At 43.8% G+C, this 72,089-nt stretch overlaps 1 protein-coding gene and 1 long non-coding RNA gene across 2 annotated transcripts; both read left to right on the forward strand.

Moving 5' to 3' along the window:
• Positions 1–33,521: 33,521 nt before the first annotated feature.
• Positions 33,522–36,007, forward strand: LOC103013841 (C2 calcium-dependent domain-containing protein 4A). The gene is made up of 2 exons (XM_057543561.1): positions 33,522–33,618; positions 33,810–36,007. Exon 2 carries the CDS (start codon positions 33,850–33,852, stop codon positions 34,969–34,971), a length of 1,122 nt encoding a protein of 373 aa, XP_057399544.1. The 5' UTR covers positions 33,522–33,618; positions 33,810–33,849; the 3' UTR covers positions 34,972–36,007.
• Positions 36,008–39,848: 3,841 nt separating this feature from the next.
• LOC130707708 (uncharacterized) lies at positions 39,849–43,117 on the forward strand. Its single transcript, XR_009007726.1, has 3 exons — positions 39,849–39,986; positions 40,614–41,150; positions 42,961–43,117. It is a non-coding gene; the product is annotated as an uncharacterized LOC130707708 (long non-coding RNA).
• The last annotated feature ends 28,972 nt before the right edge of the window (positions 43,118–72,089 follow it).

Consider the following 72,089-nt stretch of genomic DNA (forward strand, 5'->3'; position numbering starts at 1 on the left):
AATGTGATGTATCACACTGATTGTTTTGTAGATATTGAAAAATCCTTATATCCCTGGGATAAATCTCATGGTGTATGATCCTTTTAATGTACTGTTGGATTTGATTTGCTAGTATTTTGTTGAGGATTCTTGTGTCTATGTTCATCAGTGATATTGGGTTGTAATTTTCTTTTCTGTGTGTGTGGTATCTTTGGTTTTGGTACCAGGGTGGTGGTGGCCTCATAGAATGAGTTCACAAGCATCCCTTCCTTTGAAATTTTTTGGAATAGTTTCAGGAGAATAGGTGTTAATTCTTCTGTAAATGTTTGGTAAAATTCACTTGTGAAGCCGTCTAGTCCTGGACTTCTGTTTGTTGGGAGTTTTTAAATCACAGATTCAGTTTCAGTACTTGTAATTGGTCTGCTCTTATTTTCCATTTCTTCCCAATTCAGTCTTGGGAGATTGTACCTTTCTAAGAATTTGTCCATTTCTTTTGGGTTGTCCATTTTATTGGCATAGAGTTGCTTGTTATAGTCTCTTTTGGTCCTTTGTATTTCTGTGGTGTTGTAACTTTTCCTTTTTCATTTCTGATTTTATTGATTTGGGCCCTCTCCCTTTTTTCCTTGATGAGTCTAGCTAAAAGTTTATCAATTTTGTTTATCTTTTCAAAGAACCAGCTTTTAGTTTCATTGATCTTCACAAAAGTTTTGATTTTGATGAGGTCTAATTTATCTATTTTTTTCTTTTATTACTTGTGCTTTTGGTGTCATATCTAAGAAACCATTGCCAAATCTACTGTTACAAAGATTTCCTCCTATGTTTTCTTTTAAGAGTTTTATGGTCTTAGCTCTTATATTTAGTTCATTTTGAGTTAATTTTTGTACATAGTGTGAGTTAAGGGTCCAACATCATTCTTTTGTATTTGGCTATCCAGTTGTTCCTGCACCATTTGTTGACAAGACTATTGTTTTTTCATTGAACAGTTTTAGCATCCTTGTCAAAACTCAATTGACTTTCGATTTATGGTTATATTTCTGGAATCTCAATTCTATTTCATTGACCTATATGTCAATCTTATTCCAGTACCATGGTGTTTTGATTACTGTAGTTTTGTAGTAATTTTTGAAACCAGGAAGTATTAGTCCTCCAATTCTGTTCTTCTATTTCTAGATTTTTTGGCTATTTGGGGCCCTTGGCCCAAATTCCATATGAATTTTAGAGATGAACTTTAGAATGATTTTCTCCACTTTTACAAAAAAGATCATTGGGTTTTTTTTGATAAGGATTGCATTGATTCTGTGGATTGCTTTGGGTATTATTGCCATCTTAACAATATTAAGTCTTCCAATTCATGAACATGGGATGTCTTATCTTTTCATTTATTGATAACTTCTTTAATTTCTTTTTGGAATGTTTTCTTTGTACAAGTCTTATACCATCTTGGTTAAATTTATTCCCAAGTATTCTATTCTTAAAGGAATTTTTATAATTAATTTCCTGTTTAGACTGTTTACTGCCAGTGTATAGAAATACAACTGATTTTTGACCTCATGCAAAGTTGCTGAATTAACTTATTAGCTTTAACAGATTTTTTTTTGTAGATTTTTAAGACTATTCTATATACAGGATCAGGTCATCTGTGAATAGAGAGAGTTTTCCTTCTTTTTCAATTGGTTGCCTATGATTTTTTTTCTTGCATAGTTGCTCTGGCTAGAACTTCCAGTACAATATTGAATAGCAGTGGTAAATTGAGCATCCTTGTCTTGTTCTTGATCTTTAGGGAAAAGATTTCAGTCTTTTATCATTGAGTATGATGTGAGCTGTGGGTTTATTCACATTATTATGTTGAGGAAATTCCCTTCTACTATTCCTAGTTTTCTGAATGTTTTTATCACTAAAAAGTATCAGATTTTGTCAAATGATTTTTTTTCTTTTTTTTTTTTTTGCATCAGTTGAGATAATCATTTGTGTTTTTCTCCCCCTTCATTCTATTAATGTGTTATTTTACATTGATTTAGTTTTGTATGTTGACAAACTTTTGCATTGCTGGGATAAATCCCTATATCCTTTTATTACTCTTTGCTGTTCTCTCATATCTGTTTCTCCTATCTTATTTGTCTTCTGCTGTGTGTGTGTATATTATTTCTGTTTCCATCTTTCTTCACATTTGTCACTCTTTCAGTCACTGTTCTGTCTCTCTTTCACTGCTTTATGTTTTGCTATTCTTGTCTCAAATAATTGCCTTATATTTCAGTGTCACAAACAGATTTGAATCAAATTAGCAAGTGAGGGCAGAGGGAGGGCAGAAGGACTCAAAAAGGAGGTCACTAGTTGACCAATTACAGGGGTAGAGCCCACTAATCTAAGTCAAGGTAAGGTGACAGTGTCCATCTTTTGCATGCCCAATCCTCATGGATCAAGAATGCTGATCCTGCTGGAATCTGTATATTTTATTCTTTGGAGATGTCCATGAATCTGTCTCTTATCTCACAATCTCAATACCTGAATATTTGTGTATCTTCCTCTCTGAAAACGAAATACATTTCAAAATTTTTTTTGCAGGGAAGCCTAGAGAAAGAAACCATCGGAGTACATGAGTAGAACTACTTGAATCATCTCTCTGTGAAAAAAGAATGACTTGTTTTTCTCTGCTGGGTTCCAGTGGGTCAGAAATGATTATCTAGATAGTACCTACTCCTGTCACAATCTGTGCTTCAACCTGGCTGCCTGCAAGCTCTCCCATTTTCAACAGTGAAATGAATACCTACAGGGAATCTACATCTTGACCCAACACACTAATACACACAGGCCAAGATCTCCATCCTTCAACCAAAAACATCAAGAAATTGTTTCAAACCCTGCACTTGACCGCTGATGAGGACCAGCCTTCCTAAAATCCCACCATCTTGACTGAAGACTTGTAAACTCCATGCCCTATCCTTTCTGGACGGGCCCTCTGGGTCCAAGTGACTAAGACACAGCCACCAGTATTAAAACAAAACAATAATAACCTTCCTTTCTCATGCCCTACTCCAACAGGAATTGTTGCTACAAAGGCAGAGACAATATAACAACACAACATTAACAGGCTGTCCGTCACTCTTAGCAGTATTTCCAGCACTTCCTGACAGGGCTCCAAGTTTTCCTGGTAGGGCTTCCAAGGATTTTGGCTAGAGGCTTTGAGACTTCCTTTTAGAGGCTTTAGGATTTTATGTTAAGATATCAAGGAGGGGCTTCCCTGGTGGCACAGTGGTTAAGAATCCGCCTGCCAGTGCAGGGGACACGGGTTCGAGCCCTGGTCCGGGAAGATCCCACATGCCGCGGAGCAGCTAAGCCCGTGTGCCACAACTACCGAGCCTGCGCTCTAGAGCCCTTGAGCCACAACTACTGAGCCCGCATGCCACAACTACTGAAGCCCACGTGCCTAGAGCCCGTGCTCTGCAACAAGAGAAGCCACCGCAATGAGAAGCCCGCACACTGCAATGAAGAGTAGCCCCTGCTCGCCGCAACTAGAGAAAGCCCGAGCGCGGCAACGAAGACCCAACACAGCCAAAAATAAATAACTACAGTAAATAAATTTTAAAAAAGATATCAAGGAATTCCTTGGAGGAGCTCTTAGACTTGTTGTCAAAATTTCCAAAGCTTCCATTCAGGGATTACAGGACTCCCTGGCAGAGGCCATAGATTTAACTCTGTGAGCTATTTAGAAGTTGCAGGCAGCAGCTCATAGCAGTGTCTTCAAGGACTCAGGGAGTAGCTGATTAGTACTAGTCAAGGAGGCTTCTAGAGAGTTCCATTAGTATATGCTTTTCTTAGCCACCTCATTTCATTCATTCAGCAAGCATTTAGAGTATATCTACCACATCCTTGGCCCTGAACTAAGTCGAACTTATGACACCTAGCATCAATCTCCAAGAGCTCACAGGCAGAGCTGCTCCTAAGGCTTTCCTGCTGGGGGGAGCTGCTACCATCTGCTCCTGCCTTCATCTCCCATGGGGTCCCTGGTCTGTATAGCCTTGGTTCCCTTCCAAGCTCAACAGCTCAGGGATAATCTTTCAGCTTCATGGTTGGGGTGCAGCTACTTATGGAATCTCTGGTAGCAGTTTTGTTCCAAGTTCTTTCAGAAAGTTTCACAAACACCTCCTATGGAGTGGCACTAGGAGAGTGGATAAATCTATTAGTACCCCACCAACTGCAATTCTTGGGTTTCTCTGGCACTCCTTTGGCTGTGCACTGAGGCAATAGTCAGGCTCTTCAGAGTGAGAGTCCAAAAAGGCCATTTAACCCAAACCCCAGCCGTACCCCACTCTTTGTTGGCCTAGTAGCCACACTTTCCACCACATTTTCAAATTTGTTCCTGGGAATAGATTCCGCGAGCCACAACGAAAGAGGAATATATTCTCAAATGAAACACATTGGGAGTGGGATTAAGCCTTTCCCATCTTCAAGAGCCTTCCTCAACCAGAACCTTCTTCCAAACAGGTGAGATTCCAGCCAGCTTCACAGCTCTGTTCAAGGGATTGACCCCCATTAAAATCCCCAGAAGACTTCTAGCTTCCACCAGACTTTTTTACACATCTACCTTGAGCAATCAGATCCCCTTCAGAAAAGATAAGTGAGAGCAGGTTTTGACATTTGAAAGCAGAGAAAGGTGGTACTCGGCACCTGAGAGGAAGAGGGAGCTTGAAGGGGTATGAAACAACTGCAAATAGAATTCGCTATTGAATAGCTGGCCCTTGGGCCAACTCTGAAAATAAGATTCAAGCAAATACTAGAGGTGATGTGTACAACCAGGGGACACACACTCTCTGAGAGAGGCAAGACCAGAGCCCAAGTAGCATGGCAGGCTTCCAAGGGAGTGATGGGTCATCTCTCCCTTCTAAATATCCAGCACAGGTACCTCCTAAACCCATGATACCACTTTTTGCTCCTTGTTTAGCTCCTCACTCTTCCCTCCAAAAGAAAAGCATTGATGGGGACTTTGAAAGTATATGACATCACAAAGGGTACCAGCAGTAACGCCGGATAGAAGAATAATAACAACCAACATCGATAGGTGTATAACATCTAACTATACAAAGCATTCTACTTATATTGAACTCATTTTACCTGCCCTACATCACGGTGAAGTTGATACCATTTATTATTTCCTCACTTTACAGTTGAGGAAACTGTGAAACAGAGATTTTAAGTAACTTGCCCAATGTCACACAGTTGGTATAATAGCAAGACTTGAACTCTGGCAGTCTGGCTATAGAGTCTGAGCTCTAATGCCTGCATCTTTCTTTCTTTCTTTTTCTTTTTTAAAAATATTTATTTATTTGGCTGTGCCGGGTCTTAGTTTCGGTGTGCAGGATCTTTTTTTTTTTTTTTCCAGCTGCAGCACGCCGACTCTTGGTTGTGGCATGTGAGATCTAATTCCCTGACCAGGGATCAAACCTGGCCCCTTGCTCTGGGAGTGGAGAGTCTTAGCCACTGGACCACTAGGGAAGTCCCTGCCTGCATCTTTCCTTGGTGACTGGGAATTTCTCTGACAAGATTTATTTCCAACCTATTTCTTCTTTCTTTCAATTTCCTTCCATTGTATTAGTTTAACTGCTAAAGACCACTCTTGGTCCCCTCAGTCCTCCTGGAACAAAATTTTCCCTCACTTTTCCATCCCTGGCCCATTCAGTCGATCCCTTCTAACTTGGTCTTTACTCTGCTTCCCCCTCCCCAAACTTGAAGACTGGCAAACATCTTTCTGCCCTTCCCTTGGAGCTAAGAACTGAGGGAGAGGTCTGGTTTGGTAAGAGAGTCTCCCCACAAGGTCAGAGAGCCCCTGTTTGGGCAGCAGGGTCTGAATTCTAGTGTCTAAATTTGCTGCGTGTTCTTGGGGACCTGCTCTCCTCCCTCCACCCTCCCCTCCCGCTCTTTGACCACTCTGTCTCCTCTGCTCTGATGCTCCGGGCCTGTGGCTCCTCCCACCCCATCCATTGTCCATTTCTACCTTTTTGCTGCTTTATCTCTTTTGCTCTGCCATGTTCCCCTTCTTCTGATCCATGTTTACCTCTGGAATATTTTTCCTCAGTTTACTTTTTCTGTATGTATTTTGCTGAAGGTGTGTCTGTGTCTGCTTTTATTGCTGATTTTTTCCTTTTGGGGGAGCCCAGAAGGGAGCAGGGGCTCACTAAGGTTAAAAACAAAAAAGATACTCCTATTCTCTTTGAACATGGTTTAAAGGCCTTTACCACTCCTGCCCTCCAACATGGTGCTGCAGCCATAAGGAACTTTACTGTTTCCCTGCATATGCTCTACCCTTTGCAGGTACCATTCCCTCTGCTGGAAAGACTTTCCACCTTGAACCCACTATTCAGCGAACTCCCACTCACTTTTCAAGCATTCCCTGACTACACAGCTGTCTCTCTAATATGGGCTTCCACACTGTCCTTCTAATGTTAAAGCAACAGTCAAGTGTATTGCATCTGCCTTTTTTCTTATATGTCTCCCCAATAGACTTAGCTCTCTGAAGGCAAAGATTTACTTCCAGACTTACTTCCTTTTAACAGAATTCAGAAAAAAGCCTCCCTCTGGCATCCTTCCCTAGCAACTATTCTCACACCACATCATTTTCTTTCTTTCTTTTTTTTTTTTTTCACACCACATCATTTTCTGAAATGTTGGCTCACTTCTGCTGATTTGGGGATTCCACAAGCCCAAATATTACCTGCATCCTCCTCTAAGTCTCAAGAGAATTTGATCCCTTGGGGGTGTTTCTTTTGGGACTTCTCAAGTCAACCTCTGTTATATTTTTTAATAATCATGGAAGGAAGTGAGATTAGGTAGAGGTTTTGTGGAGTCCGTCCAATAACCACGTTGGTGGCTCCACTTCTAGGTAGAAAACTTCGGTGAAACCAATCACATATCAGTAAGCCTTACCCACTGTTCTTTTAACAACAGTGTGCTTTACTCTAAGAGAGGCACCATAGCTCAGTCTTTTCCTCCCTCTCCCAGTGCCCTGAAAAAACATTTGTGGAAATGTTCATTGACATATATGCATGTATATATGTGTGTATATACATATGTACAGATTATCTAGATATAGATAGACAGATCTTCCACATAGAGAGGCTTCTTTCATATAATGTATATATATAGGAGTATAGGATAGGGATGCAGATATGAGTCCTAGACAGCAGATAATACTCTGGCTTTTCTGGCTGCATCTGAGAAATTGTGAATTTGGGCCATGAGCTGGGTTCTGAGAGGACCCAATCAGTTCCAAACACCTTTAAATCTGAGCTGTGAAGTTTATATATTCTCTTAAAGGAAAATGTCTTCTCCAGCAGCTGTAGCCAAAGAAAAATTACATCACTGCCTGGCAGAAGTGATATACCCCAGTACCCTGTCTGTAGTATCTGTTTATTGAATGAATATTCAAACATTGTCCAGTCAATTCACATTTTTTTATTTCTTTGCATGTCCCCCAACTCTGGAGAGGGAAATTTGAGCCATGGCATATTTTAAATTTTCTGTTGCTAGTTTCACCACCAACCAGAGCGCCCAGCAGGGTGTGCTCTGCCCTGAGAGTCGCCCTCTCCACAGCAGTGCCCTGGCTGAGGTGTCCCGCGGACCTTCCTGTGCCCCAAGCCCTTCCACTCAGGATCTCTCTTGCGGAACTTATGCCACATCTCATGAGATAAGATTCCTCAGTAGTCTTCCTTCACATGACTTTCCTAGCTATTTTAGACACTCTCCCACATGAATTCTAAGATCATCTTATCTAATTTTGGAACAATAAACAAAAGGATTCTTGACATATTTTTAAATCTCTCATCATAACTATATTTAAAAAATCAAGTTCTTGTTGAAAGGCTAATCATTTTTGCTTGATACACTTAGTTGCTGTATCCCTAAATATAAGTAAGTTTGTGACACAATTTATTCAACCGAGCCTCTTAGTAATACTATGATTTCTGCTTTCTTGTTTATATATTTGTATTTGACTGTTTTAAAAAATTTTCAAGCCTTTTGGAAGCATTTTGTTTTAAGTGTATTTCTTTTTTTTTTTTTAACATCTTTATTGGAGTATAATTGCTTTACAATGGTGTGTTACTTTCTGCTTTATAACAAAGTGAATCAGTTATACATATACATATGTTCCCATATCTCTTCCCTTAAGTGTATTTCTTGTTCAACAGCATATAACAGGATTTTTTTTTTTTCAACCCAACTGCATCGGCTTTTAATAGGGAAATTCAGCCCATTCACATTTCACAATAATTGTTATATTGTTATACTCCTTTGTATTCCTTTCACCGTCCTTTATGTCTACCATTTACCAAGTGTATCACCTCTCCCATCCTTTTTTTTTTTTTTTGCTTTCCTTATTTTTTAATTTATTCTTCCCTTTCCCTGGCTAATTTAGAAATTCCACTGTATTTTTCCATTTTGCTTGTCACTACCTCCCAGTTCCTGACACCCATGATCAAATGCATGTTTCTTTTCTAGTAAATAAAAAGATCTAAGTATTCCTCCATCCCCCCCACAAATTCCACACGTGTTGTCACAGAGAGAGGACCCTGCCCAGCTACATTTGGCTGCGGGTGGAGGTGGGCAGGCACGCAAAGTGGGCTCAGACCTGAGAGTGGGACTCCAGGAGCCCCATCAAACTCTCTGTCTCCATGGACAGACTAGATCTGTTCCCAGTTACCAACACCCAAAAGCCCCACTTTTAAAGCTGGAGATGCCTCTTTCAAGACTTGATGTGCCTGTCATCAGACCCCTTAGAATCGGCCAGATGGGGAATGATTTGGGAGGAGAAGCGAAAGAGGCTGCTCCAGGGCACCGGGGATGGGGATAGAAGTGGGGAAATGCGCTGAAGGGAAGCTGCGGGGCCCCTCTGCCTGGTAAGGGAATCCCTCTCGGCGGATATGGAAGCTCCCCACACCAAAGCCTGCTAGGCACTGGGCAGGGTGAGTGCTGGGGGCCTCAGTGCTCACAGGGAGAAGGGTAATAAGGCACGAAGGGGAAGAGCACCCCCAAGGATCACCGCTGGGGAAGGGGTGATGATGGGGGATGCAGTGGGCATGGAAGGTAAACAAAGGGGCCCTGCTGGGGAGGTGGGACTGCAGGCAGACTGAGCTCCATGACTGGGGCCTTCCTGCTATGGAGGACATGGGATTTTGACTGGGGAGGAAAGGACAGAGTCCTGGGTCTTGTGACTGAAGTGTTTCCACTCAGGGAAACAGAGAAGGTCTGGGGCAGTCACTTGGCCTCAGATTGGGAGTGGGCAGGCCCCTCCACCGTTGGCCCTCGGCTGGGCACTGCACATTTAGGAGGTTGGTTCAGAGCCTGAATGAGACTCTCTATGCCCCCTGGGGAAGATGGACCCTCCAGCTCTGGTCAGATTACTCCGAAGACCTAGAATCCTAGACGCCGGCATACCCACACCCTAAGGGACTGTGAGGGTCAGGGGTACCCTTCCTCAGGGTCTGCAAAGAGTTCTGTGAAAAGGAAAACATCTTAGCTCCACTATCTCATACTGAGTCCACGCAGAGTGTTGGGGATACAGATGAGAATAAGGCACATGTTAAAGGAGGCCAGAGGCTCCTGGGTCAGCCAGTGGTGGGAAAGCAGGAAAAGGGCTACTAACTCTCGTCATCTAAGCACTGACTACATGACAGGCATTGTGAAGTATGATAATCCTTACAACAAGTATTGCTATCACTCATTTAGAGATGAAAAATCAGAGGCTCTGTGTTTGGATGGCTTGACCAAAGTTGCACACCTGACTGGTGTGGAGAGCTTAGATGACAGCTGGTCTTATTTCAAAGCCCGAGTCCTAACCTCTATACTCTCCCAAATTATTTTGAATACTCTGGTAGCCATAATTTGGAAGCTGGCCTTACACTTACCAGTGAATGGGGAAGCAACCCAAGGATTGAACAGATAAAATATGGGAGATTCCTTGGTGACAGGGCAATCTCTCCCAATTCACGAGTGTGCAGTGTGGGCCGTCGTTTGGTCCTTCTCTTAGGGGGAGGTACAGTGAATCACTCAGTTTCCTCTGCCCCAAACCATGGTTACAATCCCCACCAACCTTTCCCACACCAGTTCACCACCCCCCGCCCTCTTCTTTCTGTTAGAACCACACTGTGTGGGAAAGGCCTGCGAGTTTTAGGGGAAGTTCCCCAAAAGAGCAGATAGATGTCCCTTGATCAGATTGTAAAAGGGCTTGGTTCCCTGTTCCCACAGTCTCTTCAGGTCTCTTTAAAAAAAAAAAAAAAAAACCTTTTAAAATATATTTGCATTGCAGAGAATACTGAAAACAGAAAGGAAAATGGAAAGCATTCATCTCATCACTAATAAATAACCACTGTCCCCATTTTGGCATCTCTCTCTCTTCCCACTGCTGGGAAAGAGTCTAAGAAACAAAGCTTAATTGTTGCCTTTGGGGAGGTGTGTGTGTGAGAAGTTTACATTGTGCCTGCTGTTTAAGCCATTGAAGTGTTCAAAAGACTCAACGATACTAACTTTGTAATTTAGGTAATATAGGGGATGTTTATTAAATCTATAAACAACGAATAAATGCTCAAATAAAAATGTTTTTCAAAATGGTGTTCATTAAGTGCCTTTTAATAAGCCAGGCACAAAAGATGATGCAGATAGTGGCCAGTCCTGTTTTCCACCAGCAGAAGCCCTTCGGACCTGCAGGAGTAGCCAGGTGAAGGACATGAGGTGAGTGACTGAGACCTGGGAGAGGGTGATGAAAGCCAGTGTAGAACATACCAGAAAGACCCAGGAGGGGCCAGAAACATGGGAGTGACAGGAGCACAAATGCCTCAGAGGCTTTAGATGGCAGGATGGCCACCTTTGCTCAGCCAGAGCCTCCTTAACCCCAGATGAGGGCGAGAGGGACCTGGGCAAAAGGGCAGGAAGGGGCTTAACTGAGGGTCTCAGAATGGAGTGGAGGAGGGAAAGGGAGAAAAGGCTTCACTTCTGGGGAGGACTGCGAGGTGAGAAACGGGCACTTGCCCCGTCCCCATGATCCAGAAAAGTCTGACACTGTCGAACCAATCCAGATGACGAAAACGACGCCGGAGGGCTGGAGAGGGCGAGAGAAGGCAGTACTGGTCTGCCTCCCCGGGTGCAGCTTGGAGCTGCTAATCTGACACCCAGGGGGCCCACGCGGGATCCCGTGGCTGTGAAGAGAGATGGGGAGAAAGTCGCCGCTGGAAGCCACCACAGGCGGGACAGAGCCGTGGGGCTGCCACCAGCGGAGCCTCCACGCGACAACCGCAACGTCTGCAGGGCGCTGACCAGCGTGAGACGCAGAGAAGGGCTCCGTGCGCCCACCTCCAAGGTCACGTGCGTGCAGGGAGGCGGGGCTGCTCAGGAGAGCGGCCACCTAGCACTGGGACATCAGCCCAGCCATTGGTCAGGCCCCTGCAGGGAAGCTCTGAAAGCCCTGTACACCAGCAGCGCCCCTGCCTAGTCGCCTGGGAGACCCCGGCGCGGGGCCCCCGGGTGCCGTTGGAAGGCGTTGGCCGCTCCCCTCCCCAGCCTTCTTTCTGTGAAGCTGGCTGCAGGAGTCAAGGTGGGCGCACGCACGCCCACCCGCTGCTGCACGGCCGCCAGCCGGGAGGCTGTGTAGGCTGGAGACTCGAAAACCTCAAGTGCTGCCCAGGCCTTGAACTGTAGCAGAGCCATATATTCTTGTGGTGACAGTGGCCTTAGGAAAACAATTCTGTCTCTAGGATGATTAGGTCGGAGCTGCGCAAGCCTTCTTAAATAATGCAACTGGCCTATGAGGTGGCCTTGGGGGAACCGCTGGAATATTTCAAACCTTGTCTTGGGCAGGAGGTTATACCGTGGATGTTAAATTGGGTTAAAATTTGTAGTTATGAGCTGATGACTTTTCTTTAGCTCAAGGCTGGGGATTTTTAGCCAACTTTTCTGACTGCAAGAGGGGAGCAGACGTGCTTCCTGCTATGAGTGATCGCCTTGGGACCATCGACACCAATTTAGTGAAACCTACAACCGGTTAGGGTTCCACCGACTCAGCCTCTGCATCCACATTCCTGTTCCCACCAGATAAACCTAGGGGTTCCAGCTATCCAGGCCATCCTTATTTTTCTTCCCTTCCTCTCTTTCCCCTATCAAAGCCCTCTCATCCTCTCATCTCTTAGGATACAACAGTGTAACCCCTCTTCCACTTCTTACTAGACGGGAGGAAAACTAATTCCCCAAATGACTTTTAAGTCACTTTGATGTTATTGGAGAAGTCACTGAACAGTTAAGCGTGCTGTTAGGTTCAAGGGATTAAACAAAAGACTCTTGCCCTCCGCGAGTTCCCTCCCCAGTGGGAAAGTCCACTGCTCTCTTAATTAGTGCAGGCGTTCTGGCTGTAGGTTAAGTGGGTTGTGTGAGCTGCATTAAAGCTCTGAAGTTCGTCTGTTAACGAGGCAAACATTTGTGGTGGTCCTAAGGTGGAACCCTGAAATGACATTAGACTGGATCTGGGTGTGGGCTCTCCAGAGTTGCTGGGCATTGTGGGATTGCCGGCGGTGGGACTGGGGTGGTGGTTTTTCCTGAGAGCAGAACTGGGGAAGTAAAATAGACACCACCTGGGGAAGTACGGAAGGCTGCCTTTAAGGTCCTGTGGTCGGGGCACTCTGAGAACTTCTTTTAAATCAGGCTAAGCCTATGTGGGAATGTTCACTCCCATGGTAGTAGGGTCTTAACTGAGAGCCCTTTTCTAGTAAATAAAAAGATCTAAGTATTCTCCGTTCTTAGGAAAGACTTAATCACAGTCCTCAGGGACCCAAAGGAAAAGAGGGTGGCACGTCACTGCTGATAGTCATTCCTGACCTAAGGGACACATGTGGAATGAGAGGAAGATGACTTCTTCCTTTCTTCCGTATCTCTGTACGTGCGCCTGGAAGATAGAAACAATATTGCAGAGATAACGGAACAGCAGTCCAAATGCAATTTGAAGGGCTCTTAAGAATTTGGGATCCAATCTTGAGATTGAATACCTTTTAGGATTCAAGGTCTGGCAAGTGGTGTCAGAGTAGCGGGAGTCTGGTTGAGAAGGAGACATCATATTCATTGTTAGGCAGGTAGTCACTATAAATGGCATCTCCATGGTCTGCTTAGATCCTCTCCCTAACAGGAAGGACACTGGATGTATAATGTCAGTTATACATCCACGTTCTAAACTGGAAAGGTCTTTCTTGATGGTTTGCTTCTTTGATCTCTCAGCTCTCCCCTCCATGTTAGTATCACCCAAGTGCCTAAAATTAGCCTGTGCTGTTGTGTTCACACTGAAAACCTGCCCTCTGTGCTGCTAGGCTAGACTAAGTGGGAAAGAGTGTTGGATTTTGGTGGGAACCTTGGGTTGAAATTGTAAGGATCCTAAGTTTTGTCCCTTCCTCTAATCGTGAGATCATCTAAGGGGGCCAGAAACTTTTGGAACCCAGATGACAGCTGGGAAGAGGGAGTTTGCAGAGGCATCAGCTCTGGCGGGAGATTGGGCTATGGTCAGAAAATGGGGTAGGGACGTGAGGTGCATGTCAGTGGCACTGAGCAAAGACTCTTCCCCAGCCTTAGGGTGCTAGTCAGGGTCTTTCATGTCACTCAAAACAGGACTTGGAGCTGCCTCTTTGGAGCAGTGTGCAGAAAGACAAAGCACCAGGTGTCCCCATGTTGAACGAGGAGACATGCCCTTGAAAGCATCAGTTCCTAGGTTGATGGTAACTAGAAGAGCTTTCAGGGCAACTTTGAAGAAGCCAGAGAATAGGTTAGAAAACACATGAATGGAAATGTCTTGTCTTTTGTGATAAGGCAAGGGAGTAAGGGAATTATTTGTGTTTACTGGACCCATGGGCCTTGCTTTTGTGGGCCTCTTCTTTTTGGCTGTTACTTCCTTTTTCATCATTTTGAGGTATTCTCCTTATTAGCCTTTCTTTCCTTTTCACTTACCTTAGCTCTGTTGATCCTTACCATAAAGGAAAAATAAATAAATTATTTTACCAAATATTTTTAAGAGTGTTTTGTGCACCAAGGTCCTGTAGTGATGGACAGTGCTTTAAGTTGGACAGATACCTTTACTAAAACAACAACAGCACCACCACATTTCTCTCATTTGCCATGGGCCTTTGAAAACTTTCAAAAAATTGCCACAGTCCTTGGACAGCATTTAATTTCCACTTATCCAGCCCGGCAACAATGGCATGAAGTCACAGAGTTTCCCCATCTTCATTTCTTTGAGCAGATGGCCAAAGGAGGAGTTCTGGGTCATCAAGAGTATGACCAGTGACATTATGGAGATTCTGAAATCTCTGACCTATGGATTGGTTAGGGATTCCCACCCTTCTTTCCCATAGGTGTTTCTCTATGGCCATTTAGCAAATTTCCCAGCATCTTAATCTTTCTATGACGTTTGCAAATTTTTTTCTAGCTCTCATATCCCCATTTTGGTATATGTTCTGCCTTTTCTAAGATGTTATTGGCTGTCCTCCCAGCTAACTTTCAGCTGTTCTTGGGGAAAAAATAACTTCTAACTATGATGAAAAACAAAAACAAAAACACAAACAAACCTGTGTGTCTTACCACTTCTGGCATCTGGTTTTGTTTTGTTTTCCTTTAAATGGGGTTTACTGTCTGGACTCCAAAGCCTGCGATTCTAATGACATTCTTTCTGGTATCCCTGCCTGGGAGTAATGCCTGGAGAGTGCAACCATAAATAGCATGATAGGCTCCAATCTGTAGTCTCTTATAGTCCCCTCATACTCATTGTTCAATTTTAAAAAGAACAACTTGTTGAAAGGGGTTGCCCGTGAGTTTTCCCTGGGTAGAACCTTGACTCCAAAACAGAAAATATTAGATGTGAAGATGTTTTTCAACAAGGAACAAAAAGCCTGTGTTCTAGTCCTGGCTGCCGACTATTAGCCATGTGAACTTCGGCACATTGCCAGATTTCTTTGGGTTGTGGTTTACTCATGGGTAAAATTGAGATATTAATACCTACCTCACAGGGTTGTTGTGAGAATTAAACGTGCTCTATAATCTGTCATACTACATAAATATTTGAAAATTTTTGTTAGGATTTAAGAGCTATTTAAAAATATTCCCTGGCCACATAGTAGATATGCTGACATTTCTGCTATCAGATTAAAGAGTGTCACTGTCATGTATTGCATAGTTAAATCATTGGAGCCAAATTTTATGTTTCTATGTAAACATTTTTGGATGGAGAGGATCCATAGCTTTCATCAGTTTCCTAAAGGGGGTTCGTTGCCCTAAAAAGTTAAAATTCAGTGCTTCAGAATTGGAAAGGTGGATTCAGTAACAGAAATGTATTGCTTCCAGAAGGTCCCTCTTAACATGTCTGCAGTAGTATTTGCAATGTTTTTTAGATAGTGAAATTCTTAATGCGGCCTGATGACTATACAGAATATTTGAAATCAGGACTGAAAATCTTGGACATATGGTCATGGTAGCAATTAGATTATCCAATTGCCTACAGTGTGAGGGTGGGTGTAAAACAAATTATTAACTATATGGCCCTACAAAAGTCATCTTCCCTCATGGAATCTGTTACCTTATTTGTGAAGTAACAGATTTGACCTTGAAGGTTTCCAGAGTTCCTAGGTTGAATTCTCTAGGAAAGTGAGACCAAAGTTGGACTTCAGTGGAACCCTACTGTGGAAACACTGAACCAGGTTTTGTGGAAGAGGAAAAAGAGGGAGTGTCAGAGTGAGAAGGAGGGACAGAGCATCCAAGGAGCCCATCCTCGATAAAGGTGGGAAATGCGGGCCTGCTGAGCCAGAGCAATCAAGGCAGAAAGAGAGCTGGTGGGCTTTACTTAAGATAAAAGGCTCTGAGGGACCAGAGGCTCAACCTCCACCTTTCTCCATGGGACTGACTTGCCAGAACACAAGCTGTTCCTCAGTGAGCAAACACATCATCTTCCCTGCACTCTCAGAACTTCCATTTCTCACGGGAGCAAATGCCTGGAGCCTTCCCACTTTCCACATCAGGAGCTTTGGCTACTTCCAGAAAATGCTGCTCTTTTACAAATGCCTCAAGGCACAAGTAAGTCATAGGGATGGCAAGGCTGTTTGGAGGGGTTAGGAGAACCTCATATCTGTACTTCAGGGTGGATTGGAATCCCCACCCCCACATGAGGAATTTTAAGCATAAAATCTTTATATTTTAAAATTTCTATCAATACATTATTATTAACTAAAGTCCAGGGCTTCCCTGGTGGTGCAGTGGTTGGGAGTCCGCCTGCCAATGCAGGGGACACGGGTTCGAGCCCTGGTCCGGGAAGATCCCACATGCCGTGGAGCAACTAAGCCCGTGTGCCACAACTACTGAGCCTGTGCTCTAGAGCCCATGAGCCACAACTACTGAGCCTGCGTGCCACAACTACTGAAGCCTGTGCGCCTAGAGCCCGAGCTCTGCAACAAGAGAGGCCACTGCAATGAGAAGTCCACGCACCGCGGCGAGGAGTGTCCCCCGCTCGCCGCAACTAGAGAAAGCCCACGCGCAGCAACGAAGACCCAACAACGAAGACCTAATGCAGCCAGAAATAAATAAATAAATAAACTTATTAAAAAAACAAAAAACTAAAGTCCATGGTTTACATTAGGTTTCACTATTTGTGTTTGTTTAAAAAGCTGGGTCGAGGCTATTTGTGTGTGGGGGATGACTGGCTCATCCTGTGTATATTTAACAGCCAAAGAAACTACCAAACTGTTCTTCGAATTGATGGTACCGCTTTACATTCCCACTAACAGTATATGAACACTCTATCCTCACCAACACTTGACATAATCTTTTTAATTTTAGCATTCTGGTAGATTTAGAGATACCTCATTGTGGTTTAAATTTGCAATGCTCTAACGACTAGTGATGTTGAACATCTTTTCTTGTGTTTATTTTCCATTTGCATATTTTCTTTGCAGTGTCTGTTCAAATCTGTTGTCCCCCTTTCCACTTTTTATTTCTGAGTTTCAAGAATTTAAAAAATCTATATATAGGCCCTTTATCAGATATGTTATATCTGATATTTTCTCTCCGTTTGTGTCTTGTCTTTTCATTTAACAGTGTCTTTTAAAGAGCAGAAATTTAAAGTTTTGATAAAGTCTAGTTTATCAGTTTTTTTATGTATTGTCTTTTTGGAGTAGTATCTAAAAAAATTGTAGCCTAACTAAAGGTCACAAAGGTTTTATTTTGTTTTCATCTAGAAGTTTCATAGTTTTAGATTTTACATTTAGGCCTATGATACATTTTGAGTTAATTTTTGTACGTGGTAAAAGAAAATAGTATACAGTACTTTAAAAATATGGCTCAATGTTAATTTTTTTTTGGCATATGGAGATCCAGTTGTTCCAAAACCATTTATTGAGAAGACTATTGTTTCTCCACTGCTTTGCAACTTTGTCAAAGATCATTTGTTAATATATGAGTGCTTCTATTTCTGGACTTTCTATTGTGTTCCATTGATTAACTTTTTGATCTTTATGCCAATATCATGTTGTTTTCGTTACTACGGTAGCTTTATCATGTCTTGAAATCAGATAGTATTTATTAGTTTTCTGACTTCTTTTTCAAAGTTGTTTTGAATCTCCTAGGTCCTTTGCATTTCCATATGAATTTTAGAATAAGCTTGTCAATTTCTCAAAAAACGCTTACTGGGATTTTTATTAGGGTTACATTGAATCTATAGCTCAATTTTAGGAGAATTGCCACTGTAATACTGAATCTTCTGAACCGTGAAACCATGGAATAGCTCTCCATGTTAGTTAGGTCTTTAATTTCTTTCAGCAATGTTTTGCAGTTTCAGTTATAGGTCTTGTACATCTTTTGTCAGATTTATCCTAAGTAGTTCACATTATTTAATGCCCTTGTAAATGGTATTGTTTTTTAAATTTCAACTTTCTATTGTTTGTTGCTGGTTTTGACAAATATAATTGATTTTTGCATATTGATCTTGTATCTTGCAAATTCGCTAAGCTCACTTATTAGTTCTAGTAGTTTTTTTGAAGACTCCCATCAGATTTTCTATACAGAAAATCCTATTCTCTGTGAACAAAGACAGTTTTATTTCTTTTCCATTCTGGATGTCTTTTCTTTTTCTTGCCTTATTGTACTGGTTAGATACTCCAGTACAGTTCTGAATAGAAATGGTGAGAGGGAACATGTTTTTCTTCTTCCTGAACTTAGGAGGAATGCATTCAGTTTTTAATAATTAATTAAATATGATGATAGCAGTAGATTTTCTTAGATGTCCTTTATCGTATTAAGGAAGTCCTCTTCCTTTATTAGTTTGCTGACCATTTTAAGTCAGGAATGGACATTGGATTTTATCAAATGTCAAATGGCTTTTCAGAATCCTCTGAGATTATGTACTGTTGTTTTGAAAAAATAAACTAGCTCTGTGGACTAGAAAAATTTAGGAACAGAAGGTTAATTTTTTTATAGTGATACCTTTATTTTATGATTCCCTAGAATAGCAGTCAGCAAACTTTTTCTGTAGCAAATATTTTTCTGTAGTAAATATTTCAGATAATATTTTAGGCTTTGCAGGCTACATACAGTGTCTGTCACTTGTTCTTCGTTTTTGCTTTTTAACATTCCTTTAAAAAATAAACTATTCTTAGCTTACTTTCTAAAATTTTGGTCTGACCACCTGAGCTAAAAACAGTTTTTACATTATTACAGAGTTGGCTATATGGTTGTAAAAAGAAGCATCTGCAGCAGCGACAAAAATGTATACTGCCAGGCCATGAAGAACCTAATGGCAAGACGGGAATAAAGACACAGACCTACTAGAGAATGGACTTGAGGATATGGGGAGGGGGTGGGGTGAGATGTGACAGGGTAAGAGAGTGTCATGGACATATATACACTACCAAATGTAAAATAGATAGTTAGTGGGAAGCAGCCGCATAGCACAGGGAGATCAGCTCGGTGCTTTGTGACCACCTAGAGGGGTGGGATGGGGAGGGTGGGAGGGAGGGAGATGCAAGAGGGAAGAGAAATGGGAACATATTGTATATGTATAACTGATTCACTTTGTTATAAAGCAGAAGCTAACACACCATTGTAAGGCAATTATACTTCAATAAAGATGTTTAAAAAAATATAATGAAAACATCAACCTATAGCTTAAGAAATAAAATATATCCAAAAGAAAAAAAAAATGTATACTGCCATCAAAGCCCAAGTTATCCACTACTAGCCCTTTACCCCAAAAAACTTTGCTAATCTCCTATTCTACAATATTGTTACAAAATACTTTTCAAGGAGCATTACATTTCACATACTGTATATGGCCCAGATTAAATTAAACCAAGAGTGGCAGCTTCTCCTCATCTGTAATCCTACTCCTTAAACTGGGAATTTTTTTTTAAAAACAGCGTGATTATTAAAACATGTGGCATGAAGAAGCAGCTGGTAATGTCAATTTCATTATTAGTCTGGAAATTAATTGATGGTAACTATGCTTGATTTCTCAGACATTGGAAGACTTGGCTCCTTGGTTTAGGCGCAGCACTGGCTGAGACTTGGTTCTTTGGAAACAGACCAGGTGTAGTCTTGATTGGCTGGGTGTTGAATACCCACTTTAAGTACATTTAAAACTGACCCTTACATAGCAGTAATTATACTCCAGGCATTGTTTTAAGGGTTTTATCGTCTGGGCATGTTTCCTTGTCTGCAAAATGGGGATGATAATGATACTAATAATACCTTCCTCATATCGTTGCTGAGGGGACTACTTCTGTTTAAGTAATTTATCTAAGATGCTCATACAGGTGGAAACAGAATCTGGCTCTTAACTCTGTACTGTGCTATTTCCCTAGTGCATTGAGTTCTCCTTTCTCTGCTTCCTCCCTTTACCATCTGGTCTTCCTCTCCAGATCTTCTAGGTTGTCACAAAGACTGAAAAGTTCCATTGATACACTATTTAGTGAACTACGAGATTTATAGTAGTTTTTAAGCAGTGTCCAATTTTAATTTGCAGTACAAAACAATGTTTTATTAATCGTCATTTAAATCTTGATTTAATATCTCTTCAAGAATTCAAAACCTTATGAGTGAGGAGGGCCAGAATATTTCAGAGGAAGAACAAAAGAGACAAGAAGTATGAGATTAAAGAAACTAAGAACTAGAAAAGCTTCCACCCTTTTCTTTTCCTCTTACCTGAAAAGAGAATTTGAAATTTGGAGGTAGTCAAAGAGCTTTCCCTAGGTTAGCTTCATTTGGATTGATTTTAATTAGTTTGTGCTTTTTTAAAGGAACCTCTCTGGGGTAACCATCGACTGCATGTTAATTATGACACAGACTACTTTTAAAGGTCAAAATAACCAAAATCAAAATGACATGTCATTCATTGTAAACTATATTCATTCATTCCTTATAATGTGTACATCCCCAGGGACACTGATTTTCTTCCTTGGGAATGGGCTGGGATGCGTCTGTCAGTCTGGGATACTCCGTTCCACACTTCGGAGTCACTTCTGGGGCTAGTTTTCCATCCACTGTCCTGGGCCAGGCCTGGTTCAGTTCTCCCACAGGCTCATGGTTCTCAGTTTCCCCCTTTCAACATAAATGCATTGTTCTCTCATCAAGCCCCTAGTTGTATGGCTTCATATATACACCAATTAAGTAGTGTGGGTCTCTTTTTGCCTGGCAAGGGGCCCAGCATTTGACATATAAGAGCATCAGGGAAAGCTACACTATTATCAGGCTACAGCCTTTTCACTTTTTCTTGAGCTTTCAGGGAACTCATGTACTTTCCCATGTGTCTAAAGCCTTTTTCTTTTACCCAGATTTGTCCTTTCCCAAGTGCCCAGGCTCTGAAGTGGCAACTGTTAACACTAACTATATTTAAAGTTGTTGGTTACTCAAATTCATTGTCTACTTAAAGTAGCTTCAGTTCCATCTCTCAAGAGAAGAATCTACTTCTTGAGGGGGAGGGATTCTACTGTAGAAGTAATACATCTTCATTCTGAAAAATCTAGAAAATACAGACCAGCAGATAGAGAAAGATTAGAATCGTCTGTAATCCAACCATCCAGAGTCAACTTGCTGGGAACATTTTAGTGCATATCCCCACAGTGTTTGCCATATATACATTTTTTGCGTTCAGAAATGAGATCATTTTGTACATTAGAGACTTTTTTCTTTTAATTTTTCTGAGCTTATACTCTTCTACAACATTGATTTTTAATTGTCTCTCACATAAGTGTGCTTTAATTTATTAGCAAATCTTCTGTTGTCCACAGGTCCCATTCCAGGAGGATTTTCATGCAGAAGGTGAATGGACACCAACTAGAGACTAGAGACACTGAGAACAAGGGCCCGCTGATACGATGTTTGGCTGTCTCCTGAGTGGGAGGGCAAGTGTGCTTTTGTGGTCAAGTATGGGATATTTGGGTTCTGTCATGTGAGGTTTCTTTGAAATTGTGCGTTTCCACTCGTGAAACAAACGGTGCCATAGTATGCCCAGCACCAAAGTATGTAAGTGTCTTGTTGAAACCTTCTTGAGGTATGTGGTGTCTCACAAAGTAAATACCTCAAAGTGATGCTAGAGCATTACGATAAAGTGGACTTTTGATGACATATGATCTGACGAAGCATTTATTTGTGTGAAACATCTTTCAGAAATGACACAAACTGAATACTACTTAGTACTTTATGTGTTAGATAAGGTTTTTTTTCATACTATTTAGGTTACAAAAATGTCATATCATTTGAAGCCCTCACTTGTAAAGGGCAGCAAGAAGGGTTATGTATTAACCATTGGAGGGTCCCGCACTATTTAGACTGTACCAAGACCCAAAGTCTTAACTCTGAGAAAATTGTCAGGGGAATGTGGGCAGCTTTGTTCTTTAGTCCATTGGTTTGCTTTGAAGATGCCTGAACTCCACTGACCCTGGGCTGGGCTGGCTACAGTGAACTTACTTCACTGCAGCTCTCAAAAGTTATGCTCGTGGTATACAGCCTCCCATGGGGCCATTATGTTTTCTCCCTTCCTAGATGCCTCAGCTTCAGGGATGCCAAATGTGAGTAGAGTGATAATATTAGCCACGATCAAAACTGGAAAGCCCAGCTACCCCAGTGGATCCAGAATCCATCTTTTCTTCAAGTTGGACAGTTCATCCTTAGAGCCTTGTTGGATCTCTGTCATCCAATCAAAGTGGTGAAGAAGTTGGGGGGGGTGTTCCGTCAAGCTGGCTTGAAACATGCACATGGAGTCATTTCAACTGTGAGCCAGAAAATATGACTCAAGACGAATGTCAGACTGCACTTCTGTAGAGAGAGAGACTTTCAACTTTTCTTTTATTAAAGCACCCCAGTCATCTGTCTTAAAAAAGATCTCCTTTACAGCACACGGAACTTTAAAGAGTAAAGGGCACAGGGGCAAGGCAGATTATGCTAACAGTATTTGAATAAATTGTATTTAAGGGAAATGCTAATTGCAGAGAACATCTGGCATTTTAAGAGAAAAAATTTCTCTAAGATGAACCAACTTTTATCCTTTATAACGTTTATTGTGGAGAAGGAAAAATATTTTCATAGCCCTTTAAATTTCCTTAAGCAGCAACTGTTGTTCCTTAGTAAATTTGGGAAAGCTTCAGGGATGAGGCAGGGCCCTGGGCAAATTGGTGAGCTTTCATGTTTCCCTAGGGAAAGAAATAGATTTGAATAGTCTTCTCCAAAAACAGAGATGTAGAGGCGATCTCTGGTTGCTCTGCTTTGGACAGTTGATTCGGTTCCTATGACGATTTCTGTCTGTGTCCCAGCACTGAAGTAACCCCATCTTCTCAAGTTGACTTGAATGGATATTGCTGACAGTAGTAATAGCAACAGGAATAATGTCCCACTTTTGTTTGCTGTGTGACTGAACCTGGCTGTTGTCATGTATCTCTAAAGTCCCAAGTCAAATATCACTCTTTCCTGTAGTGTTTTCTGTCTTCCCGAACAAAACTGACCCTCTTTGGGTTTCCCAAAATGCTTGTCTTATACCTCCATGTCTTGACTCGATACACCTGTTTTCTCTCTGAAACTAAGCTTTTTGAGAGCAGAAACTAAGACTCATCTCTGATTTTGCAGTACCTGGTGGCAGGTCGTGAACTAAATTGTTGATGTGACATCTGTCTTTGGGGGTTTTCACCCAAGTTTCTCGAGGACTACCCTTTACCTCGTGCTTTGTCCCTCAAATGCTTGTGACCGTCTGCTCCTAGATTCTTTACTCTTGGGCAAGGCTTCTCAGGCTTCCTCTGGAGACATCAGAAATAGCAAACACTTGCTAGCTTATACCTTTCAAGATCTGGAGATTTGGTGCAATCTGAAACTTCTTGGAGTTTCTAATTTCCCCTGAAAAATCCATCTACATTTTATGTTTTGTATGTTCCATTACATGTGAAAAGTTTTCTCATAAAACTTATAGAAAATGTACATAATTCCATAGTTCCAGAGAGAATAGTTTGAGAAGCATGGTGCTAAATAGTAACTGATTACAGTGTACTGTGAGCGCTTTCCTAGTAAGGCATCAGACGGCACTCTGTGAGGAGGAATTTCTGAAACCTGGAATCAAGGGGGATTTGGGGAGCAGTACCCAGGCAGCAATCACCTTATTAGTTGTATCTTATTCTAATAAAAAGTTGCTACTGACAGGGACTTTGGAATTAGTTCTGAGCCCAAGATTCACTCTTTTGTTAATTGCTGATGGAAAAAATACCTCATAGACAGCTGAGAAAGTGAAATGATAATTGAGATGTATTTAGTGTTCTCTGAAATTTCTATAAACATTACCTAATATTATAAGAGTTTACCCAGGTTTAGATTGATTTGTATGAATTTTAAACTAGTTTGTGCTTTTCCATATAAACATCTCAGCTTGGGGTAACCATTGACTGCATCTTAATTTTGGACACTGACCAGTATTAAAAACCAAGAGATAAATTAACCAAAGACAAAACTATACATTGCATTAAGAGTAAACCATTCCTTGGACTTGAGAACACGGGGAGTGGGAAGGGTAAGCTGGGACGAAGTGAGAGAGTGGCATGGACATATAAACACTACCAAATGTAAAATAGATAGCTAGTGGGAAGCAGCCGCATAGCACAGGGAGATCAGCTCGGTGCTTTGTGACCACCCAGAGGGGTGGGATAGGGAGGGTGGGAGGGAGACACAAGAGGGAGGACATATGGGGATATATGTATATGTATAGCTGATTCACTTTGTTATAAAGCAGAAACTAACACACCATTGTAAAGCAATTATACTCTAATAAAGATGTTAAAAACAAAAAAAAGAGTAAACCATTCTTCCTTAAAGGTGATTTCCCAAGTCATTGATCTTTATCCTTGGGAATGGGTCAGAATCCTTCCATCAGATGCTCAGTTCAGCTCAAGTCAACATCTGGTGTGTAGGTGCAGTGGGTGTTTCCCGTGCAGCACCCCATGACAGGCATGAGGGCTTTTCCCAGGGGAAGATGTTAATGGCTGTCTGCAACAACATGGTGTTTCCTTAACTTTCCCTGAGATGTAATTTCTTCAATTACGTAGATTGACATACACACAATTAAGTGGTTGTATTTAATGGCCTTGTAGCACCCAGAGCTCATTTGATGTGCTCATTTGTCAACCAATTCCCCTTTTCTGTGGTGGTCCTATGAAAGCACCAAGTAAAACTGCAAGGTTAGTGGGTATCCTGTGAGACAATTACTTTTTCAAATTGTTTGTACTTTGGGGAAGTATTTCAGAGAATTTATGCTTCCTGCCAAAGTCTAGACCAGCACTGTACAAAAGAAACAGGAGAAATTATATTTAATGTTTTATTTTATTTTACCCAATAGATCCAAAGTATTAACATCTCAAGATGTAATATTAAAAATTATTAATGGGATATTTTACAGTTTTTAATACTAAAGCTTTGAAATCTTGTATTTTACACTCATAGCACATCTTAGTACGAACCAGCCACATTTCAAGTGCTCAGTAGCCACATGTGGCTGGTAGCCTCTGTTTTGAACAGCATAGTTCTAAACCTTCTTCTCTTACTCAGACTTGTCCTCTCCTAAATTTCCCAGGCTCTGAAGTGGCCACTATTAATATACAAATTCCATTTAAAGTCCTGTTCCTGATTTCTGCCCCTGGTGATTTAACAAATCACTATTTGATTAACGTGGTCACAAGGCCTACTCCTCACAGGCGTATCTACTCTTTAGAGGAGAAACAATTTTTTCCCTATTACAAAAATAACATGTTTATTGGGTTGATCCAGAAAAAAATACATTTAAGCAGAAGGAGAAAAATTAGAAAAATCTATAATCCTACTGTCCAAATATAACAACACACTCTGTTTTAGTGGCCATTCTGATAGATTTTTTTTCCATAGGTATATCTTTCCCCAGAAATGGGATCAGATGGTGCACACTGTTTTATTTTCTTATAATTATTGTCTTCTACAACTTCAGTTTTAATGATCTAACATATGGATGTGCCTCAGTTTATTTAACCAGTCTGCCCACAGGTTACCAGACCTGAGAACTTGCCCTAGACAAGGAGTGGCTATCACCTGGATATACCCTAAGAGCAGCCCCACAGTGTAATGCTCACTTGTCTTCAGCGGGGAAGGGCACAAGTGCATTTGTGATTAGCTGAGCGATGGGTGGATTGTGTTAAGTGGAGGAGTCTTTGCTATTAGATATTTCTGCTAATGGAGTGGAAGACGCCAGCCTGTGCTTAGGGGCCATGGTGTGTATTGAATGTATCAACCCCTCCGGTAGTGCCACCCCTTGTCACTCCAGAGCGAGAGCATTGTCACGTTGGAGGCTGTGGTGTGCTGCCCATACCACCCCCCCGTCTTCAGTTCCTAGGCACTCATTCTCCTAGCTGCTAACAAGTCACAGATAAATTCTTCTCCAGGAACTGTCTTAGCTAAGGGACCCGCCATGATCAAGGTCATGCCCCCTTCCCTGGGAGAGCTCTCAGCCAATGGCTGATCAATGGGCGGGGGTGGGGTGGTGGCTATAATCCCCTGCCTCCTTATCCCACCCTGAGACAACTCTTCACGGCTCTCCCAGTTCCAGAGCTCTTTGTGGAATCTTCAGAGGCCTGTGTTGGGACTGCATTGCAGCTCTTCTCCCTCTGCCCAATCCTGCTTTCTTCTCTTCATCCCCTACAGGTGTATCTCTCGAGAGCATCTTCCAATAACCTCCTTACGTGCACATCTGTAGTTCACTCTGCTTCTCAGGAAACCCAATCTGTGACAGACACTAAAGTAAAATTTACTGATCTGACAAAGAGTTTATGTGTATGATATATCTTACGGACACAAGTTAAATAATATTTAGTTCTAATTGTAATAGTTACAGATTTCTCCACAATACTGGTGTTGCTACAAATGTAACATTTCCCTTGTAAAGTAAATCAGATCTGGCTTAGACTTCCTGCTTGAGAAGTCAAGCAGAAGTGTTCTGTATTTGTCCTTCTCTATGGCTCTTTCCTCATCATTTGGGCTGTGCCAAGATCCCACGTCTCTGGTCTGAGAAAAAGGTTCTGGGGAGGTGGGGAGGCCCTGCCCAGGCCTTCGCAGTCTTCTCCCGGGCAGGCCATTCCCCTCGTGGCACCCCTCGCCCTGCGCCGGCCTGGGACCCTCCATGCTCCACTCTGTACTGGTGTGGCCCCACAGCCCCCCATGTGGAGGAAAACTACCTCTACAACCTATTTCCTTCCTGGAAATTCCAGGCTTTATCCAGCCATTTGCTTATTCATGATGAGAGGATCTTATTCTTTAAACAGCAACTCTTGGCTGGCAGCCAGACTGGAGCAGCCTCAGGAAAGTGGCAGAGCTTTGAGTTGGCTAACTTTCATATTTCCCCTAGAGAGGAAACAATTATAAATTTCTCTACCCAACAAGCAGAGGTGTAGACGTGACCTCTGGTTCCTGTGCTGGGAATAATGGGTGGTTCAGTTTTTATGAGGATTCCTAAATTTTTTCCTGCTCTAGGTCCTGAAATTACTGCTCGCCTCCACCATATTAAGTAGGGAATCCATTGCTGACAGATGGATCAGACAAGATATGATTCAGTCATTGTTACGGGCTGAATTGTTTCCCCCAAAAAGATTTGTTGAAGATCTAACCCCCGGTACCTCAGAATGTGACCATAGTTAGAAAAATAGCATTTTACAGATGTAATTAGTTAAGATGAGGTCATACTGGAGTAGGATAGGCCCTTAGTCCAATAAGACTTGTCTTTTTAAGAAGAGGAGAGACACAGAGGCACAGACACAGGAGGGAGAATGCCATGCAATGAGGCAGGCAGAGACTGAAGTGTTGGCAGCTGCAAGCCAAGGAGCTCCAGGGGTTTCCAGCAAGCAACCAGAAGCCAGGAAGAGGCAAGGAAGGGTTCTCCCTCACAGGTTTCAGAGGGAGCATAGCTCTGCTGACAACTTCATTGTAGACTTCTCGCCTCCAGAGTTATAAGACAATAAATTCCTGTTTTCTATTTCTCAAAAGACATCATAGAAATATGAAAAATAAGTCACAGGGAGATATTTACAAACTTAAAAATGACCAAGAAGTAGTGTTCAATGTGTGTATATACATACAAAAGAAGGAAGCAACACAATGAAAATATTTTTTTTAAAAAATCTAAAAGAATTTTATAGAAGAAAGCTGAATGGCTAATTGGCAAAATTGCTAAACCTCAATTATCAACAATAGAAATGCAAATTAAAATTATAATAATTTACCATTTTTAACTCACTGTGTTAGTTTGCTAGGGCTGCCATAACAAGGAACTACAGATCAGGGGGCTTAAATAACAGAAATTTATTTCTGCATAGATCTAGGACTCCAAATCCAGGTTTTGGCAGGGCTGACTTCTTCTAAGGGACTCTCTCCTTGGCTTGTAGATGGCCATCTTCTTCATATTGTCTTCCCTCCGTGCATGTCTGTTCTAATCTAATCTCTTCTTATAAGGATACCAGTCACATCAGATTACGGCCCACCCTAATGATCTCATTTAACCGTAACTACCTCTTTAAAAGATCTCGTCTCTAAATATAGTCACATTCTGAGCCACTACAGGTTAGGACTTCACAAATGAATTTTGGGAGGAAACAATTCAGCCCACAGCACTCAGCATATTAGCAATATTTAAAAATCAGATCATACTACTTGTAGTTGAGGATTGGAGAAATAGGAAATCTTATATACTGCTATGAGGAAAGTGATTTTACATTAAAACTGAAGGTGCAAATACCCTATTACTAGCTAGTCTATTCCTAGAGATGTACTCTAGAAAACCTTTGCACGGGTGACTAAGAAGACCTGTATACCAGTGCTCATACCAGCAGTGGAAAAACTGGAAATAATCCAAGCATCCATCAGCAAGAGAAGGAAGTATGTTTACACAATAGAATACTATACATCAGCGAAAATAAATGAACTAGAGCTATACACGTACACATAAATGAATCTTACAAACAATGTAGAGTGAAGAAAAGCAAATTGTGAAAGAATATTTACAGTATTATCATTTTTATAAACATCAAAAATAGAAAATGAACAATAATTTTTAGGGAGATATATGTATATATGTAGTAAAACTAATATTTAAAGAGGGGGGGGGAGATAGAGAGAAGAGGCGTGAGAACAATAATATGTTCACTATATTATGCTTTGAGTTTTTTTCAGATATAAAATGTAACATATTTTTTAAAATAAAACCTAAAAAAGAAAAATTGAAGAAAATGTGAATGGAGTGTAGATACTGTGGACAGAGAACAAAAATAAGTCTTCAACAGGAATGCTGCTTTTGGTCAACATTAAAGTAGTTAGTGATGGGAAGGAGAATGGAATACTTAAAACTTTGGTTGTTATTCACAGAGAAAAGACAAATCAGTGACCAACTAGGATCAAGCATTTGGCTGGGGATCAAGACTAGAGCAGTTTATCTTCTAGACAGCCCATAAGGAAGTATAAGCTACTACACATTAATTACTGTGTTCATCAATTTAATGTCATATCAAGCACTTGATTTAATATGAAGGTATCATAATTAATCACTTCCATAACATAAATGTACCTGCATGGTTGAAATTTTAAAAGACTATTTGACTTAAGGAGATTCAAATAACATTAATGACACTGTACATAACTTGGATTAAGCAATAATTAAGACAAGCACTACAGGAAAGAATATACTAACTTCCTTAGAGTGGAAATTAAAAGTTAATACTAGGGCTTCTCCGGTGGCGCAGTGGTTGAGAATCTGCCTGCCAGTGCAGGGGACGCGGGTTCGAGCCCTGGTCTGGGAGGATCCCACGTGCCGCGGAGCAGCTGGGCCTGTGAGCCGCAGCCGCGACGGTGAGAGGCCCGCGCACCGCGATGAAGAGTGGCCCCCGCTCGCCGCAGCTGGAGAGAGCCCTCGCGCAGAGGCGAAGACCCAACACAGCCAAAAATAGATAGATAAATAAATAAATAAATTTATAAAAAAAAAAAAGTTAATACTACAACAAGGTCCTACTGTATAGCACAGGGAACCATCTGCAATATCCTGTAATAACCCATAATGGAAAAGAATCTGAAAAAGAATAAAGAACATATATATATATATATATATAGAATATAGGGACTTCCCTGGTCGTCCAGTGGTTAAGATTCCGCACTCCCAATGCAGGGGGCCTGGGTTCGATCCCTGGTCAGGGAACTAGATCCCACATGCCACTACTAAAAAAAAGATCCTGCATGCCGCACTGAAGATCCTGCGTGCCACAACTAAACCCCGCCCAGCCAAATAAATAAATAAATAAATAAATAAATAAATATTTTTAAAAAGGATATATATATATACATATATCCGAATCACTTTGTTGTACTCCTGAAAGTAACACAACATTGTAAAACAACTATTTTTCAATTGAAAAAAAACCACTATCTCCAGCCTTCCCACTAGAGCTTCTTTAACTGCTTCCACACCTTGTTCTTCTCATCTTGGGGGCATAGGTATTGGTATGTGTCAATTGGTGACCTCACTCAGGGTTCTTTACTTAGCTAAGTGCACTTCTTTTCCATCTTCACTGTGTCAGGCTCTAGCGGAAAATAAATTCCCTGAGTCTTTATTATGTAAATCCCCTCAAATCCTGTTTTGGAACAAGGTATGGTATAAATAAAGAGAATCAATACACTTCCTGAGAGGACAAGGATTCTGTCTACAAACAGTACAGCACTACTATGCATAACCAGTGATTTCCTGCTTATGACAATTGCCTGCTTTAATCATTTAGGTGCTGGTATAATCAATAAGGTGTGTAGTTTCAATTCAAGGCCTTGGGACAAGGGTCTCTTTTTCTTTTATCTAACCACCTAGAGAGGAGATGCATTCAGGAGAAATAGCTTTGAGGCAGGCACTGTGGGGAAGTGGTTATAAGCACACAGAATAACGAGCCAGATGGATATGGGTTTGAGTCCCACCTCTGCTCCTACTGGATAGGAGACTTTGGACAAGTTGTTTATTCTCTGAGCTTCACTTTCTACATCCCTACCTTCTTTAGGGAGTTGTTTAGAGATTAAATAAGACCCCAGTATATAGTGAGCGATCAGTAAACATTATTAATGGTATAGTTTCTTTAAAATAACAGTTTCAGAGCTTGAATACAAACGAGATGATAGTGAACCTTTTGTGGTCATAAGGCACAAAATAATGAAACAACTGGTGTGATCAGAGTTTCCACTGAGCGGGTTGTTTTTCACTTTTTCCTATTGTGATTTAAGAATCAGGAAGGACACCAGGCCTCTGACAGCGGATACAGCCTGCAGCCATGGGTTTAGATGAATGAATGACTGGAGTGTATCCCTGCATAAGTAAGTTAAGTTCCCTGTATCTTATTTCTCTTCTGTAGAATATTGATCCATGGAAAACTAATAGTTTTGGAAAACCCTCTGCATAGAGATTGCGTTTATAGCCATGCTTATGGTCTTCTGTGAACATGGATGTGGTGGTAGCACAGTTTCTCAAACCCCATGTCCTGCTTCCAGTGGATTTACTCACTGCTGAAATGTTTGTGTGTTCATGTCACAAAGGCCCTTTTCACTGAGGTCTCGTTGGAAGTGGGCTGGCACATGAGCAGGATATAATGCTAGTTGCTCTGCTTCAGAGAAGACCATTGGCCCAGGGATTTGCAGACCGGCCTGCAGAATCAACAGAAAAGGATCCAGTCCGAGACCCCCTGGGGACTCCTCCGCTTGCAGGTGTGGCTGCAGCGGGTCTGGCTGCTGCTGCCCGGCTGCGTAGGGGTTCATGCTTGCCCTATCAGAAAGCACACACTAGAGGGCAGCAGTGATCAACTTAAAAAGAAAGTATTACTTACTAATCCATGGAAAACACTCACTCTCCTTACCTTTTTTTTTTTTAAACAATGAATTTTTTTTTTAAATTTATTTATGGCTGTGTTGGGTCTTCGTTTCTGTGCGAGGGCTTTCTCTAGTTGCGGCAAGCGGGGGCCACTCTTCATCGCAGTGCGCGGGCCTCTCACTGTCGTGGCCTCTCTTGTTGCGGAGCACAGGCTCCAGACGCACAGGCTCAGTAGTTGTGGCTCACGGGCCTAGTTGCTCCGCGGCATGTGGGATCTTCCCAGACCAGGGCTCAAACCCGTGTCCTCTGCATTAGCAGGCAGATTCTCAACCACTGCACCACCAGGGAAGCCCTCCTTACCTTTAAATATTTGGAAATGATGGTACTTATTCCAAAGCAGAGATAATGGAAAATACTTAGCACACTGAGTTGCTTTAAGAATTAACATTCTGGGTGTCAAGTGCAATACAAACCATGCACACATGCCCTGACACACAGTGAACTCAGTGAATGATATTGAACGGAGTGGATGGACGGAGGGACGAAGGCAGGAAAGAGAGAAGGAAGGAAGAAATTAGCAAAAAGCTAGGACTTACAATACATGGGCTGTGACTCATAATCTGAACGACCTTAGACAAGTCTCTTAACCTGAGCCTCAGTTTCTTATATCGTAAACAGAAGCAATGTCCACTGCGCTGGTTTGTTGTGAGAAAGAAATTGAATAAAGCAGTTAGATATGTGGTTAAAAGCACATGACAGTCATAAGACCTGGATTGTAGATCAGGCTGAATTCAACACAGTATAATTCATCAAATATTTACTGAGCAATTATTATTTGCCCGGCACTGTATCACCAGGTGCTGAAACTGGAGGAGTTGAATAAGACAGCCAGGCTTGTCCCTTGGAGAGGTCTGCTTTGGGATGGAGGCAGACCCAGGTTCTGGATCACAGCACTTCTATTTATTTTACATGTATTCATAGTAGGTCCGCCAGACTCCTCTCTGGTTGCATTACTGCAGTCCTTGCCCTCAAGAAACTCACAGTCTAGTAGGGGAGACAAACCTGTAAACCAAAAATTCCAGAGCAGCCTGCTAAATGCAGCAAGGGTGGTCCATAGAATGTGTATGAAGGGAATGAGGAGCGGCTGAGAACTGTAGTGGGGGAGTTGAGTAAATGTTCTGAAGGGGATGATGTCTGGCTGAACTAAAAAAAACGGAGTTCCTATAGAGAAAAAAAGCAGAGGAGGGCATTTCAGATAACAGGAAGCATCACATACAAAGCCAAATAGACAGGAAATTGCTAGTTCCAGCTTCTGCCATTAACTAGCTCTATTGAACTGTTATGGAATTTCCTCAAGTCCCACTGGACTTCAGTTTTCTCATCTTGGAAAATGAAGGTTGGGGGCAGGGGTGGGGAGAGAGGCAACCTGGGTTTTCTATGACGTGCTTTCTAGCTGGATACCTCCATGCTGGAGCAGAGAGAAAGGGGTAGCTTTGGAAATACCAAGTGTCACTTTTAGGGCGTGAGCCGGAAACCCCACCTTTTGTGACCATCAAGATGATAGGCAGAGCCTGTAGTCATTCAGAAATTTTTGCATACATTAATTTACCCACTCCACCAATATATATGGCACTGACTGAGCCAGGCCCTATACTATTAAGAAGGCCACTGTCTAGCCGAGGGGGACAGGCGCATAAATAAGTACACGAGTACCATGGGAACTATATGTGTCTACACACTGCAGGTTCGTGGGAGCAGTAAAACAGAAGACGCTAGTGCGTGTAGGTCACCTCCGGGTGGTGGGGGTGGGGGCAGGATTTAGCTCCCAGCAAAAGGGAAATTCTTGTTTCCGTATCCAGCTGCACCTTCTCCAAGAAACCTCCAACATTTTCAACGCCGATTCTCCCCTGGCAGGCCGACGAGGCAGCCCCCCTCCACCGGCAACCTTTCACGGGCGGTTCCCTGCACGCACAGCGGATGCAGGTCCCAGGGCTGAGCAGAGTGTGCCGGCGCTCGCCACAGCTTCGCTCCCACGAGAGGCCCCGCGACAGGGCCCGCCGCTGGCGAGAAGGGGCGGCCGGGAGGGCGGGCCGTCCAGCGACTCCAAGGGTTGGGCTCCGGGCCAGCTGGGCGGGGCTCAGGCTCCGATATAAGAGAGGAGCGCTCGTCTCGCGGCCACAGTGCTGAAGCTGGAGCGCCGGCGTGGACTGCAAGGGGACGTGCACTGAACTTGTAACTCAGGAACCAGAGGGACTGAAGAAGAGGCAAAGGTATGATTTCTACTTCTTCGTTTATTTAGTACCAATGAATGGAAGGCGGGTGGCTTTGTGGGCGCGCGAGAGCTCGGCCCGGACTGGGGGGGTCGTAGGCGCATTGGCACACCCAGAGGGTTCCGGGGAGGGGCCCAGCCACTCCCGAGAGGCCCCGGGCGTCCAAACTCAGAAGCTTCTCTCCCTCGCAGGAGCGCTTCTTCCCCCCACTCCCAGCCCCAGCCTCAGAGGATGCGGCTCCTCGGGAAACTCCGCGCTTCGGCCGCGGGCCGCGCGGCTCTGGAGCCTGCCTTCTCCAACGTGCTCACTCCGGACCGCATCCCCGAGTTCTGTATCCCGCCGCGGCTGCCCGCGCCCTGCTCTGCCGTGTCCTCGCCCCCGGCTGTCGCCCTGCCCCGGCGGTGCGCTGCAGAGCCGGACCTTTGGTCTCGAGGAGCCTACGACGGCGCGGGGCGCACGGACTGGGACCCACGCTCGCAGGCCGCGCTCTCGCTGCCGCACCTGCCCCGGGCGCGAACCGCCTACGGCTTCTGCGCGCTGCTCGAGAGCCCGCACACCCGCCGCAAGGAGTCGCTCTTCCTCGGGGGCCCGGGGACCGCCCCGCTCCTGCCCGCGCCCCGCCCCCGGGCCCGCACCTACGGCGGCGGCGGCGGCGGCGGAGACGCCCCCCTTGCGCCCCCGGGAAGAGCCCCTGCTGCGCCTCCCGCGGCCCGCGGCGGCCCTCGCCCGCCCCCGGATGCGCTCGCCCCGCGGCCCCGCGGCCGCCGCCTCCTGCGTGCTCCCGAGGGGCTGCTGCGCCGCGCACTGCGGGCCGGGAGGAGCCGAGGCCTGGCCCGCGCCCGCTCCGTCTCCAGCGGGGACGGGGATGATGACGACGACGACGGGCGCCGCGCCGGCTCCTGGTCCCCGGCCCGGGCCCCCGCCACGTCCCCTCCGCCGCCCCCCGACCCGCGGCCCGAGCGCCTGGAGGCCGAGGGCACCGTGACTCTGGACCGCACCGGCGGCGCCCTGCGCCTGGCCGTCGAGTACAGTCGGGACAGCGGGCGCCTCCGCGTCCGGCTGCTCCGCGCCGAGGGCCCGGCCGGAGGGGCCGCCGAGCCCCGCGCCCCCGTCGGCTGCCGCGTCAGCTTCGTCCTGCAGCCGCCGGGCCAGACGCGCCGGCCGCGGGGCGCCGTGGTCCGGCGGAGCCGCCGGGCGGTCTTGGAGCAGGACTTGTGCTTGGACGGGCTCTCGGAGGACGAGGTGCGCCGCCTGGCCGTGCGCGTCAAGGCCGAGAACCGGGGCCGCGGGCTGGAGCGGGACCGCCTGCTGGGCCAGGGCGAGCTGCTGCTGGGCCCCCTCCTGCTCCTCTGAGGGCGCGCCCTGCCCCTGGGGCCTCTCGAACACTGCCAGCCGCTTTGTACCAAATAAATGTTATTTATTCGTTTTTCTAATCACGTTCTCGCTTTGTTGCCGTTTTAGTTCTTAGGTATCTGCTTTTGTCATCGTTTATTGGTAGGGAAGGATAAAATAATGACGCCCTCCTCTATTCAAAACACTCAATCCTTTTTTCCAGACCATTTTTTACATAAAAAGGTTGGCTTGTGTCTGAAACAGAGAAGAAAGAAGTACACCCCATCTGCGTTGTTTTCCCATTCCTGATTTATATCAATGCCAAACGGCTTATGGGTTTTAAAAAATGTTATTCCTTCAGAATCATGCCCAACGCTAAGATGCGTATAGACAGCTTTACATATTTGATGTGGTGTGGATTCATATCCTCATTCGTGCAGACGCACATCAGGGTGGGAACCTTCTGTAACACGGATACCTTGATGGGAAAAGAATTCCTTTCCCATGAAGAAAGAACAAGATTCTTTTGAAAGTGAAGTCCTCAAAAATTGCAGAGGAAAAAGAAAACAAAGGAAGTGAAAGATCTTCCAGTGGATTGTATGTGGGGAGTAGATATTCCTGGCCTCTCCCTTTACCTTCTCCAGAAGGAGCCCTGGGAAATCTTGCTATTTCAGAAGGGAAATCATGGGCTTCCCTGGTGGCGCAGTGGTTAGGAATCCGCCTGCTAATGCAGGGGACACGGGTTCATGCCCCGGTCCGGGAAGATCCCACATGCCGCGGAGCGGCTAGGCCCGTGAGCCACAACTACTGAGCCTGCGCGTCTGGAGCCTGTGCTCCGCAACGGGAGAGGCCGCGACAGTGAGAGGCCCGCGCACTGCAACTGGAAGAAGCCCTTGCACAGAAACGAAGACACAACACAGCCAAAAATAAATTAATTAAAAAAAAAAAAAAGAAGGGAAATCATTCCTATCTCTGTAAACAAGGTGATTTTTTTTTGTGGCTTTATTTCTACCCAGCTGTGTATATGTACATAGTAATAAATGAGTTTGCAATAGGATTTCCCAGATGAGTTGAAACGTAAACTGTCAGTTTTTTGAACACGGGGTTATGAGAGAGTGTTTCTTAATCCAACTTATTTTCATTTGTTGATTCAACAAATAGACCTGAGTCCACTGGAAACTGATTATACCCAAGGGGGTATGCCCTTTATTAGAGGCATCTATGATGTGGTGGAGAGCACAAGGAGGGTGGGGGGAGATATAGATTCCAATCTTTTATCTGCCACTTGTCACTTGTCTGAACCATGGCAAATCAGTTCATCTCCCTGAACCTCATTTCCTACATCAGTGAAAAGGGGGGTATTGATACCTTCCTCACCTGGTTTTGTGAAGATATGCCTTAATACCCAAATAACCCTTAAATACATGTGAAATATGCTAGCATCCCTGAAAAGGCTTGAACTGGGCTAGTGAGCTAGTGCTCAATAATGTTCCAGAAAATGAACTCCTTCACTTATTCTCCTTCCTTTCCAATTGTTTCTCCCTGGTCTTGGAGGCTAACAGAATGGATGGCTACCTGAGACTGAGGACTTCGGGCGGCCCAGGGTGGGATTACAGACCCTTCAGGATCTCTGTGGCGAATTTCCCCAGAAGCAGTAGTTTGCACTCATGCTACATCAAAAAGCCCTTCAGCATTGTTATTACCAGAATGAAGTTCCGGGTACAAATTTGGTTGGAGTAAATAAATAAAAATCCTGGATTTTAAACATAATTTCAAAGTGGACAAATTAGCCCTTAGAAATCATCTAATCAAACGACTTCCGAAACTGAGAAAATACCACAGAAGTGACTGGTCCGAAGCCACATATCTAGTGACTGGCTGGGCTCAGACAAGAACGAAGTTGTCCTGACTTCTCCAGAGGACTGACCTACCCTTTGTTTTTTCATTCAACAATTAGTTGTTGAGTTCTTCCGTTGTGACAAGCACAGTACTAAGGCCTGGGGATAAAGCTACGAACAAGGCAGACAACATTCCTGTTCCCCCCAGGACTTAACTTTTGTGAGGGTAGCCAAACAATAGCCATGTTTTGTTATTACAGATTGAGGTGACTATAATGAAGACAATAAACTAAGGAAGGTGCTAGAGATTCTGTGGGCTAGGGAGGTGGCCGGTAGGATGTTCTCAGAGACAGAGTGGTCAGGAAAGGTCTCTCTAAGACCTGAGGAAGGGATCATCCACACGAGGAACTTAATCTATCCAAATAACCACTTAATGTGTCCCTATGACCCATCGATGCATCCAAACCAGAATTCTAGATTTTCCCCTCCCAAATCCCTTCCTCCCCTAGGCTTCCTTATTTCAATAGATGACACCATCATTCTTTCTTTCACTCAAACAAAAAACCTGGAATCATCTTTAACTTCTCTCTCTCACACTCCACTTTCCTCAGATGTAAATGTTACCTCCTTATCACATCCTCCCCTGGCCATCCTATTTTTAAAAAGCATCATTGTCACTGGCACTGCTTTATTCTTCTCCCTATCACTTATCACTACTGGACATTATATTATATTATACACTTGTTGTTTTTTGTTTATTTTCTCTTCCACTAGAATATATGCTTTATAAAGGCAGGGATTTGTTTGTTTATTCATTGCTCTATTTCCAGTGTCTAGAACAGAGTCTGGCATATAGTAGATACTCGATAAGTATTGATTTAGTGTTGAATGAATATAGGAAGAGATGGAATAAGTAGAGGAGAGTAGAGGACCTAGGACAAAGCCTTGAGACAGTCCAACATTTAGAAATTTAATAGAGGAGGAAAAGTCAGTCTAGGGGACAGAGAAGCAGCAGCCAGTGAGGTAGGGGAGAGGCCAGGGTAGTGTGGAGTCCTGGAAGCCAAGATAGGAACATATTCCAAGAAAGAGGGGATGTTCAACTCATTTACATCCTGCTGGGAAGTCTAGATAAATGAGAACAGAGAAATGCCCACTGGCTTTGGGAAGGTGAATGTCAGTGCTGAACTTGACAGGAACAGGTCTAGGAGAAGAGTGACGTCAGGAACCAGACTAGAATGGGTTAAAACATGAGTGGGAGGTGAGAGAGTACAAAGTTTTGGAAGAGGGAAGGAGAGAAAAATGGCTGTAGTGGGAAGAGAATACAGAGTCAAAGGATAATCGTTTTGTTTTAATATGAAAGAATCCAACACATGTTTGGAATATCCAGAATGGAGGGAGACATTGATAATGAAGCGAAAGAAAACCAGCAATAATTATGGGAGCACAGTCTTTGGAAAAGCAAGAGAGGGTCCAGAACACAAGTAAGTAGAAGCAGGATGAAGAACCCACATTCCTGACGCACATCTTTTTTCCATCGCTCCATCTATGCATCATTCCATCCTGGGGTGGCTCACACTTGTAGTCCTAGGATGTCCTACCCCTACAGTTTCTCATCAGAGACCAGGCTGGAGAGAAGACCTTGCTTCTACAAACATTCCCGTAAGACCGAGAAAGAATTTCCCTGGAAAACCCCAGCGAACTTCTCCATGTATTTTATTAGCGCAAATTGCATCTGTAGCTGAGTATGAGGTCAGCGTCTGCTGGGGCCCGTGCTTCTTCCTGTTAGGAAGTAAGATGGGAAATGATGTGGAAGTTTAAGAAGGAGCAGAAAGTCTGACGCCGGAAAGACATAGCTTCAAATCTTGGCTCTGCTGCCAACTAACTGTATGATCTTGGGGCAAATGTTTAACTTCTTTGAACCGAGGTTTTGTCTTTTCTAAAATATCGGGTATGTAGATGGCCAGGGTTAAAGAAGAGAATTGCATTTAGTCCCAGCAAGCTTCATATTAACAGGGGAGGTACCCTTCTGTTTTCAAATATGATGTGAACACCCTTCTTTAGCGCATGCAGATGAATATCATTTTGCCAAATGGCTTTATGCTCACCTGTGGTTCTAGTCTTAAGTCTGTACAAAGGGCAGGCTACTGAGAACTTGTCTGGGTGGCTGCACTAAATGACACAAACACAAAGAATTGCATCTTTCCTTTCCACTGATTATGCCCTTCAGACTCCATCTGCCATGTTCCTGAGAGGGGAACTGCAGCTCAGCTGATGCGTGCTTCTAAAATCCAGCCATTACCATGAGGAGGTTTTCATCATCTGTGAACATCAAGGCCTTGATCAACATCCCCGGGTGCTCAGACAGTAGTGTTTGTTCTGACAGGGAAAATCCATACTTTACTTGGCAGAAAGAATTGGATTTAGTTTGCAGATTGATAACAACTCGATTTAAAAAAAGAACCAGTGTCTCCTGTCTTCACCTGTCTGTCAGGAGACGGTGCCTCGTTTGTCAGCACTGTCCTCACAGCACTCAGGACCCTTGTCTGTTCCTCCTCCTGTGGTCCCCGGGCTGGATCCACCCTATCTTCACCTGCTTAGGCTGCTCTACACTGCCTCTTCACCATCATCAAATTTTTAATTTTTATTTTGAAATAATTTCACGTTTACAGAACAGTTGCAAAAACGGTACTAAGACTTATTTTTCACATAATATACCTTAGAAATCTAATTAAGTCTGTAATATACTCTCACCTTTTTTTTAATTTTTAATTTTTTAATTTTTTTATTTTATTTTAAACATCTTTATTGGAGTATAATTACTCTACAATGGTGTGTTAGTTTCTGCTTTATAACAAAGTGAATCAGTTATACATATACATAGGTTCCCATATCTCTTCCCTCTTGCATCTCCCTCCCTCCCACCCTCCCCATCCCACCCCTCTAGGTGGTCACAACAGAACCCGTGTTCTTTCCTGAGAACCTCTGACACCTGGACCAACGCCAGGCACCAGTGACCGTGCTTACAGTTCATGTTGGTAAAACTTTATTTCTTGTTTTTAGGATGAAAATATAAACAAGTGTATTGCTATCTTCTTCCCTGCAATGGATTATCATGCCCCTAGGGCAGGGGTCCCCAACCCCTGGGCCACACAGATGGATGGATACCGGCCTGTTAGGAACTGGGCCGCACGGCAGGAGGTGAGTGGCAGGCGAGCGAGCAAAGGTTCATCTGCCTGTCCCCCTCCCCATCGCTCGCATTCCCGCCTGACCCATCCCCCCACCCCACCCCCCAGCCCCCAGCCCGGTCCGTGGAAATATAGTCTTCCAGGAAACCAGTCCCTGGTGCCAAAAAGGTTGGGGACCGCTGCCCTAGGGTGCACAGAATACATTTTGAAGACCAGTACTGTAGATTTTCAATTATCAAGGAGACCAAGTACTGTCACTAGGGAGGTAAATCTATCTATTCCTTGAAAGAAATGAATTTGATCTTTAATAGAGAAATTGAAGAATTCGAAAATGAGCAGATGAATTCCTAGAGAATGAGCAGATACTTAGTGTAAATGTTGACCCTTTTTGAGGCTGCTAAACACGGTAATTGTATGAGACCTCATACTTGTGACTTGTCTAACAAGTGGTCCCTGGCCATTCTCTTCTAATGAGCACTCTGTCCCTTATTTGAATCAGTAATGGATATTTACTGGTCTTGATCACCTGGTAAGTAATTACTCCTTGTAGCAGCAACATCTTGATTTTCTTCAGTGGAATCACTCTATCAGTTCTCTCAGTTGATACGTTTCAGATGATAGCGATTCCGTATCGTTTCAGGGACGGGTCTAACTCAGGCCTGGCCAATGAGAATATTTCATACGCTTGGCCGCAGTGATTGGTTCAAGGATGTAATTGTGATCCAGTGAGATTCACGTTCGGTTCAGTGAGATTCAGATCCAGTAGTTGTATTGAGGAAGAGACAAACTTTTCTGCTGAATTTGAACCTGACGGGTGCAGTCCTGGAGCTCTTGTTTGCTATCTTGCCAGTACATGGAACCAAAGGAAGCAAAGCCAACATGGAGAAGAGCGGAGTGATAAATGGAGAGACTCAGTGTCCCAGCGACATCACTTGCATTCTGAAGCTAACTCTGACTGTAGTCGGGTTACCCTAATCTCTTTTCAGTTGAGCTGGGTTTGAACTGGACTTTCTGTCACTGAATCAAAAAAGAGCCTTGACTGGAGCCTTCACGAGAACCTGAGCTCACCTTATTTCCCGTCTCCTACCCATTGTGGACCGCACTTGTATCCTTGATTTCTAACCCAGGAAGTCAGCGATGGAGTGAGGTGAGGGATAGAGCAAGACTCAAGGATGGGGTAAGTATGTATATTTCATGCATTGATTGGTCACTAAAAAAAAACATCTAGAAGCTTAAAGATTTGTTTTGTGGGCCAGGTCAAAACATGCCCACATCAAGATGGCTGTCAAAATAGCAAATACTTTTCAGGTAAGACTGCACCTGGCAGCAGCTTGCCTGAATTGCATGCATCACATCTTGTAGGAAACAGATCTCTGAAAGGATAATCTTGGAAAATTCGACTTGCAAAGTGACAAAAACCTGAGAGGTGCTGTTTTGAGTTGTGAAAACATTTTGTATGAATAAAAATAATAATTTTCTGAATATCACTTTCTAGTCTGTAAAGTACTTTCACAGAATTTATTCCTTTTGATCCGAACAGCAACCCTTTAAAGTCAGGTGTAGGTACTATTATTATTATTGCTATTTGCCCTATTTTACAGGTAAAGAATTGTAGTAAATTACTCCTGCAGACCCAGTGAGTAAGTGAGGGAGCCAGGAATCAGTCCCAGGTCATCTTATTATTACCACCGTGTTGCAGTGGAACTGTAAGCTCCTTGAATCAGGGTCCACTTCTTATACGTCTTTATATGTTCCTACCAACACCCCCCAACCCAGCTGTATGTGCAGGAGGTAAGCCTGCAATGAGTACAGATGAAATGTTTCAGTGCTGGGCATTTGGTGACTAAATCAAAGAAGGCTAGAATGGAGAAAGATCACATGGAGCTTTGGGTAAACAACAAAACTACCCAAAAAAACAGAAAGCAACCCCCCCCACCAAAAGAAACAGACTTGATATGGTTGGTTAATAATACAGGGGAAAAAAAGAAAGAAAGAGAATTAAAGTTCATATTTTAACTTTGGTTTTGAGTTACTGAATACATTAATAAATATATCACTGGATTATATGCTTACATAATTTTAGCAGTTCACATAGAGCCTTTGGCTACAGTGTAGTTCAGATTAAAAAAATAATGGCTCAGGGGCTTCCCTGGTGGCGCAGTGGTTAAGAATCCACCTGCCAATGCAGGGGACACGGGTTCGATCCCTGGTCCGGGAAGATCCCACATGCCGCAGAACAACTAAGCCCGTGCACCACAACTACTGAGCCCACGTGCCTAGAGCCCGTGCTTCGCAACAAGAGAAGCCACCGCAATGAGAAGCCTGCGTACCACAACGAAGAGTAGCCCCCGCTCGCTGCAACTAGAGAAAGCCCGTGCGCAGCAACAAAGACCCAACGCAGCCAAAAGTAAATAAATAAATTTATTTTAAAAAATGATAATGGCTCAGAGATATTGATCATAGGGTACAACTTTCAGTTATAAGATGAATAAATTCTGAAATCCTAATGTACAGCATGGTGACTGCAGTTAGCAGTAATATATTACACACTAGAAATTTGGGAGGAGAGTAGATCTCAAGTGGTTTCACCACACACACACAAACACACACACAATGACTGTGGGAGGTGATAGGTATGTTAATTAGTTTGATTGTGGTAATTATTGCACAATGCATACACATATCAAAACATCACCTTATAGGGAATTCCCTGGCGGTCTAGTGGTTAGGACTTGGGGCTTTCAGTGCTGGGGCCCGGGTTCGATCACTGGTCAGGGAACTAAGATCCCACCTGCCACACGGTGCGGCCAAATTAAAAAAAAAAAATCGCCTTATATACCTTAGATATATACAATTCTTATTTGTCAAAACATAAATTAATTAAAATACTTTTAAAATTAACGGCTCAAAGAGACTGATTTGTCTCTAAAGGGACGCTTGCTTGACTCAATTATATATCCATGTTTGATTATACTTTTTTCTCCCAGGGTCAAACTGGAGTCATTCTGGGTTTATTCCGTGGTCACTCTAGAATCCTCAGGGAGTCTTTCTGGGCCAACCCAACACTGCGGTGAGCAGTGCTCTCAGCTGCTCCCACGGAGGCAGTGAATCAGGAGAAAAGTCATTCTTTGCAGAGATGGACAAAACTTGGTGAGTAATGCATAACATGAATATCACTGCTATTAGGAAAGTGGCATTGTGGTCATGCTTTTCTTTATTCATAATACTTTTTCAAAGCTGAGTTTTTAATTAAAAAACAAATCAACTGTACGTCCACAAAAAAATAAAATTATTAATAAAAAAACAGTTAAAGCACTCCACTCGATTTTAGAGATCTGTCTTAGAACCTGAAAGAATGATCTTGAACAATGTACTTAATCTTGCTAAGCCTCAGCTCTACTTACGTTCATAATAGCCTGAAAACTAAGGTGGAGGCAGCTTGGGAGAAACTGTGAGCTGTCAGAGGCCTACCTTAGTGCAGGGAAACAGGCAAACCTGGCAACATGGACCTGTGGGCATTTGGCACTTAGTAATAGTAATGATGATGATGTTGTTGATAGCTCACATTGGTTGTGTTTACCAGTAAGGCATCGTGCTGAGGACTCTACATGCTGAGATATATTTAATTCTCACAACAAACTATGAAGTATGGGTGTGAAGAGAAAACTAAGCCTCAGAAATAAAAGCCTAGATTTGCAAGCGAGGCAACTGCAGAGCTGGGCCTCTGAGCCAGGTTGTACAAGGTAGTGGTTAAGAGCATGGATTTTGGATTTCAACCGTCTCTCTTCTACTTATAAGAAGGCCATGTGACCTTCAGAGATTTACTTTTTTTCCCTGTGCCTCGGTTTCCTCATTTTGAAATAGAGATGTAATATCACCTACTCTGGAGACTTCTTGGGAGGATTATATCAATTAATATGTAAAGTACTCGCCTATTCCAAGCACCTGTCAGATTGTTCCCGTTATACCAGGGCTGAAATGAAAGGACGTCTGCAGACTGAGAGTCACAGTGGGACCTCCTTCTTAGCTGGAAGTCTAGAAGCTCAGCTCTCCTGGCTGGCTTTGCCCACGGTGGACTTGTGTTTTGGCGCCCAGCCCTGTCCTGATGTATCCCCCCATCCTCTGACTGTGGTACCTCTGGGCGTGCTCTGCCTGATCCCAGCCTGCTGTGGAGATGCTGAGGCTGACTGCATATCCCGTCAAGTCCCTGGCCCTGGAGTGATCACCAGGGACTGCGGGTGTCAATCACGTGGGTGCATGTGCCTGCCTTTGGGAGAACAGAGTGTGGGGAGAGAACCCCTGTGTGCTCCCCACACCATCTGCATCAGGACCTCAGGCACTGGATGGGGATGGAAAACAACGCCAGGAGAAGAGACGCTGTCACTGGACAAAACCCTGAGCTGGGTGCGGGGCAGATTTTCATCTATGGAGGGGTGTGATGAAGAGATAGAGAACATTTTCCCCTTTGGGGTGTCCTGGGCTGTGCCCTCCTCAAAGCAAGGAGAAAAAAAATCAGTGATGAGGGATCTCATGCACTGGGATGATCTAGTTTCTCCCCAGCATCTGAGCAAGGAGGCCTTGGACTCTGTCCCGCTTGGCAAAGGCCAAAACTTTTACCTCTGGGAGTGAGGTTCTCTGAGTAGGAGAAAAAGGGCAGTGCTGGGGAATCTCTCAGACTCCCAGAGCAGAACCAACCTTGGCTTCAGAGGATCAGGCTTCCAGCTTACCTCACTCCCCTCTGCCAGCTAGCAAGCCTGTCCTGAGGTCTTATCAAACCCCCTGGGGATGAAAGCCTTCTGTGGTGGGTACCTTTTGGGATGGGCTGCAAGCTTCCTGGTGAGCCTGGCAGGAGAGGCCAAGCTGTGGCTGGTGCGTGTAGCCCTTACCCAGAGCTGCCTGGGAGCAAAGAAAGACAAGGGAGCGAGGGAGCCGAGGGCAGTAGCAAAGCAGTGGGTAGTGCCAGTGCACAGGGACGTGAAAAGGGGAGGGTTGATGGGCAGAATACAGCAGCCCTGGAGCCGCTGTGTCCTTCTCCAACTGCCAGAGCGTGATTGGAGGAAGGGTGAGAAAGGAAGGAGAGGAAAGTGTGATCAGGGGTGGGAAGGTCAGGACTCTGTAGAGATGGACAATTCTTGTCACTGCTTTGGGAGGTTTTATTTGGGTGGAGGGCCACAGTTTTTAAAAGTAGTAGTATTTATCAACTCATTCGGAGTACAAGGCATTGTTCTAGGTGCTTGAAATTTATTCAGATATTTCATGCTCGTTGGCAACCTATTATTGTTCCTGCTTTGCAGATGAGCAGACTGAGTGACAGTGGAATCTAGTAACTTGCCCAAGGTCACACGACTAGGAAGGGGTAGAGCTTGGCTTTGAACCCAGGCAGGCTGGCATGAGAGGTCAAGCTCTTAACCCTAGTTCCTCTCTATGGAAGACTCCAGACGCGGGCTAGGTTGCCTGCTGCCGGCAGGGACAGTGGTTTGGCAAAAGAGAGAGCATTTGAAAACAAACTTGACCCACCTCCCAACTTTTTTCCAGGCACTCACCTGAAAAAGTAAATCCTGCAGAAATCAAGGCTTAGAGAGAATGTCCTAACGCAATTTACTCTGAGATATTAGTGCTATAACTACACCGGGAATCAAACATATGTCCACATTCCAGAAATTTTTCCTGAAGATGGATATCTTAAGGATGCTTTAAAAAAAATAAAAAGTAGATACAGTCTTTGAAAGGGGGACAAATAAAAATAATTAGTAAAATAACTAACGTGCAGAAGAAGAGGCTAAAAAACTTAAAGAGGAGTGAATGGAACATTTGATGTGGATTTGTTTCCATGTGCATCATGTGACAGGTAACTCCAAACAATTTAATCAGTTCTGTTCTTTGTGTTTCCATTCACTGTAATGTGGTCATGGTCACAGTGTCATTTCTGTTCCAAGGAACAGAAATCCAGAAAGGGAAAGGATCAGGTGAAGAAAAGAGGAGAGGGTGAGGGCAGAGAAGAGGGAGGTTTCCTGATGCCCTGAGCTTACCCTAAAGTGCGTTAATCTGGACTGAGTTTTCCTTTGACAACAAGCCACCCTTGGTTCCTCCTCTTCTAAAGGGGAGAGCATGTTTATGGAAACTTAGAGGTTTATGGAGCACTTCCTCCAAGCTGCCTTCAAGAAACTTATAATCTTATGGAAGAGAAGTCATGTCTACAAAGCAAGACGAAGTGAAAGAGTCCAACAGGGGCAGAGACCAAGATGCTGAAGGGCTGATTAGCTCCAAGGCCCCCTCGGGGGGGGGGCTGGTCTATGCTCTTACCTTCTGCTTTCTGCCTCGGGGCTTCCCAAGTGGGAACACAGCACCCAGGACTGGCCCCCATGGAGTTTAACTCAGTTCCCAGGGTACTTTCCTTGCACACACTGGAGGGCACCACAAAGGAAGGGAATACAGGTGGAGAGTTCGATTTTCATAGAGCTTAACCCAGGACATGGGGAGGCCTGGGCTAGTGAAATAGCCTGGGGTAGCCTGCATGTGCCTGGGGGGCTGAGACCAGGGCCAAGACCAAGGGTGCAGGGACAGAGGTTGCTGTCTTTTTGGGACGCTGACTTCCTGGGGGCTGGAGAGGGCACGCTAAGTTTTGGGGTGTGAGGAACAAGGGAAGAGGGCATGGTGTGGACAAGGGTTGTGAGGTAAGGCCTGGTGCAGGACCTATGACCACACAAAGGTTGCCCTGGGTCAGCTTTCTTATCTCCTCTCCCACCTCCTCAAGATCTGGTCCCAGAAGTTTGTATGGGAACTGAATATTTGCAAAATGGATTCTATTTTTACGCCTTCCTGTATTATGCTTCCTAAGATGTTTTACCATTTCTTTTTTTTTTTTTAATTAATTTATTTATTTATGACTGTGTTGAGTCTTCGTTTCTGTGCAAGGGCTTTCCCTAGTTGCGGCAAGCGGGGGCCACTCTTCATGGCGGTGCGCGGGCCTCTCACTATCGCGGCCTCTCTTGTTGGGGAGCACAGGCTCCAGACGCACAGGCTCAGTAATTGTGGCTCATGGGCCCAGTTGCTCCGCGGCATGTGGGATCTTCCCAGACCAGGGCTCGAACCCGTGTCCCCTGCATTGGCAGGCAGATTCTCAACCACTGCACTACCAGGGAAGCCCTACCATTTCTGTTTCATCCTCAGTCGTCAGTGTTTCCACAAACTTCAGCTTTAACAAACTTTATTTCATCCTCTCCTCTCCAAGCCAAACTTCTCCCTAATTCTTCCAGTTCACATGTACACACTCTTAAGTATAAAGGCACGGTTTTGTTTAAAGGAACACTCCAAGAATTCCTACTTAGAATTTTGCCTTTCTTTTTATGCATTTCCCTACTATTTGTATGGAGGCAGAGCGATGTCAGACCATCTGAGTCCCATTAAGGCTCATCCACTTAATACCTGAGTGACCTCAGGTAATTTACTTAACTTGTATCAGCCTCAGTTTTCTCATTTGCAAAGTGGGGCTACTAATAATAACAACACCCACTTAATTTAGGATTGCACTGAGAATTAGAGATAATACGTGCAAAGACCCTGGCATCGTGCCTGGTACATAGCAAGCACTCAGTAATGGATAACTATGTTATCTCAGAAGAGGTCATTTCTGTACTTTTAATACCTTGGTAGGTAATCCACAGCACAATCCTGGGAATTTGTAACTCTTACATCGTGAGAATTGCTCAAAACTTACAGAGCTTTTAGGCATGTCCTGTTTGGGGGGAAGTTTAATATTTCATGGGTTGTTTAGAGGTAAGAATTAAAATAAGCTCTGTTTTCACTGTGAAATGAGATCCTGTTTATTGTCTATCTTGACACATTGATTAGAATCTAATTAATTAGAATCTAATTTCCATGAGATCAGGACTTATGTCTTGTCTTGATTATTACTGTTTCCCTGGTACCTAGAATAGTCCTTGGCACATAGTAGGCACTCAAAATATTAGCTGATAGATGCATGTCAGGCTATCTCCAGGAAACTGTATAGGGGAGCAAGGAGATGTGTCTATATCTGTATATCTATATGGCCTTCCTTTTTGGATCTCTGACAACATCGGTCATCACTTTAAATGTTACTAGATGAATGCCTCGTCTTGGGGCCTGCTTGGGAGGACGGCAGAGGCTGAGGGAGGAGTGCCAGCCTGTGGAGTTGGGGAAAGCTCACTACGTGTGAAAAGGCACAAGAAAACACATAGAATTCCCCAGGGCACCCAAGAGGGGCTCAGCAGTGACTGAGGGCCATCCAGTCAACCCAGAAAGGCCTGGTATTGGAACCAGGAAGAAGCAGAGTGAGTGGGCCCAGTGAGCAGAGGCCATGGTGAGGCATGACCATCTATAGAGAGGCCAGTTCATAAAAACAAGGACCATCTGAGGACCACGAAGCCACCACTCAGCACAGACAGCCACCCCTGACAACAATTCTCGGTGCAGATACCTGCCTGTTGGAAAGAGGAATGAAGGGTAGAGAAAGGTGGGAAATCTTGAACTGATGGAGTTTAAACTCTGAATTCACCACGTTTAAACATGGAATTGTGGAGTTATCTTCAACCCAACACACATGTACACGCACTATGCAGGAATCCCACCAGACAAAAAGCTTTCATGGTATCTAAAGTCAAGTGTTTAAAATCATGTGATTTTGAAAATAACAGGGGTAACAAAATCTCAAAACACGTGCTTTCTAAAATCCTTGTGAATTGGTTGCACCTGGCAGGTGTCAGGGTCACAGTTAATTTGATAACTAATTATTTATTGGAAATGCAGCTGCTTTTGGGAATTATAAACTGTTTGAACTTTGGTCTGAGTTGACAGTTTCTAAAGAAACAGGTGGCTGAGGTGAAAACCTAGGGTTGGGTTACACAAGCCAGTGTCTGGCTTTACTCTCTTTTTTTTTAAATTGAAGTATAGTTGATTTACAATATTGTGTTAATTTCAGGTGCACAGCAAAGTGATTCAGATATCACTTTGTGATATATATATAGACACACAATATATATATATACATACATATACATTTTTTCAGATTATTTTCCATTATAGATTATTACAAAATATTCAATATAGTTCCCTGTGCTGTACAGTAGATCTTTGTTGTTTATCAATTTTATGTATAGTAGTTTGTATTTGTTAATCCCATACTCTTAATTTATCTCTCCCCCATCCCTTTCGCCTTTGGTAACCATGTTTGTTTTCTATGTCTGTGAGTCTGTTTCTATTTTATATATAGATTCATTTGCATTATTTTTTAGATTCCATATATAAGTGGTATCATATAATATTTGTCTTTCTCTGACTTACTTCACTTAGTATGATCATCTCTAGGCCCATCCAAGTTGCTTCAAATGGCATTATTTTGTTATTTTTTATGGCTGAGTAGTATTCCATTGTATATATATGTACCACATCATTTTTATCCATTCATCTGTCAATGGACATTTAGGTTGCTTCCATGTCTTGGCTATTGTAAACAGCGCTGCAGTGAACATTGGGGTGCATGTATACTTTCGAACCATGGTTTTCTCAGGGTATATGCCCAGGAGTGGGATTGTTGCACCCTATGGTAGCTCTACTTTTAGTTTTTCAAGGAACCTCCATACGGTTTTCCATAGTGGCTACACCAATTTAAATTCCCACCAACAGTGTAGGAGGGTTCCTTTTTCTCTACTCCCTCTCCAGCATTTATTATTTTTAGACTTTTGATCATTGGCTTTACTTTCAGTGGAATATTATGACTCTGAGGGCAATGCCCTGCAGCTCTGCAGGTGTTATGATGCTCACATGGGTGACATGAGACCCTTGAGTTTCAATAGCTACTATATCTTATCATTCTGTTGCCCTTGCTTTTCCACAAGAGCCCCACAAAATTCATTGTTCAGCTGTAGATAAAACATGTGGACTGGGAATCTGGGTTGGGGGACACTCAGGTGAGGTCACAAGGACGAATGGATGGCATGAATAGGAGCCTGGAAATGGAAGAAACTTCCATGCCTTAGAGTAGAATGGGAAATACACAAGAAATGAGGGCTGAGTAAGAATTGGGGTGTTCCAAAAGGGAACTGGTTGACACCAACAGTAACCCAGTTATCAAACCTGGGGCTAAACTAGTTCCCAAGAAGACTTGGTGCTGAACTCCACAACGTGTGGCTGGTCTGATTAAATCTTTTTGCATTGGATCAAGATAGGGCCCGGGATCTGGGAGGAAGGGTGACCCTGCTGGTGCAGATCCTGCAGCTTTGGCCAGGAAACAAGCTGTGTCCAAGAGTCTGTACCAGCATCTGCTGCCTTGAATTGCAGTGTAACAGTGTGATAATAGTCCCGCAGGCCTGTGTCCTATCACCCCAGCTAGACTGGAAGGCAGGGACCATGCGGCATACTTCTTCCCATGAAGCCCACCACTCATCTTGTCGTTGATGCTCAGTGAATGTGTGCTATGGATTGATGGGTCTTGGTTCCTTCAAGTTACAAAATAAGATTGAAAAATCACCTTCTAGGTAGTTTGGCTCTGGTTAAAGAAGTTGTTTTCCTGGTTTCCTGCATGGCAAATGATGAGAGAATAATCATGGAGCTGGAAGCAGGGTCTAGGAGGCCTCCCTGGGGAGGGGAAGTATATGAGGCGGCGTGGCTCACAGTCAAGTCAGGGACATTTTGGAGATGCTCTTCGTCTTCCCTGCCACAGACCCCCATGGGCTGCATTCCTCTGGAAGTTGGATCTAAAGCCCCTGCTGGACTTCAGACTCTGCCCCACTTCTCAAGTCTCCAACATTTACAGTCTTGGCACGTGTGCCTTTCACTTTAGGTTTTGCTCACCAAATACTTCATGTCCCCTGTCTCCCACAGTCCTCATGTTCAAGGACCCCACCTCCTCCCCTGAAACTTCTGGATCCCACCAGTTTGAGTGCGTAGAACAAGGCCCAGGAGTCCTTGATTCCCCATGATTGTCATTGTAAGGGAGGTCTAAACTTGGGCTTGGTGTGATTCAGAGATAATGGGAGAGAAGGCAAGATTCTCCATCCAGGCCCAGGAAGTCCAAAGAATTTGATGCTGCCCTCTCCTCTGAAGCCCCTTGAAGGAGACGCAGCCAGAAATTCCAGAGCAGGGTTGGGGAGGTCAAGAGAAGCTGATGGGCCCCGAAGTGCTAGAGGCAGAAGGAATCAGGGAATGGATGTGGGTCTTAGGGAGAGCCTGAGGTCAGACCAAAATTGGGACAAGGGTTGGAAAGGAGGGTGGAGTTGGTCAGGTGGGTTGGCTTGATTCAAAGGCAAAGGTCCAAAGAGACACCAAAGCTCTGACAAGATCACGGTTGACTTTTGAAACACTTCTGTCCTTGGAAGGTGGAAAGAAACTATATGAAAGTCCCAGTGGAGAATATATAGAAATAGTTGAGATTTACACCTGCATCGATTCTTTTACTGTTTGTAGCCTCCATGTTATTGCCATGATAATGCCTAACTATGCCCAGTGTAGCAGTGTGGAAACAGTCCTAGCCAGGTTTTGGGGGGCCTGGTCTCTTTAACAGAAAGCCACTTATCTTTCTGGGCCTCAGTCTACTTATCTGTAAAATAGGACAATAATAATGCTTTCAATGTGCTGTCAGAATTGGAGGTAATTAAAATTATTTCTTAAGAAGCCCAAGGGCCAATACCATTGTAAGAGAAAGGGTTTTAATTATTTATTACCCCAGCTATGGAAAGATGTGGATTGAGAGGGGCTGTTATGCATGGAGATCATGGACAAAATACTAACATTTTGAATTTATTTCACATGTTTGGTTTTTCTCTTTTGTGTCAGATACTAGTTGGGGCCTCTGAGGCCAAATTTTAAAAGGTAGAGAAGAACATCAATAAAATGTCTGATAGGCCGTAAGCACAGCCCAGTCTCCTGATAAGATATTTACATTTCCACTGGATATTAATGGACATGTGTTTTAACAGAAAAAAAAAAGCCCTTTTCCAGGTCTTAATAACAGGCTACTTGAACCGTATTTCTTAACCAACTGTATTTCTGCTTGCCCAGAGAAACAAGATCTCTGTTCTTGCTGGTTGTTACTGATTTTTTTGCTAACTTTGTTGATAATCCTGTTACAATTTCACCTCTTTTTAGTATTTTGTAAATAGTATCTTTATGGCATATTTTACACTGCGAAGGTTTCAAAGAATTCTTTTTTTTTTTTTTTTTTTTATATTTTTTTTTATAGCTACTTTATTTATTTATTTCTTTTTATTTTTGTTTTTTTTTTTTTATTTTTGGCTGTGTTGGGTCTTCGGTTCGTGCGAGGGCTTTCTCTAGTTACGGCAAGTGGGGGCCACTCTTCATCGCGGTGCGCGGGCCTCTCACCATCGCGGCCCCTCCCGTTGCGGGGCACAGGCTCCAGACGCGCAGGCTCAGTAGTTGTGGCTCACGGGCCCAGCTGCTCCGCGGCATGTGGGATCCTCCCAGACCAGGGCCCGAACCCGTGTCCCCTGCACTAGCAGGCAGACTCTCAACCACTGCGCCACCAGGGAAGCCCCCTCAAAGAATTCTGATGACATCGTCGTGCAGCCCGTGTTTACAGTGTGGACCTGTATCAAAATGAGGATTTGTGATGGAATACAGGGTTTAGGGGCTTAATCATAAATTGTCAAAATGCAAAAGAAAGTTTAAGAAATTGTCTCTTAATTAAAATAAAAATAGTTCTTAAAGAGCTGGGTTAACCCGAATGAGAAAAATTTTTAATGTGACAGCAGGGGGAGATCTGGTAAAAACACGAGGAATCCTAGTAAAAATTTGAAGAATTAAGAGAGCAAGAGTGGGAATGATGCCCAGTAGAAAAGCTTACGAAATGGGATCAGAAGTTTCAAGGCCCCCAGCTGTAAAGAATATGCCTTTGTCTGTACTGTTTTATCAAAAGTAACTTATTGAAATTATTTTAATTTGAAGGCTGGGCTAACATTTCAGGAGGTTAGAAAACCAAGAGGCGAAATCAGCCACAGTTCTACCACCTTATCACAACAGTTAGAATCTTTTCATATTTCCTTCCCTCTCTATTTGCTTACAACAAAATTACAGTTGTACACTTCCTACAGTGTTGTACATTTCCACATTTTACAGTCTTCATAATTATAGTTTTCATGGGCATGTTTTGCTTTTTTTGTTTTCTTCACTGGTTTTTTTTCCTTGTCCCAGAAACATATTCAGATTTCTTTTTTGTTGTTGTTGAAGTATAGTTGATTTACAATGTTGTGTTAGTTTCTGGTATACAGCAAAGTGATTCAGTTATACATACATATATATATATATATATATATATATATATATATATATTCTTTTTCATATTCTTTTCCATTATGGTTTATTATAATGGTTTATTAAATATAGTTCCCTGTGCTATCCTCAGATTTCTTCATCATAAAAAGAAAAAAAAATGTATTCCTTAACTCTTTACTTTAAATAGAAAGATTCAACATACAGTATATTGCCAGGTGAAAAAAAGCAAAGCTCAGGAAAAAAAAAATGTGTAAGAAATGCTCCTTGCCCCTTAGAAGTAAGACATCCTCTTTGATTATAGCCAGTATTGATTTTTGAGATTCCTCTAGATAGGAAGGGTTATAATTCTACCAACAGCAAAGCTTTTATGCTCTTTTTAGCAATTCTTTGGCAGCTTTCTCTTCCCCCTAGGAATTCCTATGTTTCCCATATTGCTTCTTAATTTAACGAAATATTATTTGCACGTTCTACCTGGGGAGCCAGATCCATAAAGTCACAGCCTCAACTTCCTGATTCAACATCTAGTAGGCACCCATTGTTAGAAGATAAGTGAGGCATATTAAAAATTTGAAGAGTTTATTTGAGCAAAACTCTATTCCAATTGGGCAGTGCCAGATCGGAAGTGGTTAGGAGCCCTCTACCGACAGAAGCTCAGGGAGAGAATTTTATAGAGAAAAGGCGGAAGCAAAGTAAGAAAATCATTGATTGCCTCTAACTGAAAGCCTCCGTGGCTGTTTGTGATTGGTTGTCCTTAGGTTTCAATTTTGCAACCTTGAGACGTTCACCAGCGTAGACTTCGGTTTGCTTACATAGGCTGCCATGGCATTAGAGCCACCTCAGTCTGATGGTCTCCCAGTTTAATTAGCTTAACACCATTTAGAGGACCCAAGGGATATAAACCCCTTAGACCTGAGCCCAGAGCTTCACCTTGGTACTGTACTTCTGTGTACTGAATTGCTTCCCGGCTGCAGTCATTGCTCTGCCTGAGTCCCTTTAAGCCTCAGAATTACTCTCTACAAACGTCTAAGGCATGACAATACTTTGCATTTTAATTTCTGTATCCTATTAGTACGTATACTTAGGCAAAATTTCTTTCTTTTTTTTTTAACATCTTTATTGGAGTGTAATTGCTTTACAATGGTGTGTTAGTTTCTGCTTTATAACAAAGTGAATCAGCTATACATAGGCCAAAATTTCTTGAAAGGCAGAGATGAGCCAAGTATTTATATGAGATACCCCCACCAGTTAGATCAAGTATCATCAGTACTTGATAGAATCAACCAGGTATGGCTTCACTTTTCTGAACCATTTTTCCAGTTCCAGAACCTACTCCTTTAGAACAGCCAAAGCCCTTGCTCTTTCCTGCCTTCCCCTCTATTTAGCTATGCGTATTTCAGCACTCTGAACACTGCCTGGGACAGAGTAGGTATTTAACAAATTTATCAAGCGAGAGAATGAAAAGTATGAATTCTTTTATTTATTTATTTATATTTGGCTGTGTTGGGTCTTCGTTTCTGTGTGAGGGCTTTCTCTAGTTGTGGCAAGCGGGGACCACTCTTCATCGCGGTGCGCGGGCCTCTCAGTATTGCGGCCTCTCTTGTTGCGGAGCACAGGCTCCAGACGCGCAGTCTCAGTAGTTGTGGCTCACAGGCCTAGTTGCTCCGCGGCATGTGGGATCTTCCCAGACCAGGGCTCGAACCCGTGTCCCCTTCATTGGCAGGCAGATTCTCAACCACTGTGCCACCAGGGAAGCCCTAAATTCTTACAAAGCACTTACCGAGGTGCTATACAGTGTTTCACATCAGACCTCCTTTAAGTCCTGTAACCTTGTAAAATAGGTATTATTATCCCCATTTACAGAGGAAAAAGTGATTCAGAAAATAAATTAACTTTTTTCAAGTTCACTTGTCTGCTTGTGGTAGGCTGGATAAGGGCCCCTCAGAGATGTCCACATCCCAATTCCCAGAACCTATGAATATGTTCAGGGGTCTCCAACCGCCCGGGCCGCAGACCGGTACTGGTCTGTGGCCTGTTAGGAACCAGGCTGCACAGCAGGAGGTGAGCGACGGGCAAGTGAGCGAAGCTTCATCTGTATTTACAGCCGCTCCTCATTGCTCACGTTACCGCCTGAGCTCCGCCTCCTGTCAGATCAGCAGTGGCATTAGATTCTCATAGGAGCGCGAACCCTACTGTGAACTGCGTGTGCCAGGGATCTAGGTTGCACGTTCCTTATGAGAATCTAATGCCTGATGATCTGAGGTGGAGCTGAGGTGGTGATGCTAGTGCTGGGGAGCAGCTGCAAATACAGATTATCATTAGCAGAGGGTTTGACTGCACAGAGACCAAAATAAACCAACTGCTTGTAGACTCATGTCAAAGCCCTATCAGTGAGTGGCAAGTGAAAACACGCTCAGGGCTCCCACTGATTCTGCATTATGGTGAGCTGTATAATTATTTCATTATATATTACAATGTAATGATAATAGAAATAGGGACTTCCCTGGTGGTGCAGTGGTTAAGAATCCACCTGCCAAAGCAGGGGACACAGGTTCGAGCCCTGGTCTGGGAAGATCCCACATGCCACGGAGCAACTAAGCCCGTGCACCACAACTACTGAGCCTGCGCTCTAGAGCCTGTGAGCCACAACTACTGAGCCCACGCGCCACAACTACTGAAGCCTGCGCACCTAGAGCCCGTGCTCTGCAACAAAAGAAGCCACCGCAATGAGAAGCCCACACACCGCAACAAAGAGTAGCCCCCACTCACTGCAGTGAAGACCCAGCACAGCCAAAAATAAAAAAATGTAAAAAAAAAAAAAAAAAGAAATAAAGTGCGCAATAAATGTAATGCTCTTGAATCATCCCAAAACCATCCCCCCACCCCTGGTCCATGGAAAAATTGTCTTCCACGAAACCGGTCCCTGGTGCCAAAAAGTTTGGGGGCCGCTGAATATGTTACCTTACATGGTAAAGGAGACTTTGCAGAAGAGTTACATGAAGGGTATTGAGATGGGGAGATTATCCTGGATTATTTGGGGGTCAATGGAATCACAAGGGTCCTTTTAAGAGGGAGGCAGGAGGGCCAGCTAGATGGAAGGCAACATAATGATGGAAGTAGAGAAAGAACCAGAAACGGTGATGTGATTTGAGACCACGAGCCAAGGAATGTGGGCAGCCTCTAGAAGCTGGAAAGGTTAAGCAGACAGATTCCCTAGAACCTCCAGAAGGAACATGGCCTTGAGTTTACCTTGTAAAACCCACTTTGGACTTCCAGTGTCCAGAATGGTAAGATAATACATTTGTGTTGTTTTAAGACACTAAGTTTGCAGTCATTTGTTACAGCAGTCATAGGAAACTAGTATACTGCTGTATCTGGTCATCAAAACGGCAGGACTCCTAAGAACAATGCTACAGCAACTTAATCTTTTCTCACCACACATGAGATAAAATCTCATGCCAGTGCCATAACTTCTCCTTTGTAATAAAAGTCCCCAGTGACCTTAGCCCTTTAAATGGTCTCAGATAATAATTAAAATGTCCAGTGCTATGTAATTTAATTATTAAAACGCAAACCCTAAACTTTGAACATGAATCTTCTCCCTCTCCCCAGCCAGGACCTACGGTGGGAGCAAACCTGCTCTGGACGCTGGCTGCCCTGATGTCACACTTCTTCCCGCATCAGACTTGCTCCAAGTTCTGATGACTGCAGAGCTGCAGTGGTGAGAAGAAGGAAAGGCAAAGGACAGGAAGGGTCTAATTTGACCAGCACTTGTCTGATCTCAGTTTCCTCTGATCTGGCAAGTGTTTAAGGATGATTTTCTCTTTGGTGGATTTCTTGGAGATAGGCTTCCAGGCTGAAAATCCTTTCCCTACCATTCCCTTGTTGGCAGTGGATATGTCTCTTCTGGCTGGTCGCTTAGTAACTCTTCCCTCCACCCCTCTGTTGCTCAGTGCAACTTTGGCCTTCGTTCTTCCAAGGTGAACCCCTGGGGTGGAACCCCAAGGTCTCCAGGCAAGGTCTTTCTGCCAGGGTCCCCATCTGATCCTGGGCAGATGCCAACACATCCTGGGGCCTCCAGGAGTGCACTGACACCATAACAGCAGCCCCTTCTGCTGCCCCAGGCTGCTTTCAACACCTTTCCTCTTTCGCTGTGTGTCTCCCTGACAAATGCAGCCCTCTGAGCAAGCCCGTCAAGCCCCCGCTTCCCCCCCGCCGTCACACACACACCCCTTCCTCTTTGGCGTGAGGGCTGGGACTCACAGCACACTGGCAGTTCTCTAAAGAGATGCTCCAATCTGCAAGTTCCCTCCAGCTCTCCCATGTTAACTTTTTGGTTTTGCAAGTGGTAACACAGTTTGAGCTACCTCCCTTAAAAGCAATATTGACATTTTGCCCTGCTGCCATTTTAAGTAGTGTGTACCTCATTTTTTCCACAACCCAGGAGGGAAAAAAGTACAAATCAGGTTGCACTGGGAGATAAAACAAAAATAAATAGATCACCTCCAGTTCTGCTCCCCTAAATAAAAGCCTTGACCTTCTCCCGTAAAGACAGGTTTCCAGCCTCTGTAATCCCTTCCCCTCCCAACAGAGGTAGGGCTGTCATTTGATTCTTACCTGACTTGAACAAAAACTTTACTCTGCTGACATCTGACCATAAGCTATGACTTTTGAGGATATGACAATTACACGAGAAAGTTGCTGCTTTTCTATCATGACAGCTAATGTAAACTAGGTAACTTTGCTGATACTGAGGGTTTTTTTCCTCAACTATCTATACGTATTTTTTTTTAATTTTTTATTTTTGCCAGCCTGTCCTTCTGAAGCCTGACTCCCTTGAATTCTTTTTAAAATAAACTTCTTTTCTTTCTTAAATGCTTTTGTCTCTAAATTTTTTCTCAAATCCTGCATAGGCTGTCTGTGCCGCTTATGTGATGGGCACCTATTCTCTTGGACAAACTGTCTTGTCTTAGCCAGAACTGAGACTGACATTATTATTATTATTTTTTTATGCACTGAAGTGTATTACCATCTGTGCATTTTTTTTTAAAGTTAATTATTTATTTTTGGGTGTGTTGGGTCTTCGTTTCTGTGCGAGGGCTTTCTCTAGTTGCGGCGAGCGGGGGCCACTCTTCATCGCGGTGCGCGGGCCTCTCACTGTCGTGGCCTCTCTTGTTGCGGAGCACGGGCTCCAGACGCGCAGGCTCAGTAGTTGTGGCTCACGGGCCTAGTTGCTCCGCGGCATGTGGGATCTTCCCAGACCAGGGCTCGAACCCGTGTCCCCTGCATTGGCAGGCAGATTCTCAACCACTGCGCCACCAGGGAAGCCCGAGACTGACATTATTGCATTGTCAAATCTCGGCCCACAAGTTGGGTGCAAGCCTGGGGTTCATAGCTGGGTAATCTGAAGCCAGTCCATTTTCTGCCACACTTTGGTCTCCTGGGCATCATGGAGAGCAAGTGCCCAAGTCTGTCTCCTCGGTCTAATTGTGTTTAGACTTTCATCCCTCCCGGTGCTGGACAAGGTGACCTGTTGTCGCCAATGCCTCCATTTCCCTTAGGTGACCTAATAGCTTCATCGGAAACACACATTTGCTTTTCGAGCCGTGGGCTGAAGGGGGCAAGGCAACTTCGGGATGATGTGCAGTAAGAACGGACCAGAGAGAACCCTCCCCTGATGAAGGGTCACCCACTGGACCTTAGTGAATGCAGGCAGACTGCCTGGCATGGTCTTTTCCAGGTGCTGTCACACCACTGCCCTCTGAGCATTGCCCATCAGTGCTGCCATTTTGCAGTTTGGGCCTCTCCCCTGTGTCTTCCAAGACGTCTCCTGCTGAACTTCCTGTCTCAGGACTGGCTTCGCCCCTGCCCACCTCCCCACCCTCCGCTTGGCACCCAGCCCCCCGCTGCCCCCGGTGCTCCTCGCCATGTCTCCGCTCACCTGCTCAACGCACCTCCACATACTGGCCTGACCTGAGTGGCTGTGGGTGTGCTGTTAACTGAGCAGCATTAGCATTAGCACAATAGCCTGAGCAAGGTGACACAAGTGGCAGTTTCCCTGTCCTCATGCCTTTCGTTCTCATAAATTTTTTTGTTTTTTTTAATGTATTTTTAGGATCAGTGGTGTGCTGAGAACTGTGGAGACCTGAGTAGCTCACAGCCTGGCGAGGGGAGCTGACCTGCAGACAGATAAGTGCCATTCAGTGTGATAAAATACTGTCAAGTTCATTTGTAAAAATTGATGGTGGTCTTAGGGCGGTCTCCTTCCCAGATGAAGGCACTGTGCTCAGTTCTTTGGCTCATTCAATATGAGGTTCTTTTTTTTTTTTTTAAGATTTTTTTTTTCTTTTGTTTGATGTGGACCACTCTTAAAGTCTTTATTGAATTCGCCACAACATTGCTTCTGTTTCATGCCTTGGTCCCTTGGCTGCGAGGCAAGTGGTATCCCAGCTCCCCGACCAGGGATCGGACCCGCAACCCCTACACTGGGAGGCGAAGTCTCAACCACTGGACCACCAGGAAAGTCCCCAGTATGAGGTTCTTAAAGTGGAACAGGTACCATGATAGCTGTGAGAGTGTGTGTGTGTGTGTGTGTGTGTGTGTGTGTGTGTGCTACACATCTCCTGGGGCTTCTTAAAGCCCTCCATCCTCTCTGTGATGCCAAGGGTAGGGCAACGCCCACCGGATTTAGGCAAAAGTCATAATAAATGCAGGTCATCTGCATTTAGCCAAATGACCTGGGGAAAGCCATTTAAACACTCTGAGTTTCGGTTACCTCATCTTTGAAACAAAAATCGGATGCTGCCTCGCAGGGTTGTTGTGAGGATAAAGAGAGGTAATGTATATGACAAGAGCTTTGTAAACTCTGAAGCGTTGAACACATATGACTTGCAGTGACTCCAGCCAAGGTTGGAAGTGTTTATTTAGAGTAGGCCGCAGGCTGGCTCCCCAGGCCGGCCTTGTAAATGCCTCTGGCTCTTGGAGAGCTGGGAAGAGCCCTGCTATGCCCGCCAGGGTGTCTCCTCCCACACGCCTCATGCTGCACACACCTGGGTAGAACCCGCCTGCTTTGCTGCTCAAGTTGCCAGGGATGTTGGCCACTGCTGGGAAACGGAGATGAAGAAGAAGAGGCAGCAGACCAGGGAGAATAGGAAGTTGGCGCATTTGAACAATGATGGGGATTTTTTTTTCTTTGGGCTGGGAGATAAGGGTGTTTTTGTTAGTTTAAGAGGGGCTGGGGGCTCATGGCAATTATCTGAACGGAATTTGTTCGTGATGGCTCTAGGCTCCAGAGCTGGCAAGTGGTGACACTAAGTGAAACTGAAGTGTTTTGAACCCAGAGGAAAACCCCCGAAGTCTCCTGATTATTGCTATAGTACTAAAGTCTGCAGAGGGCACCAACACTCAGGACAGGTTATACCCACTGCAGAGGTCGCAGAGATGCTGCAGAGGCCCGGGCACTTGTGTTGGGTTTTTGCTAAGATGAAACCAGGAGTTGTGGGGAGCCCGGAGAGTGTCAGGGTTGAGGCCTCTCTGCTCTCTAGTCTGCAGTGAATGAGCTGCAATAGCTAACTGGGGGACCAGGTAAGCGTTTCCCGAGGCCCCAAGGCTTCAAGGGTGAATTCCTAGACACGGGTACCCCTTTGCTGACGAGCTCTGCAGTCCAGGGTCAAAGCCCTCTGTGAGCTGGCACAGTCTAGCCTACTCTCAACCTCACATCGGCCCTCTCAGCTACATACCCTTCACTCTGAAATTCCCTGATCTTGCACGTGCCCTTCTGTATCCCCATAACTTTGCCCCTGCTTGACATCCCCTCCCCCCTCTCCTGAGCCTGTTGACTTTCTCATTTGCAGCCCAGAGGGGCTGTGAAGCCTTCATGTTCTCAGGCAGAGCTGATACTCCCTACTGGGTTCCCGTGGGGCTTTGTGCAAACCTGCTTTATAGCCTTTGCTGCAGCCCACACATAGGCATCTGTCTCCCCCAGGGAGGCTGAAGGCACAGCCTGTGTCCCCTTATTTTTCCATTATTTCTCCAATAAATTAAATCTCTGATACATTAAACCTCGGAAGTATCCTGATAAACAGAGATATGGGTGAAATTTTATCTTTTTTCCATATGGCTATCCAGTTATCCCCAGCACTAGAATATTAACGAGCCCAGCTCCTCCTCACTGACTTGGTATGCCTCTCTGCTAATTACAAAAGGATATTTAGTTAACAAATGGATTCTGACGTTTACATGAAAGAGAAAATGTGTACACTAGTTTCCCCCTCCCAAGAATTTTTGCCAGAAAAGAACAACAAAGGAGGACTTACTAAATATCAAAATGAAATGAAAAATTATAGCACGTAAAACCGTATGATGTTGATATTGGACTAGAATTAGAGTTCAAAGAATCTAAAAACGAAACAGAGTCTTGCGTAGTTGAAAATTAGGTGGTTTTTTTTTTTTTAATAAATTATTTATTTTTGGCTGCGTTGGGTCTTCGTTGATGTGCGCAGGCTTTCTCTAGTTGCAGTGAGCAGGGGCTACTCTTCGTTGCGGTACGTGGGCTTCTCATTGCGGTGGCTTCCCTGTTGCGGAGCACGGGCTCTAGGCATGCGGGCTTCAGTAGTTGTGGCACGCGGGCTCAGTAGTTGTGCCTCGTGGGCTCTAGAGCACAGGCTCAGTAGTTGTGGCTCACAGGCTTAGTTGCTCCACGGCATGTGGGATCTTCCCGGACCAGGGGTTGAACCCGTGTCCCCTTCCTTGGCAGGCGGATTCTTAACCACTGGGCCACCAGGGAAACCCTGAATATGAGGTTTTTGATGAAGATAATATTTTAATCTTTGGGAGAAGGATGGGTAACATTTATTAAATTTTGTCAAAACAGACAACTGGCTATCCTTTTTCATTTTCTTTTTTTTTTTTCATTTTTATTGGGGTGTAGTTGATTTACAGTGTTGTGTTAGTTTCAGGTGTACAGCAAAGTGAATCTGTTATACATATACATATATCCACCCTTTTTTAGATTCTTTTCCCATAGAGGCCATTACAGAGTATTGAGTAGAGTTCCCTGTGCTATACGGGAGGTCCTTATTAGTTATCTATTTTATATAGTAGTGTGTATGTGTCAATCCCAATCTTCCAATCTATCCCTCTTCCCCCTTACCCCCTGGTAACCATGAGTTTATTTTCTATATCTGTAACTCTACTTCTGTTTTGTAGATAAGTTCATTTGTAACCTTTTTCAAGATTCCACATATAAGCAATATCACATGATATTTGTCTTTCTCTGTCTGACTTAACTTCACTTAGTATGATAATCTCGAGGTCCATCCATGTTGCTGCAAATGACATTATTTTGTTCTTTTTTATGGCTGAGTAATATTCCATTGTGTATATGTACCACATCTTCTTTATCCATTCCTCTGTTGATGGACATTTAGGTTGCTTCCATGACCTGGCTATTGTAAATAGTGCTGCAGTGAACATTGGGATGCATGTATCCTTTCGAATTATGGATTTCTCCGGATATATGCCCAGGAGAGGGATTGCTGGATCATATGGTAGCTCTATTTTTAGTTTCTTTAAGGAACTTCCAGACTGTTCTCCATAGCAGCTGTACCAGTTTACATTACCACCAACAGTGTAGGAAGGTTCCCTTTTCTCCACACCCTCTCCAGCATTTATTGTTTGCAGATTTTTTGATGATGGCCATTCTGAACGGTGTGAGGTGATACTCATTGTAGTTTTGATTTGCATTTCTCTAATAATTAGTGATGTTGAGCATCTTTTCATGTGCTTTTTAACCATCTGTATGTCTTCTTTTGATGCACCTCCCAGAGTAATGAAAATAAAAACAAAAATAAACAAATGGGACCAAATTAAACTTAAAAGCTTTTGCACACCAAAGGAAACCATAAACAAAATGAAAAGACAACTTTCAGAATGGGAGAAAACATTTGAAAACAAAGCAGCCAACAAGGGATTAATCTCCAAAATATACAAACAGCTCATGCAGCTCAATGTCAAAAAAACAAACAACCCAATCAAAAAATGGGTGGAAGGTCTAAGTAGACATTTCTGGCTATCCTTTTATAAAGAGAATTTCTTTCTGATTTTTTTTGTGTACATATATAACGATACAATCAGAGGAGATTTGGGGCCTTCCCTTTTGGTCCAGGGACTTACTGGCTTAATGTGTCATATTGAGACTCCTTTTAGAGGGTCACCAGAATAAATGAGAAGGATATTAGGCTTAAAAATACAAACAATTTTTTATGATGATATATGATGTGAGAGTGAACACATAAGTATGATTGATTGACCAGGATGGAGTAGAGAAGTGAGCTTGCTGGGCACATCTGGTAGTAATTACAGTTATACCCTGATAAGCTCTTGACGAAACAAGTGCTTACCTTGGCAATGACCAGCTCTCTAGCTGTGCTGAGTGCTGGGGGGAGCACTGCCCATCCCGGGAGCTCCAGACACGAATACTCCATGTCCCCCTGGCAGGAAGGAGCTGCTCCTTACATTTAGGGGGCCCGCCATTTGTCTAGCTGGGAACACAGCTGGATGGGTATAACTGTACAGGTGGCTTCTAGCTTCCTTGCTCCTACACCCAGCTCTCTGGATCAAGGGTAGTAGAAGGCAACAATAAAATACGCTTGGGTTTTTATTGAAACTCTTGGTGTAAATGTGTGCTCTTTGTGTTAGGTCTAACCCACATAAACAAAAGCAAGACACATTGTAGTGGAACTGCAGAAGTTAGAGGATACAGAGAAAACCTTAAAAGGAGTGGATGGGAGGAGAGGAAGGAAAGAGGCAGGTGATAACTGGAGAAAGATTTAGGAAAAGGGGAGATTTTTTTGGCTTGTGTTCTTGATTTTGTTTCTGAAGATGAGGCTATTTATGCTGAGGGGAAGAAACTGTTTTTAAAAGCGTTTAAGATAGAGGAGAAAATTCTCTCCAGAATCTCATCGATGGTCATGACTTCAGTGACCACTTAAGCTATTATTCCCAGTCCCCTCCTTCAAAATCCATATTCTCAACTACCTACCTGACTTTAGCCTTATCTGTAATATCTTAATTTCTTAAATGGAGAATCCATTACTGTAGTTAATGAATAATTGGAAATTCATTAAAAACCCCCAATTCAGGAGGGAGGCAAGTTCTTTTAAGGGATGAGGTCCAGAGCATAGGGGACACAAAGTTTCATCTTGGATAGAGAGGAGTGAATGCGGTATTGATGAATAAAGATAGAAGAAAACTAACATTCAAAATACAACAAAAGATTGCATCTTTCTGTGGGAAGCAATATGCACCTCCTTTCACACGCTGGGCACCAGTGGGAATGCCTTTTTCTAACCTTGGCAGGTTGGGGGAGGGTGCTTCTCAGGTTTCCATGAAAGGAAATGTGACCAGGTCCCATGTCCCACCTATTGGTCAGTTGAATTTAGGGAAACTGGTCCCTTATAGCCATCTCTGGTAATTCATTGTGCTAAATGGTATGAAACCTCTTCTGAGCTGAGCCGAGAGAAGATGCTAGCAGGTGAGGCTTGCCTTGATGGACTGACTGACAGGGTCGTAATGCATGGGTGAGTCTACTTGGCCTAAAGGACTAGGAACAAAGTGAGCAAATTAGAGCGGGGATCATCTGCTGAGAGTCAGGGAGTGTGGAACAGAGAGGGGCTGAGGATAGTGTGTCAAGGAAGTTGCTAAAAGAATTGCCTAATAGCATCAAGGCGCCAAGTGAAGTTCTTAACCCTTCTCTCCATATGTAAAAGGGAAATAAGGAATGATTTCCTGTTTCATTTTACCTAAAATATCACCACTTCTTTCACTCACTAGTACTACTGCAAAATGATTATGTGTCTGAATTTTCCCAGGGACTCATGCATTTCAAACAGCTGGCCTGTAATATCAGGGATTCAGGAACAGTCAATATTTGTACAGCCTTGTGTTACTTAAGGTTGCAAATCATTGCCTCTCGGTAGAATACAAGCAGTTTCCTAATCTCTGAATGGGCTTATTTTTTTCTGATTGCAGACTTTATCTTAGTCTTGTTGAGAAAGAAGCTGAAGTGGAAAGTCGCCCTTGACTTAGTGATTAAGAACACAGTTTCTGGAGAGAGACTCTCAAAGTGTGAATCCTGATTTCACTTGCAAGCCACTCAACTTCTTTGGGTCTCAGTTTCCTCATCCTGCATAATGTGAATAATAATAGCATGGGCCCCATCACATTGTTGTGGGAATAAAATGACATAATCTAGACAAAGTGCCTTGCACAGTACCAGGATCTAGTAAACACTGAATTCATCCTGGCTGTATGTAACATGTGTATTATTAATGTTAAAAGATGCTGGGTAGTCTATGAATTACTAAAAAATAAATCAGAAGTTTAGAGCTTGAAATAAGAGATGCTTGAGATCATTTATATGAGGATGGTAAATATCTAGCCTATTTTCCACCGGCAACACATGGCAGATATCACTAATCAATCCTGAAATTCTTTCCTGCGGAACTCAATTAGGAGTTCAGAATCCTCCAACATGATATTTTATGTGATCGCTACCAACTGATTAGAGTTGACCCTTAAAATGAAACCCATTTGCCACCCCTAGTTGTACTCAACAGGCGAGGAAGTGACCTTCCTAGTGTCACCCAGGTGTTTAGTGTCAGAGCCTGGACAAAAATAGAGCCTCTTCTTGCATTGTTGACTATAGCCATCACTGTATAATTTACAGCCTTATATAATACAAAATCTTAAAAGGATCTAAAAAACCTCTTTTGTAGGAAAAGGGCAGTTGGAAGAAAATTTGGGGGCTGAAGGAAATGGGAAATGGGAAGTTATTATTGTCTATACTTGAACTCTTTTCAAGCTTCATCATTGGTTGCAGTTTGGATAATGGAAAAAATTAAGGTGACTGAAGAAACCATACATTCTGCACCATTCCAAGAAACTTTGTTTACTAATTCAACAAACATATATTCGGTAGGAATGAGATTGCATGGAGAAAGAGGCTCCTCTCTACCCTGGACAGAGAGAAAGAGAAAGAATTCCTACAAGAGAGATATGGACAAAACTGGGTACATCAGTAATGTTCATTTCAGTAAAGGCATGTACAGGGTACCATGCGGAACAAAGTGGTCAGTTCTACCCAGGGGAATGGGAATCAGGAAGACTGCTTGACCTGAAACTTCAAGGAAAAAATAACCTCATAACCAAGAGATCCTGGAAAATGTTAGCAACCGTTACTGGCAAGACAGAAGTTACATTTTTAGGTGATGAAATATTTGTGGACTTGAATTTACTTTGTTAAAAATTATTCCTAGTAGTCCATGTGGTTTTGTGAAGGAGAGGCAATAGTGAATGCTGCTGCCTGCCGTAAGACTAATGTCACAAAGCAACGTTTGCCACACTCACATCTTCAGGAGCAGATATTTTTGCATATTTGCCTGAGGGGCAAATACACTTCCTAGTCTAACAGACTCTCCTTGCGTGTCTGTAGGGCTGATGTCAAGGAGTTCACAGTCTGACACAGCGTGGTGTCAGGGTTCACATAGGTTTGAACCCTGTAGGCTCAAACCTGTGTGAACCCTGTAGGCTCAAACCAGCAAGACCAAACTGATGCTTTACCCTGTTTGACGTCATGGTCTTAAAATCAAATTTGCTTACCCTCATTCTTTCATTGTTAAACACTCCCTGGTTATCGTTCTGCTGTTTAGGTAAGGGAAGAAGATAAAGAGCCTCTATCCTGAAAATCCTGGTCTATAAACAAACTCATGGTGGCCGCAGACCAGCCATCCAGATGCCCTTGGTCAACTGGTGGACAATGAAACCTAGGGCCAAGTAGGTTACCCAACCTGTAAAGGCTAAAATTGTTGGACTGACTTCTAAAAGTGTTTTTCCATTCTCTTTGCCAGGGATAAGGGGAAATGCATTCATTTAGAGAGGTCGAGAAAATCAAGCTTGCCTAGAGCTTCATGGCTCATGAAAGGCTTTACCCCAATGTGGACCATGGCAAAATATCACTGACCCAAATCCTATGCTGAATCAACACCACTGAGGGATGCTGACCTAGCTTCCACGTGGCCTTTACTTTCTCCTTTTACATTTGGATTTAGGTTGCTGCAGATGCCAAGAGACGAAGGTTCCTTTGGGCCAAAGACTTGGTGTGAAATGTGCAATCACTCCATTAGGAGCCATTGACATGAAATTTGAGGCTGAGCCTGGGATGCCCTTGGATAGTATCAGATGTAGATTGGACTCTTTCAGAGGAAATTTAGCTAAGACAAATGTCAGTTTTACCCAGTGGTAGCTCTTAGTGCTTGAGACCACCATGGGGTGGGGGGCAAGATTGGAAGTTAAGATGGATTAGGAGGAATGGCGCATTTCAGAGTACAGTATGAGGGAGGGGGCAGGAGTGGACAGAGGTGCATGGATACCGTGGGCAGGATAACAGTCTAGAGCCCCTTCAAATGTTGTTGAACACTTATTTGGAGGAACAGCCTGCCTCGGGGAAGAGCAATAAGGCAGGTCTGTCACCACCAAGAGCCTCTCCTCTCTGGTCTGGGCAACTCAGATGTGCATCCAAATTTGTAGACCCCTCTCAGCAAAGCAAAACTCTATGGCAGCCGAGGTATTTATTGCCTGTTGTTACCAGAGCACACCTCTTGGGGCTCTGCATCCTACATCAAGCAGTTTATAACGACATACAGTACAATGTTGCAGTAACTATAATGTTCTCCGCATCACTGCGTTTCTGGTGCGCATTCAGTACCTTGTATAGAGGGCTGCCCTGGGGGGACGACTGGCTGGCAATTCCTATTAGAGAGAACCAGTAGTGCCCGCGAAGAAAAGCCAGGATGCCTGCTCTGAGCCCACACTCTGGCCCAGCTGCCAGAGAGGAGGGGTCTCTGAGGAGCCCTTTCATCCAGCTGAGCATGGGTGGGCAGGGCTGAGAGCTGAGTCCTGGGAACAGAAGAGCAGCCAGGAGGCTGAAGCAGCCAACTCTGGCTGCAGGGCTGGGCTCACCAAACGATGGTCCTATTGTGCTAAGTGTCCTGAAGTAGAACATCTTAAAACGTGATAAAATGTAATTTTTAAAGAAATGTGAGTCTCAGTATTCAGAGCTTCTCGTATTAGTGACAAACTCTTCTGTGTTCCATTTTGGCCTTTGACCTCATGCCACTTTTCTATTTTCCTGACTCTCTCTCCTCTGTTTATTCAACATATTCATACAGCACCTAATTTGTTTAGGCACAGTTCTAGGCACTGGAGGTGAGACCAACTCTCCGCTCTCTTGGATACTATGTTCTAGTGGAGGAACAGACAAAAACAAAGACATAAGTATATACTACATATATTATATTACACCATATCACATCACACCATATCGTATAATATCACACCACATCACATCATATCATATCATATACACATTTTTTAAAAAGGTGGTGCTGAGTCTCTCCTCCCCTGAGGAGGAGAGAAAGAGGAGTCAGAGAGGGGTGTCTCTTGCACATTGCACCTTCTCTGGCCTAGAGCATGAATTTCCCCCTATGGAGGAAAACTTGGGCTGGGGAATAAGTGTTCCCTTCAATAGGAGCAACACAGGAGGCAGGAAATGTGGGTGAGTCCCGCGACTGATACTTCTGCCCTAGGCAAGGGGCGCCGCCGTGTTCATATTCCCCGAGGCTGACTTGACGGGTGCTGGAAATTCCATCTCTTGAGTGTGGTTGGGTGGCGGAGAACCATGCCAGCAGGCAGGGCCAGCTCACGCTCTGGGCTTCCCATCCCGCTCTGACTGCTTCTTTATCTGTTCACCTGGATACCAGTTGTAGCAAGGTACTGGAGCTTCTGTGCCGTCAGGGATGACATTGTGCTGGACAGCAGAGCCATCCTTATGGTTAGTGAAATGACAATGATCCTGGGCCTGTGCACAGCCAGACGGACTTCATCCCTGGTGACCTGGCTGGTGATGACGGGGGGGATTCGGGGGCAGCGGGCCAGAGAGAGAGGGTGAGGGGTGCGAGCAAGTCTAGGTGGTGTTGGCACACAGTAAAGGGCATGGGGAGTGACTAGTAGTGGGTGTGCAGTTACTTTTTTGGGATGAGAAAACGGTCTGGAATTAGAGAGGGCTGTTGGTTGGATGTACTAAAAACCATCCATAAAGGGTGAATTTCATGGTGTGTGAACTATATTTTATTTTTTTTACATTTTATTTTATTTATTTTGAAAAATTTTATTGGAGTATAGTTGATGTACGATTTTGTGTTAGTTTCAGGTGTACAGCAAAGAGATTCAGTTATACATATAGTGTGACTGTTTCTTAATTAACAAAAACAACTTTACATTCAGTAGAAAGAGGGGAGGAGACTTGGTCTCCTGACTTTAGCTTTTATATTCTTCCCATCACGCCACAGCCACCTCTTAATTATATTGTTACGTTACCTTATTTTCCGTCAAAGGAAAACATCATAAATTCAAAACCATCTGACCAATTCTGCCCCAGGGTTTCCAGGGACTTTTGGTTCCACTTTTGCTATAAGCAAAGTCATTTAATCCCAGTTCAGGCAAAAATAACAGCAGTGCACTAACAGGAAGTCATGGCCAACACCTGTACACGACAGCACAAGCATGAATTACCATAAGAACAGCACGTTTCTGAATCACTGGTGTGATGAGTAAGTGGAAAAAAGGCAAATGGGGTCACAGTATTGCTGGAGGTGAGGGCTGGATTACGTTTCCCAAACTGTTGAATTCTGGAGAGGCCTGGGGTGGGGCTACAATTAAAATCAGTAGCCCCGTATTCTAAACACAAACTGACAGCACCGGCTTGACAGGAGACAGAAAGGCAGCACACTGTGCAGAAGGTGAAAGCTTTTTGGGGAGAATGAAAGGGTCTTCCCACTGCTTCCTACAACCATAGTAACACCTAGAATCCAGCGGGGGTGGGGAGCCTCACAACCATCACCCCTCGGCTTACTCGGAGATTCAGCAAAGGAATATCCCGCTTATGCCACTTACACCTATAAGACCTAAGGGATGTCACATGCCCTTCCTGAGCCTCAGTTTCCTTATCTGTAGAGTGGGGATATTAATAGTTCATCCCTGGTAAGGTTGATATGAGGGTTAAATGAGATACTGTCTGTGCACCCTGCCTGCACACAGTAAGATGTCAAAAATAAGGTAGCTCTTCTTGGCTAGGAGGTAGCTGGGGAGGTATTGTGGCCTGATGTAACAGACAGAGAAAATGCAGCCAGAGAGAGTTATTCATGGCTTTTCAGAGACAGAACTGAATAAATTCCTGTTTTATGGCCTAGCCTAACAAGACTGCTGATGTTATCTTAAAGATAATATAGGAAAAAGGTATAACAGAAGCAAAGCAGAACATGGAACCTCCCAGAGCCACTCCCCAGAGAACTCATGTTGCAAACTGTCTCCTGCCTTGTCTTTTGAAATCGCAAGTCAGCTCAAGACATACTACCCAGAAGGCTCACAAATCAGGTTAGTTCCTCTCTCCTTTCAGGAGAAATTCTAGGCTCCCTTCTGGGACATTTGAGGCCCTTCAGAGATGGGCCCAATTCCACTGCCTGGCCTTTCCTCGGGCTGCTCCTTCCCTGGGTCAGCTCTTGGTGTTTCCGTGCCATGTGGGTTACCCTGCGTGCCTTAGCACCAGCCAGGGCCTCTGCCCAGATCACCCCTTCATCTCCCGCTCACCCGTGAAGGTCCATTTTGAGTGCTGCTGCCCCGAGAAGCTTCTTCACTCACTGGGGTCTCATCGGTTCCTCCAACTCCCGTGCCCACATGGCTTCGACGCATCACTGACTCCTTACACCCAAGGACTAGGGCCTGAAACCCCTGGGATGGGATAGGATGGGAGAATTTTGCTGTTAAATAACTTAAGACCTTAAGTGAAACGTAGAATTGGAGACACTGAGGTCACAGATCTATATGACACCCTTATTTTAATTTTTATGGTTAACTAACCAAAATAACAAGAACAAATATCATTACTAAACCATCGGTAATATTTTTGCACACATTAAGTAATAATTCCTTAGAAATGTTTCAGAATCTACCTCTATTGCAGTTTCAGTGAGAAGCTTGTGTATGCACTTACTTTACACGCATGCCTAGAGGTATTTTGTTTTTCTCATCTGATTTTATGACTTGAAACTGGCGATTCTTGTCATCCACCAGAAGAAATCCACTTAAATGCCTGCTTTAACTCTTTTCCTTCTCACGAATGGGGGAATGTGGTTTAAATGCTAGGGTTTACTTTCCTTGTCATTCTTAATCTCTCCCCAGGATGCATTGTAAATACCTTTACTCCTGCCCTGCCATATGGACCTTACTTCTTTTTTTCTCCTGCAACCTTTTTTTCCCCTAATTATATCCAAAGAAGTAACATGTGATATTCTGGGTGCTGAGAAAGTGTGTAGAAGCAAATAATGCAAGTACCAAAATTTGGCAAAAGGAGAATGTGTCACTAGGATGTAATTACTTTAACTATCTTACTTGGGGGCAAGATATAGATTTCCTAATAAAAGTTCATCCAATGGATGAATAAATGAATAAATTTGTAAAGATAGAGGCAGGATGAATAAAGTGCAGGGTGAACTTAGGCTTGAAGAACTAGAATAATGACTGTTTTTATTTGGTTCAGAGCAGGAAGAACTACAAAGGCATGAGCCTATTGTTTGGGGTAGATGATGTCATGTTTACAGATGACAAAGAGAAAATGCAGCTGTTTTTTAACTTTGCCATTGTATCAAGGTTAATGATCGACACAGTGAAAAACATGGAGACCAGGAAATGGAAGCCCAAGATAGGGGAAGGAATGGGGAAAAAAAAAACCTAACTGTTT

This window comes from Balaenoptera acutorostrata, chromosome 3 (genome assembly GCF_949987535.1).
Source record: "Balaenoptera acutorostrata chromosome 3, mBalAcu1.1, whole genome shotgun sequence".
Lineage (NCBI taxonomy): Eukaryota > Metazoa > Chordata > Mammalia > Artiodactyla > Balaenopteridae > Balaenoptera > Balaenoptera acutorostrata.

Excerpts from the sequence above, each read along its gene's own strand:
- LOC103013841 (XM_057543561.1), top strand. The coding sequence starts at position 33,850 with ATGCGGCTCCTCGGGAAACTCCGCGCTTCGGCCGCGGGCCGCGCGGCT.